The sequence below is a fragment of the Camellia sinensis genome, chromosome 9, assembly GCF_055761805.1.
Source record: "Camellia sinensis isolate YWXY chromosome 9, ASM5576180v1, whole genome shotgun sequence".
Lineage (NCBI taxonomy): Eukaryota > Viridiplantae > Streptophyta > Magnoliopsida > Ericales > Theaceae > Camellia > Camellia sinensis.
Window position 1 is genome coordinate 125,835,219 of NC_138969.1, and position 72,089 is coordinate 125,907,307.

Genomic DNA, 72,089 nt, shown 5'->3' on the forward strand with positions numbered 1-72,089 from the left:
AAAGGCCTTGAATAGGATTGTTCTACGCATGTATAATAGACACTTTAAATGGAAAAATGGGCTCTGGACAGGGTCTACACAGACCTTAAAACTCACCAAATAGGGCCTGAAATATCGCTTTGAAAGATGCAAGCAGGAGCCCCTTTGAAAGGCCAACAAAGCTAGTAAACAAATCAAGGGGTGACAGGGTCACCCCTCTCTAATTTTAGGGCTCAAAAACACATTCTAGCCACTAAAAATAAACTGAATTTCAGTGGCTAAAAGGCCAAACCAAGGCCAACACAAATGCTTTAATGCATAGCCCTAAACATGAGGAAATGAAGCATGCAAGGGGGAAGATGACCCCAAAAAGAAAAATGACCTTGAACACACTTGAAGATAAGTTCAAAACAAGACTTTTTTCAGTTTATGTTGAAGTCCAAAAATGCTTGAAAATAGAGCTAAACTATGGAGCAAAACAATATCAAAATGGGAGAAATAGAGACTTACCCTTGTAGCACAGCAATGCAGCAAGCCCTGGACCAAGAAAGTGAGCCCTTAACCTCTGAAAAAGAGCTCCAAGGTACTTAGGATGCTAGTGGAAGTGTAGTGCAATGGGTGCAAGAACAATGGAGTTTGGAGCTTGGAATGAAGAGATGTGAGGAGAAGTGTATCTATCTTGAGACCAAAATGTTCAACCTTTGGAATGGAAGAGGAGAGTTTGTTTTATAGAGGAAGAGGTCCAAGGCTTCCTGGAGAAGCCTCAAGCAAAGGGACCAAGCTTCTAAAAGAAGCTAAACCAAAAAGGGTCAAGCTTCTTAAGGAAACTAGGCTAAAGGGGTCAAGCTTCGTCAAGAAGCTTGACAAAAGGTCAAGCTTCTCTTAGAAGCTAAGAAAAAAGGGCCAAAGCTTCCTTAAGAAGACAAACAATAGGGTTAAATCTCGGAGGATGGGGCAAATGCCTCCCAGCTGGCACAGCTGTATTGCACTCAAAAGGACAAAAAAGGAGAAGGCTGGCCGACCAGTTCAAGTGGTCGACCAACCACTTGCCCTGGTCGGCTGACCAGGGGTCAAAAGGTTCAAGAAGAAAAGGTGGTCGGCCTACCCATATTGGTGGTCTCCCAGGTGAATGCAACACAGTAGTGGTATGGGAGACCAGAAAATGTGGCTCAAAAGTGAGGGAGACCAAGGGGTCAAAAGGGTCAAGCACCAAAGGTGGTCGGCCATACCAAATAGGTGACCTCCCAGATGAATGCAACACAATGGTGGTATGGGAGACCAGAAATTATGGCCTAAAAGTGAGGTAGACCAGTTTCCCGACAAGAAAACTGGCTGGAGGAGAGAAAAAAGTGGTCTCTAAGGAGAAAGCTGGTTTCCAAGGGAAAAGGTGGTCTCCCACCCTTGTAACACCTTCTTAACAATGAAAATAGGGTCCATGCCAAAAATGAACCCACGCAGATGCAAAATGAGGGTTCGGGGGTCAAAACGCACAGCTGGGTACCCCGAAAACTGACTATCAGGCACCGGAAGTGGCGTGCGACCATGAAGGTGGTCTCCTGGGCCACAGTGTCCCTCTAGGGAGAGGAAACAAGGTGTGTGCCAAGAACCGGAGCAAACGGAGGTAGTTAAGTGGTCCCGAACCGAGGCGTGCGACCAATGGCTCCAAAAACTGAAAACTGATCTCCAAACGGAAAAAATGGCCTATGACCACGAAACGTAGCCTACGGCCACTGACAGATGGTCTATGAGACCTCTCCCTTCCTTCGGGAAGAGAAAACATAACCTGATTCGCAAACCGAGGCAAAGCACAAAAGAGCCCTGAAGTTCGGAGGCAAGGCTCTCAGCCGAGACTCCGAAACCTCAGAACGAGCACAATATGCATCATCACTGAGCACTCAATCAGTGACGTCTGAGTCTTAAGGTCGGTCAAAAATGGGGTGTCTACACATGGGTATGGTTTTAAGACTCATAGATATTATTTGGTGTCTGGCTGACTAACTTGGAAGTCTTGTTGGAAACGCGCTTGATCAATGTTGTTTCTAATGGGAACTCTAAGCGAGTGTTGGAACGAATGACTATCTTTGTAGACTTAACTCAATTATGTGTTACGTGTTATGTGGTAAATGATATGTGAATTGATTGGAGTCCTAATGTGAGTAATTGTTATATGTTGGTGCTGTGTTCGTATTTCGGTGAAGGGTACTTGTGGTATGTATCCTAGGTAGCGTGTCTTCTCTTTGATAGAGACATATTAGATGGTGGTAGTAAGCGTTGAGTGGGCACCTTTGTGTGTACCATATAGGTGATATGTTGTATATTACCATAAGTTGTGAGTTGGCACTGGATTGCCTTGGTGGCGATTAGTACGCCTTTAAGAGAGTTAGTTTCTTGAGTCTTTCTGGCTAGGTAAGGGTTGCGTTGTTGTACTCACTTGAGCGGTTTCATGTAGGCTTGGTGGGTTGGTAGTCCTTGGACTGGTGTGTTGTCAAAGTTAGATATGACCTTGGTCGGTCAAGTGCAAGAGGGTAGTGTGGGGGTTGTTTCCCAGTTGAGTGTGTCGTTTGAGTTTGGTAACCCGATGAAGGGATGTAGTGTTGTGGTTTGACTTCCCACGGGGTTGGTGAAGTTAGTTGGGCCATTTAGTCCATAACTTGTTCATTGTAGATGAGGTATGATTGGTTGGAATATGAATGGTTGTTTTCTGTAGTTGGGTGAGGCAATTGGTTGAATACCAGGCGGAGTTATCATCATTGTAGGCAATTCGGTAAGGCACGAGGTGTGTTAGGCGATCGTGGATGGTGTGATTGGTTTTGAGTTAGTGTTTTGGTGACGGGCTGTCGCAGTGGGCTGGTCTAGGGTTAACCTAGTGAACTAGTACGGTATAGTGTAGGGATGTATGCAAAGGTGGAGTATTCCTTTATTTTTGGTATAGAGAGACTTAGGATTACTCGTGTTTTGAGAATAGCGTATAGTTTCGTTACGCATAGACTTGTACCTCAATGGTAGGTAATGTTAGCGGATCTTGGTATTATCTGGTTGGTTGTTTCTTGTGAAGGGATGCTAGTCCCTTATCGTAGTATTGGTTGTTAATGTTTGGTGTGTGGTGCGTTCTGAACACCTGGTATTGTATTTCAAGCAGTGGTACGACAGACGTTTCCTAAGGTCTAGCATTTCTTTATTGTATTTGGGTGTGAGAGATGTGTAGCTCAATTCTGGTTAAGCTAAGAGATGTTTTCAGAAGGGTAAGTGTTTGTTGGGTATGTAACCCATGGTTGGTGCGTGACCTATGTGTAGGGTCATAGTGGTTTAGTGTTTATTGGTTGAGTTTTGGAATGACGGTGAGGAGGGCATTGTTTTTGGAGATGGGTCGTGTTTTGGCTCACGTAGTGTTCTAGGTTGGTTGAGAGAGTAGTTGGGAATGTAGTGTTCTACAACTCAGGTGGAGGAGGTTGAAAACTTCTTTTGTTCTTCTATGGAGTTAGGATGGTATGACTTTGAAAGCATTGTAGGTGTCGTGTGTATGTGCCGCGGTTTGGTTCAGGGTAATTGTTCAGTAAGTATCAATAGATGGTGGATTGACTAGGAGACTTAGTATTTTGGTTGTACACATGTAACGAGTGACGTATAGAATGTGGATTAAAGAGTTGACCTTATTGGTCACTGAGGGAAGGAGGCTTTGATTTTTTTTTTTTTTTTGTGTGCTTGTTGTTTGGTTTGGGTTGCTATGTGGTAACGATGGCATTGTAGCGTAGTAGGCTTTTTCGAGTTGACTTGGTGTGAGAGAATAAGTATGTGAATTTCGTTGTTCAGAACTTGATCGAGGTTGTGGGTTACATTGGCAGAATGAGTTGTAAGTGATGAGGTTTTGCTAGTATAGTGCGTGACAGAATATGATTTGTGTATTGTTGTTAGATGATGTGTAGAAGGGGATCGATCATAGGGTGGTCCCAAGAGGGTGCCTTGGCAAGGCAATAGTGTGATTAATGATTGGATTGAGTAGTTTAATATTCGATAGTACTGGATCACTTTGGTGTGAGTGTTTGTTGTTTAGTTTGGATAATGGAACTTCGAGTGAAGTAGTAAGATTGTGTGGAGTGATTGGTGTGCTCGGTCAGAGTTGTTTTAACCTATTCAGTCCTTGTGTATGTGGTGTAAGTTACTGGTGTGTGCGTTGACTTGAGAGGGTGTATTGTGCTTAACTTGAGAAGTCCAATTTGGACTCAAATGTGAAGTGAGAATATGCATGCCACATAGGCATACATGTAACGGGTGAATGGAGAATCAGAGTACTGTGGGTTAACTTTGAAGAATCTAAAGTGATTTAACGAGCATGGGAGGTTGTGCATGGAACTCCATTTCGGAGTTAGTGAGGTTGGGCAAGGTGTTGGTATTGATGTTGGGTTATGTGAAGTTAAGTGGTATGTCGATGTTTGGAAATTAGTGCGGGATAGTGGTGTTGAATAGTTGATTGATTAGTATTTGCGTTGGTTGACATATAGTAACCTCGGAAATAGGTTGGAATTGAGAGTTGTGTAATTGAACAGCGTCTTGATATGGCCTGTAAGTCCCATATGGATAGTTGGAAGGTTGTTTTGAGTTGTGGTAACCGGTTTAGAATTACAGTTTGAAATTTTGGTCTTATAAGCGCTTTTGCGCCATTATCTGATTGGTGGGTGTGAAATTTCTTCTCTTGTGCTACTGCGTTGCCAGCATTTCAAAATTTTTAGGGATTCTCATTGTGGAAATTTTGTTTTGGTATTGTGGTATCACCGTGAGTGTGATGGGTTTTGTTGGGAGATTGTGTTGTGATTCACCAAAGGAATGATAATGAATGATTTTACGAAAAACAAAACTCCCTTTTTTTTGTATTGTGGCCTTGAGTACTTTTCTTGAACTAAAACAGTTTTGGGATGAAACGTAAGTTTGCAATTTAACAAAAAGCTGAATCCAACAATTGAAGAACAAAATAAAAATGATTTTATAAATAACACCTTTGGTTTTCGGTAAAATAGTTTGGAAATACTCTCTAAGTTTTGTTGTGGACAATTGAAAATGTATTCGAATTGTAATGGTGTGGGTTCAAACACCTTTTGGGGGCCAAACTTCATCCCCTGAGAGGATAGCCCCCAGGCAAACAAGTGTGATGGCGACGAGTCCCAAGAAGGGTTGGTGGAGACGCCTGAGCCTGCCTCAAAGTGCATGCAAGACGGGCTCAAACCGCAGTAGGAAATACTTGCTGAGGTAAACCTCAACGAATTACTAAGGTAGCACAAGCCTGTGTTTATCAGCGATGCAATGGCTCCAGTAGCTAAAGAAAAATTAATAACACTACTGAAGCAGTACAATGATGCCTTTGCTTGGACATATGATGAGATGCCTGGCCTTGACCCATCTCCTGTCACCCATCACCTTTGACACTTTTCCCAACTCTAAGCCGATAAAGCAGCATGCCCGAAAGTACCACCTCGACCTTGAGGCGAAGATTAAGGAAAAGGTAGAAAAGTTGCAAAGGGCCAAGTTCACTGACCCTATACAGTACCCAACTTGGCTAGCAAATATTGTGCTTGTAAAAAAGAAGAACGGCCAGATCAAGTTTTGCGTAGACTTTTGCGACCTAAACAAGGCTTGCCCGAAAGATGAGTTTCCATTACCCCATGTCAACACACTTATCGACTCTATCGTAGGTCATCAGCTGTTTTCCTTCTTGGGCGGGTTCAGTGGTTATAACCAGATAAAAATGGCACCATAAGATGTAGAAAAGACAGCCTTCAGAACGCCCTTGAAAAAAAAAATTTATATGGTGATGCCCTTCGGTTTGAAAAACGCGGGGAGAACCTATCAATGGGCTATGACTGCAATGTTCCATGATATGTTGCATCACGAAGTAGAAGTGTATGTGGATGATCTGGTGGTAAAGTCTACTAGAGCAAACCGGCACCTCTGCAACTTGGAAAAAGTTTTTCAGCGTTGTAAAAAATTTTACTTAAAGATGAACCCTCTCAAATGTTCCTTCGGAGTTACCGCGGGAAAGTTACTTGATTTCATGGTACACCAACGTGGCATTTAAGTAGACGGAGATAAGATTAAGTCAATCATGGAGATGCCACCGCCACACTCTCAAAAGGCCTTGAAGAAGTTCCTAGGCAAAGTGTCATACCTCAGAAGGTTCATTCCAGCCCTTGCTGAGATAACCTTTTCCTTTGGGACATTACTAAAAGGGAATCACAAGTTTGAATGGTTATAAGAACACCAACAGACATTTGATATGGTGAAGAAAGCACTTACCTTGCCACTTACAAAGATTGCCCCACAACCTGAAAAGCCTCTGCTAATGTACCATACGTCTATACCTCGGTCTATTGGAGCTTTACCTGTCCAAGACATAGATGGCGTTGAGAAGCCAATCTATTACATTAGCCGCACAATAAATGGTGTCGAATCATAGTATACCTGTAGACATCCCATTTTTGACTGCCCATAAGACTTGGGCACTTTATTGCAAACACCCGATGATGAAAGTTACACTATGCAGTCTATTGAATTCTCAACGAAGAAATTTGGATTCAAGCTCTAATCCCAAACCTTGCACCCCATTTTGGCCAAACTATTTTAAACCTTAAAACCCTCCTTTTAAAATATTTTTCCAAATGCTTCTACGCTGTTCCGAGGCTCGCATTTCGTTTAAAACATTGCACTTTTTGGTAAACCGAGTAAAGACAAAGTGGAGATACATTGAAGGGAGGTGAGCTCTTTGAAAAATCTTTAAAAACATCTCATTTAAAGGTTTGGAGTTGGAGGAAATGGGATGGGAGGGAAGAAAACTAGTTTAGGAAGAGATTAGGCATCAATCCGTTAAGATAGAAATGAGTAGCCTTCACTAAATTAGGCATATCACTTTGTAAACTTAGAATTTAGTTGTAAGGTTACTACCATTGGAAATTAGACTTCTAGTGCTTCAATTTAGACTCCAGAATCACCTAAAACCGAATCCAGATGAGGGAGATATGCCCATTTAAAGTTGAGCCTGGAATGCTAACTTTTGGAGGAAGCCAAGTCCATTTAGATCCGGCAGTGGGTCATTTAGAGCCGGCCGGCATTCAATGAAAATTTGTCTAGAATGCCTTTTTAGACCTAGCCTTGCATTATTTGGTCTGGTCGTGGGTTTTTGGGAGCTAGTTGGCTCTCAGTAGTGCCAAACAGACAGCGAGCATGAATTGGACAAGTGGTTTTGTTTGAAGATATTTTTGACCAAATTGGTTCAAATTCTATAAATAGAGCCCCTGCATTCAGAAATGGGGGTTAACAAATTTTCCAAAGACTTTGAAGAGCTAAAAAGACCCCCTTTCATCTGCAACACCGTTCTTTACCTTCAAACCTTTTTCAACAATACATACACAATATATGCACCACTAGAGCTTGTCCTTGAAGCTTTTTCTTGAAGTTTGAAACTAAATTTCGTAAACTTGAGGGTGCTTTGGATTACGTTTGATTAACAACCATATATACTCTTTAAGGAGGTATAACTCTTATCATCTTTTTCTTTCATTTTTGCTAATCATCTTCTTCATTTTCCTTGAGTTTGTGCACTGCTGGAGGTGACTTAAACGGGTTGAAATATGTGATTTAATTCACAAAAAGTGGAGGGATTAGCCACCCCTCCTTAAGCTTGCTTGCCAAGGTTGTTCTCCTATATTTCCCATCACTTTTTTGCACCCTTTTGAAGTAATTTTAGCCACAATTTTTGGGCTGTTTTGGGACTGTTCTTGGACTATTTTAAGGCTGAAATATGTGATTTAAAATTGCAAAAAGTGGAGGGGTTAGCCACACCTCCTTAGGCTTTTTTCCGTAGCTTTTTCTCTACTCTTTTTACTTACTTTTTCTTTCTTTTAGCTACTGGTTTTTACATTTTAGGGGTTGTTATGGGCTGTTTAATTCATTTAAATAGTTCATGCTTTGAATATCATACTTGTTGTGTTGTTAGTCCTCATGACTTCGGTTGTTTAGGCCTTATACGCTGAGTCATTTGAGTTGATAGCTTTATTTACTTAGTTTTCATGCGAAGAGGTTCATTTTAAATAATCAACTTCGTATAATCATTTCTGTACGCTCCCTTCTTTCTTCTTTTCTTTTGTTCGAGAGCTATTTCAAACAAGTGCTTGTTGTTTAAGGCATGAGAAAGAGATCTATGCTCAATGGCTTAATCTCTACGGAGGTTCATCGTCAATGTATACTCTATCTTTCATGCTATGGATCACTTCTCGTTTGACATTTCTTCTCATTTAGGGACCTAAACATCACTTCAGACAAACTGATTAAGTAATGGAAAGGACTAATAAAAATTGACCTAAAATCAATGAAACCAACATAAAGAAGATAAATAAAATTGGATGGATTCGGCCAGACATTATGCTAAGTCCATCACTCCAAGAATTGTCACTTATTAATCCATGATATGTTGATGAGACTTAGGGCGTGTCTACTTCCCTCTTTGAGCCTTCATGATATGAGGGAGGAGTGGTTTTCCATTACATTTATTCAATTTTGTCCAAATGTGTTCGAAATCATCAAGCCATCAAATTGTGCTTATTGGTGGTTTCGGACTCAAAATCGTTCTTCTCTTGAGTTTCCCATGACAGAGAAGAACAGAAAGAACAAACAGGGCCTAGAAAGGCTCTATTTGAACTGACCCCACCTCAGAGCACAAAACAGGTTTTGTCATGAAAATTAGGCTTGACCGGCCTTATTGAGATCCAGCCGAGCCTCATTGGGGGCCGACCAACCTCCAATGTGTGGTAAGCAGTGGCCTTTGCAAAAACAGAGGGCAGTGGCTAAAGGTGAGGCAGAGCAGCCTGGGCAGACAAAACAGCTTGTGGGCACTTTGCATGCAATCATTGTGTCTCATAGTTTCTTGGATTAATATTCTCTTTATCATTGTTGTAATAATTCTTATTGTTAGTAATTATTATAATATCCTTGTGCAATCATGGTTGTTTATTAGAAATACCCTTTTGTTGTAATAACTTAGATATCTAATTAGCAGTTAGCTAGTTTAATTCATTTATTCGAATTTGTAATAGTTAATTTATTTCAGACATTTGGACACTTTTTCGCATTCTCCGGTGCAAGGGAAAATATGTAATAAGCATGTATGTTTTCCCACCCCCATTTCATTCTCCCTTTTATTTGCCCGCTAATGATGGTAGCATGGAGCATCATATTTACTTAGCATTCCCATGTTCGCATACACTTGTTTCATGTACATTTGGGTTCGGCTCATCATACTAACCAATGTCAATTTCAATTTCTTCGCTTGAATACTTGATTTATCACATGTCTTGAGTTGAATCGTATAACATGCTCATAGTTGAGCCTATTAAAAATCGCATAATGTGTGCGTTGCATTAGTCACATTGCATTGTCTAGGAACATGCATGTTTTCTAACCATTTTTCTTTATTTGGCTTACCTTGGAGTACTAGGTGAGCACTTGTTGTTTTAGCATATCACATCGTATGTTTGTGTTGCCATATCAAGCATAATACTATGAGGCTAATTGCTAAAATTGGGATAAGTTGATTAATGTACATACAAACTCACCTTTTCAATTGACGATGTATGAAAAACAATTTTCAAAACAAACATGAAATCAAAGTGTTCAAACTTTTGTAATTTAGTCTATACTTGTGTGCAACACCTAGTAATGTTAGCCTAAATAATCAGAATAAGAGGATACAATATATATAAAAATCACATCATGATTAGTAGAGTCCAATCTTTGATCGCGTGCGGGGGATGCTCAATTCATGGCCTTCCCCTCTCATACCTAAGTTCCCAAGTCAAGATACTTTGATGATGACGGACTAATGGCCTTTGGCATGAGTCACAGGTTTCCTAAATTTTCCCAAAAAAATATTTAGGTGGCGGCTTTGAAATCTGGCAAGGCAGTCCATTTTTGGCATTTGATTCAAACGTCAATTTTCAAAAAGAATTGTTAGATTTGGACTCTTTTTTTGTTTTCTCTGTTTCACTTTGCACTTGTAAAATCAGATTCAGAACCATGGGAGTCTAAACTGTAGGGCTAGTCGTATCTGAAAGGAGCACAAAAAGCAAGCTATAGTTTCTGGCGACTTTGCTGAGGATTTAGAGAACTTGACTTGAAATTCATGATGTGAAATTTTATCTACCTATATTTGTTCTTTGCATTGCATTTTCATTGTTACTTTAAGTCACTATGTTTTCCATCTGCTATTCCTGGTCGGGTTGCCGTAGGCTTGCCCAAAAGCTTGCCAAAAGGTTGACCGATCATGGGCTCTACCATGTTGGAAATACAACCCTTGGATCTAGATTACCGTTGTACCATTTGATCCTCCTTTCACTTCTCGGTGTTAAGTGTGAGAGGCATTTTAGGTAGTCTTGCTAAGGTACCCCTTTTGACCAATTAGCCTAACTGCATATAATCAGCCTTGGTGACTTTTCAAACATAGGACCGGATGCCCTCCTATTTACTAGGCTATTGTGATACCGTTTGTTTCAATAGTAAAGTTGTAGATCACTCCAAAAGCTAGGACAAGGGAACCCTAACCTCTTATATGGGTGTTTTGAGTGCTTCTGTGCAAAATGTGAAATCTTTGAAAATATGTGTTGCAATCCTTGGAGAGTCTTAATCTTGAGGCGATTCTGGGTCATATCAGAATCAAAATTTAGGTCAAAATCCAGGGGTTTGTGTTTGATATGGGTGAATTGTTAGTAAGACCAAAACTAGGGCCAAAATTTGTATCTTGCTCCGTTTTGACCAGCATACCCGATATCCCGATCTGATGGAGTATTTGTTTTAAATGTTAGGTTTGTCTGAGCCAAAGAAGAAGCCATACCCAATTCAGCAAAGGCTCGGTCCATCCAATCACAGAAAAAACCCATTCAGCAAAAGCCTAGTCTATTCAATCCCAAAAAAAACACCCACTCAGCAAAGGTCCAGTCCATCTGATTCCTAAAAGTCAACTTAGAAAAAATCCATCCAATGCCAAAAGACGAATTCTAAAAAGCCTAATCCAGTTAAACTCATCTAGACTAATCCAGTTCAGATACATCAAGTATAATCGGGTCAAAATCCTTTTTAGTCAGCTCTCAGCTTACACCAATCTATTTCCCTAATTGCCAACTTAGCAAACCCTTGATGGCTCAAAGTCCAGAAGAAGTTGCGACCATGATAACAGCCTTAAAATAGGGAATTGCTATGCAGGATGAAACCAGTACTGAAATACAACGCCCATCTAGGAAATCTACCACACATCCAGCCTCGGATCCCCAACCGAACATTGACCCACCTCCGCCAGCTGAAGATTTACAAGGACCAGATCCTTGAGAAAGGTTGGCTCAAGCTCGAGTTTTCAGACCCCTGGCGCAGCCTAATGAGGGCCTTTTTACCCTTGATATTAATGATCTGGACCCGACCTTATTAAAATTGCTAACCTTGAAAGCAATTCAAAAAGGCACAGGGAATTAACTCCATTCCCAACATTAAGGATGGGTACACCAAGGGTATCGTAAGACTCCTAAACAGATTCAAAATGCCACCTATTGACCGTTTTGACAGGTCTTGAGATCCTATGGTACCTATTTGGTTTTTCTTGGATGTCTTGAAACCAATGGGTCAAACTGAGCCTTAGAAACTCTCTCTATATGGAAGAACCCTGTCGGGTATAGCAGCCACTTAGTACACCAAGTTGGAAGATAAAGTGAAGCAGAACTGGGAAGATGGCTGAGGTGTTTGTCAATCAGTATTCTTATAATACCAAATTGAAATAACCACCCAAGAGCTTGAAGCAACCCACCAAAATCCTAAAGAACCATTTATGGAATTTGTTACAAGGTAGAGAGCAAAAGCAGCACAAATGATAGATCGACCTTCTGATTGGGACCAAATGTGGATAGTGGTGCAGAACCTTGAGCCTGATATGTTACAAAAGTTAATAGTCACTCCACTATTCACTTTAAAAAATTTGCATGAATTAGGGGTTCAGATTGAGAGTGCATTTAACAGAGGGATTATTCCCAGAGCAAGTGAACCTATAGGCAAGGTGTTTTCCGAGAGTACTAATGCTAGCAGTAGCACTATTTCCAAACCCACTAAACCCACTAGAATCAATATTGTTGCCACTCCTAAAACTACCGGCCTTTTCGCCAATACTAACCTACAAACAGCCAGCCCAACCCAAGCTCAAGGCAGAACTTTCACCCCCTTCCATATGAGCCCAACTAGTGCACTCAAAGTCCTGATGAAAAGAGGGTATCTCAAACCTCTTTATCCCCAACCTCTTCCTGACCCACTCCCTGTTAGACATAACCCCACCAAATACTATGCGTACCATCAACAGCGCGGTCATGGCACCGATCGTTGCTACTGCCTTTGTCATGAGGTTCAGAATCACATCGACAACTAGACAATAGCTCCACCTTAAGAACCCAATGTTACCACCAACCCACTTCCCAACCATGACAAAGTACCTCATCCTCACTTTAACCTCACTCATACACTATCTGCTACCTTCAACCCCAACATATACATTACCCTAGCCCATCTACCTAAGCCAAAGGTGTTCATTGTTAAAAGTACCGATTTGTGCTTGATAGATACACCCAATCTGGTTCAAGTACCCCAAGAGCGCCAAATGGCCGAACCCACTGCTGCTGAGATGTTGAGAATGATTGAAGACCTTCAAGGAATGGTGGTAGAATTAACCTTTGGGGTTTCAACCCCGTCAAAGAATTCTCCAATTTTGGGACAAACTAAAAGCGCAATGGGCCAATCAAAAGCAAACATGGTCGAAGCAAGTAGCAAGAATGAGTCTGGGGTAACTATTGATCCCTATGCACACCTTTGGTGGGCTATTGAGACTTTGAAGGTCAAAGAATTAAACAAGCAACAAGTGTTTGCAGTTGTTGCAAAGACTGTAGATGACACTTTTATCACTTAGGTTGAGAGCATTTTGAATCAAAGGCAAACAAAGAAAATGGATGCTTTACCAGAAACACTCTTCCTGATTGCCGTCCCAAGCCCATGAATGCCCAGCCAACACCTGCAAATCCCTGTGCCAATATTTCTAAATCGGATGCTTCCTCTTCTCAAAAATGAACCTTCGCCCATCTCTATATGAACCCAACCCTCACCTTGAAGGTACTGATGGAGAAAAGGCATCTCAAATCACTCAATCCTCGACCTCTCCCTAATCCTCTCCCACCTAGACATGACCGTACCCAATATTGCACATTCCATCAGCAGTACAATCACCATAATAACCATTACCCCCACCAAATCCCAAAGTTGTCAATAAACCTCTCCCTGACCACAATAGATTGCCACCTCATAACATAAATCCCATCAATGGCATGCGAACAGTCAACCTTGACCCCAGCTAGCATGGTAAAAGAGATGTGTGTGGACAATCAGGGTAATCGTAAGGCTCAATCTGTGAGACTCAGTTTAAAAGTCTGAAATCAATCCTGCTTGGTATGGATGGTAGTATTAATGAATGGAAGGCTAGTTTGAACCCTCATGTGGGCTACTTGAAGTTGTTTTTGAATTCTTCAGATGGACTTGGAGAGTGAAAACTTTTTTTTGTCTCAAGGATGCTGATTTTGTTTTGTGTTGTGTCCTATGACTAGTCGAGTTTTAGAGTTTTATTTTCTTTGTCTTTTCTTGTGATGTTGCGTTAGTTGAGTCTTTTCTTTTGAGTCGCTCACGTGTACCCTCAGGTCTCCATCTTTATAAGAAAGTGGGAGTCAAGTTTTTGATCATTTTGTTGTGCCAACAGGAATGCATGTGTGACATTTTAAAAAATAGAAAAAGCTTTGAATTTACTTTTTGAATGAGATTTTGTTAATAAGATCGAGTGTTTAGAAGGATCCCCTGAATGGTTTGAGTGAATTTTGACTTATCGGCGCAAAGTCCTTCATGATTTAAAAAATTTTAAGCTGTTTCTTTTGTAAAACCTACGAAGATAGGTTCAGAATTGTCCGTGGTGTTCTACATTGTCCTAGGGATTCTCTTCGCCGTTAGGTGATCATTTTGGCAAACACAAGGCAACTTTCAGACTTGCAAGTACAAGGCGGCTTTTAGATCTCACAATCATAGAATTTCTCCCCCTAGTGTTTTCATTACATCAAAAAAGAAAAAAAAAACCAAAAAATGAAAAAAAGCAAAAAAAAATAAATATATATATATATATATATAAATGAAAGAGGAAAGGGAAATAAAGAAGAAAGAAAAGAAAAAAGGAAAAAGGAAAGGGAAAAGAAGTTAAGCGCCAATCCAGGGGTATTCATTGGATTGAAATCCAATCAACTGTGAAGAAATGAAGTGTTGTCTGAATTCGGGAAAGCCAATGCGAGGAAGTACCATGAGAAGAACCAACTCTAAAAATGGAGCAAAAGAAAGGAAGAAGACATGCATAAGAGAATGAAGAACCAAACTCAAGTCAAGGTGAAGCCAATTCTAGTGTTAGGGAAAGGGTGACTGATTGATCAAATTCACCGCAAATGTTGTAACACTTTCCTTGAGAGGCTCGCTAGGTCGAAAACCCGAAAGGGCGACCTAGGCAAAAGTTAGAGCATGAAAAATGAGAAATAAATAAATAGAGCTTGCAAGGTTAAAAACCCGAAGGGGCGACTTTGGCAAAAGTTCGAGCGCAAAAAAAGAGTTTCAACACTCGAGTAAACCTCAGCCATGAACTACGTTGACTTGATTGCCATTCTTGGGATACATAGGCTACTTCATCCTGAAGTTCGATCTCAACCATGTTCATCTCATCCATCTCGACCCAATCATCTGGCCGAATTCACGTCGTCAGCTTTGCATCAATCCATGAGCTACACCTACTGCTATGCATATCATACTTGTGTTAGGTAAGAAAGAACTAGCTTGAATTAGCAAGCGGAGCAATTTTCAATACTTGAACTTATCAGTGGAATATCTAACTTAAGCAACAAAAAATGAATCAAAACTCGGGTTTTGCAAAATTGAGTTTTAAAGGGAACATAAGTAATACTAGGGGCACTATGAATGATCAGTCACCTTGAGCCTTTTTCTGCTTTTGGATGAGTTGTGAGTTCTGTTGTGTCATGCCTGGTGTTTGTTTCAGTCTACGCTATTCATCAAGTCACCATAACGTATCTGTCGCTCGAAAGCACTCTTCATCGAGTCACCATAGTGTGTTTGTCGCTCAAAGTTCAACAGAGTGGCATCGCTAAAATTTCATACACGAATGTTCACTCCAAACTCGAAAATAAGTCCATGTGTGGAATTCATAAACATGCTGAGAGTGCTCATACAAAGAGGCATTGCATTCAAGATCATTGCAAAGTATAAATGAGGAATCTGTCACTGCTTTAGTGGGGGTTGGAGTAAGTTCTCAACATGCTGGGATAGAAAAGAAGCACGAGTCTGATTGGTTGGCAACCATTCCAAGATCTGATGATCCCCATCACACGTGCCTACATAATGTTGAAAAAGGTGGCCAATGAGTGGACACTAACGGCAATTTGCAGTACATCTGATTGGGTCATCAATTAAACAAGGGGCATGAACCTAACCTTTCTCTCAATTCGCTCAGAGCCATTTATCGGGCACTTTCCCCTTGGTTAGGGTGAGCTCACCCTCATGATGATTTTGATATGATTCAGCTTTTGAAAGTTGTCTCTGACCATTTTAAAATCTCTCTTGGGATTGTCATCTTCCCTCTGATTAATACATGTGCTTTGGATTGTGCATGCATGCTCATACATTTTGGTTGATTTGAATGGCGTGATTGGTTGCTCATGTTTCGTCAAGTTACCTTCCGCAGTGTTTTTCAATTACATTGCAATAAGTTGTGGCAAGTTGATTTCAAATAAATTGTGGCAAGTTACCCGACACTTATTTCATAAGGTACATCACGCATTACTCTAGTTGTAATAACCTGACCTTCGTACATGACTCTGATATCTTTCGGTCATCTATTCTGTGCTTTTGAATGCTTATTGTGAAATTCTATGTGAAATTACATTGAATTAAGTGAAACTTGGAAATATGGATTCTTATCTGTTGAACAAGAAAAGTATTTGTCGCACTTAAACTGTTTGACTCAAAAATTGGAAGCCTTAATGGCTTAATAATTTGAAATTGATTATATATCTGTGATCAGCATAATTTTTAAGTAATATTAAGCATGTTTGCGAAATTTCAATTTGGAATGCGTAAATGATGGAATTTCGTCTTATTCACCATTTTTATAAAGTGTATATATATGAACCAAAGCTCTTTAGATATTTTGACTTAGAAATTCATTGAAACAAATCTCCTGGAAGAGAAGTTTAGAGAAGGGTTTGAGACGTAGGGGGACTAGATCATCAAGAAGGTGAAGAAAGTGAGAGACTCAAGCCTAAGGTAAAATTATTCATTATTTATGATTCTTCTTTTGAATTTGAGAAGGATTCCTCCTTTTATGAGGCTTAGAGTGTGAGAGGAAGTGGGTATTTGATTCTTGCATTAAAATGGAACATGGTTTATCACTTTGGTGTTTTGAAATTAATTTGGGGTTATATGTGTAGGAAGTTATACTTTATTCCTTCTATTAGCATGTTTGAAGTTAATTTGTGATTATGGCCATGTGTATATGTTTAAAGTGTATGAAGTATGAGTTGAGTTGTATTTTGGTTACGGAATTCATAGGAAGTTGAACTCACTTCTTGCTTGAAGATCTAGTTTATATTTATCATCATCATGTGTTTGTAATGATTTTTGAACCATGTTTTGGTATATAAAGAATCTATTTTGGACCTCATGCATGATCACCAAACATGGGGTTTTGTATGAAGGTGGAACTGCCAAACAGGGGCCAGGCCGAACGTGCGGAGAAGAGGAAAAAAAACGGGGAAGCATACTGTTTTTGGCCGCTCTAGCGGTGGAGGGGGACCGCACGTGCGGTACATGTCCGCACGAGCGGAGGGTATGGCCGCACGTGCGGCCCAGGTCAGAAATCCCATTCGCTTCGTTTTACGTGCTCAACCCTCAACTCTTTTCGGAATTTGTGTTCGATACCTGTTTATGATTGTACATGCAATTGAAATGTAAAAATACAAGAAATGGTTTAAAAGAAGAAAGAAACTAATATGTGTTATCTATGTGTGTAGGACACACCACAGGGGGAACCACCGCTCCGCAACAACACTGTGAGTAATAGTACAAGAAATGTACATTTATTTACCATTAATATCTGTTATGAGTATTCTGTTTTCTGTTAGACATGACATTAACATATGTATTGATCGGAACTTGGTGACAATGTAAGGTTGACTACATTTCTGTATATTTCTGGTCCGAAAGGCTGTTCAGTATATTTCTGGGCCGAAAGGCTGTTCTGTATATTTCTGGGCCAAAAGGCTGCTCGGTATGCATTTGGGCCGAAAGGTTGTTCTGTATTTCTGGGCAAGTAGGTCATTCTGTTATACCTGTAATACAAGGCCCAAGGTCGTTTTGAAAGTAAAACACTATCAGACTCATTAGTTGAATTTCATTTTTGTGAATGCACCGTTATGCATTGTGGTTAAAGTTGGTTATTAAACTGCTTAAGTACTATTATTAACTGAGCTTGTCTCACTCTGTAATTTTGCCTGATTCTGTAGGTAATCAACTTGGAGGTCAGTCCTAGCATTGTTATCATCTATCTTTTGTCAACTTAAGGACAACCAGGCACTTGGAGAAGCCCTTTGCATGCTAGTGTAGTTTTGCTAGACTTTGTCATTTTGTACTAATGTTTTGTGGGCTGAAGTCGATTTGTATCTAATGTTTGTTATATGCCCAACCTCTGGGCTGGACTTGTAAATGTGTATGTAACTTAATCTCAGATGCATGTTCACTAAATGTTTAATTCCGAGTCGTGGTCCTGGCATATTTGTAATAGCTCAGTGGATGTGTCTGCATGTTATTCTATTATATTAACGCTTCCGTTCAGGCCCCGGATATTTTATTTAGAAGAGTAAGCGTGTGTTTCTGAGTAGGTCATGCCCGAAATTTTAGAGGCAAGTTTGCGGTGTGACAAGTGGTATCAGAGCACGAGTTGCTATCTCACACACGGATCCATTGAGCTTCAGGATGTCTAGAAAGATGTAGGCATCGTGTAGTAAAGGAAGATTGATAGCAACGTTAAATGTTTTCTGCTAATGCTAATGATGATGACCAATGTCTATTGTATTATTTTGTGTATGTTGTACTTGATTGTTTTGTAGACTATGGTGAGAACAAGGACCGAAGATCAGGAAGATGCTACCTCAGCACGGTTGGACAGGATGGAAAGAATGATTATGGAAATGGCGGAAACTCTACGACAACAACAACAGCAACAACAGCCATAGCCGCCACCACCACCAGTACCCCCACCTGTAGTGCAAGATATTCACGCTGAGGACCATACCATTACACTTACTAAGGAGTTTAAAAAGATGAAACCACTATCATTTAAAGGAGGAATTGAACCAATGAAGGCTGAGGCATGGGGGTTAGGGATAGAAAAATTATTCGAAATTTTCCCTTGTACTGAAGTTCAAAAGGTGCAACTTGCTACTTGCACTCTTGAAGATGAAGCACGGCGGTGGTGGATGCTTACAAGAACAATGCTTCTGGGGTTGACATGGGACAAGTTCTTGGCGCTGTTTTATGATAAATATTTTCCCCAGAGTATGCGAGACAAGAAGGTGACCGAATTCGAAACATTGAGACAAGGAAACAAAACTGTTGCCGAATATGAAGCTCAATTCGCGGAATTAGCCCGGTTTGCACGTCACATGGTAGATGCAGAATATAAGAAGGCGTGAAAATTCGAAGGAGGGTTGCGGGGTACTATTCTGGACCGAGTTAATGTGTTGAAGTTGCCTACCTACGTTGATGTGTTAGAAAGGGCTGTTATAGCAGAAGGGAATATTGCTGCTCAGACTCGGATTTCTGAATGGAAAGGAAAGAGGCAGAACAACCAATGGTTCAAGGGGTCAACTACTCCACCAAACAAGAAACAAAATTCAAGGACCTCCAGCACTACTACTCCTCCTCAAAATTCAGCTCCTGTGTGTTCAGAATGTGGATGGAGGCATCGTAGGATTTGTCACCGATTGTCTGGAGCATGCTTTCGATGTGGCAAAACGGGTCATTTGATAAAAGACTGTCTGCAAAAGAATCAACAAACTGGTAATAAGGCCGCCACAAGCTCAGCAGGGTCTACACCGACTCCTAATGCTAAGTCAGCTGCTAAACCTGCTAACAATAAGGACACTATGAGGCAAGACAGGGTATTTGCGTTGGTTCCGGGAGATGTATATAATGCAACAACAGTGGTGTCAGGTACATTTATGGTTCATGGTCATTCTGCCTACGTCTTATTTGATTCTGGCTCTACCTGTTCCTTTGTGTCAAAATTATTTGCCAAACATTTCAATAAACCTGAAGAAGACTTGACTTATGTGCTGTGTGTATCTTCACCTATAGGAAATTCCATGATCTGTACCTCTGTATATTCTGCCTGTGAACTTCTAATTGGGGATGTCCATGTATATGCTAATCTATTACCACTTGATATGACTTCTTTTGATATTATTCTGGGAATGGATTGGTTGGGTGAATATAGTGCCACTATAGACTGTCTGACGAAGCAAATCAAATTCCACCCTCCGGGGCAATCAGAATTTACTTTTCAAGGACAGGGAGTAACTTCTCCACCGTATGTGATTTCTGCAGCAAGGGCTTGTAAATTAATTCAGAAAGGGTGTTAGGGGTATTTATGTAGTGTTTTGGAAGGGCCAATAATAAATGCGGATGCTGATGCGATTCCAGTTGTCTGTGAATTTCCGGACGTCTTTCCGGAAGAATTGCCAGGAGAATTAGTGGACTGTGAAATAGAGTTCACGATTGAAGTGCTACTGGGAATCCAACCCATTTCTAAAACCCCGTATCGAATGGCACCAGCTGAAATGAGGGAATTGAAGACTCAGTTGCAAGACCTACTGGATAAGGGGTTTATCCGCCCGAGTGTTTCTCCGTGGGGTGCACCAGTCCTGTTTGTGAAAAAGAAAGACGGAACACTCCGATTATGTATAGACTACCGGGAGCTTAATAAAGTAACAATCAAGAATAAGTATCCATTACCGCGGATCGATGATTTATTTGATCAATTACAAGGGGCACAGATCTTTTCCAAGATTGATTTACGGTCCGGATACCACCAATTGAAAGTTAAAGCTGATGATGTTGAAAAGACAGCTTTCCGAACCCGATACGGTCATTATGAATTTCTGGTTATGCCCTTTGGAGTTACTAACGCACCCACGACATTCATGGATTTGATGAATCGTGTCTTTAAGCCCTATCTGGATGAATTTGTTGTGGTCTTTATTGACGATATCCTCATTTACTCAGAGAATGTAGAAGCTCACGAGAATCATCTTCGTTTAATTCTTCAAGCCCTCCGAGAAAAGAAGTTGTACACAAAGTTAAAGAAGTGTAAATTCTGGCTACGTGAAGTGGCATTTCTGGGGCATGTTATAACTAAGGAAGGAGTCTCTGTTGACCCAAACAAAATTGAGGCGATCGTGAACTGGCCGACTCCGACTAATGTGACTGAAGTGCGTAGTTTTATGGGGTTAGCCAGATATTATAGGAGATTTGTTCAGGATTTTTCTAAAATTGCTGTACCACTCACACAGTTGACTAAAAAGGGAGTTGCGTTTAAATGGTCGGAACCGCGGGAATCTACTTTCGAAGAATTAAAAATGAGGTTAACTACAGCTCCAGTCCTTGCACTACCATCTGGTACTATGGGATTTGTGATTTATAGTGATGCTTCACATAAGGGACTTGGTTGTGTGCTTATACAAAACGGAAGGGTTATCGCTTATGCCTCTCGACAGCTTAAACCTTATGAGAAGAATTATCCCACGCATGATCTTGAGCTAGCTGCAGTAGTTTTTGCTTTAAAGATTTGGCGGCATAATCTGTATGGGACTACTTGCGACATTTATACCGACCATAAAAGTCTCAAATACCTTTTCACCAAAAAAGAGTGGAATATGCGCCAGCGGCGGTGGGTGGAGCTTATTAAGGATTATGATTTACAGATCCACTATCATCCTGGTAAAGCCAACACAGTGGCAGACGCACTTAGTCGGAAAAATGTGGGAAATTTGGCAACTTTATTGACTGAGAAAAAGGAATTGATAAGTGAGCTGAATAAGATGGGGGTCGACTTGGTGATACATAGTCAAGAAGCAATAGTGGCAACAATGATGGCCCAACCGACATTACTTGAGGAGATTAAATTACGCCAAATGGAGGATGGAGCTCTAAAGAAGATATGTGAGGAAGTGGAGACAAAACCGAAACTGGGGTTCACTTTGACAGATTCTGTGCTTAAATTTCAAAACCGAGTATGTGTTCCTAATGTGGTGGAACTTAAACAGAAATTGATGGAAGAAGCACATACCTCCAGAGTTACAATGCATCCATGAAGTACCAAAATGTACCGGGATTTGAAACAAAATTTTTGGTGGCCAAGTATGAAAAAAGAAATCGCGGAGTTTGTCTCTAAGTGTTTGTAATGTCAGCAGGTAAAAGCAAAACATCAGAAACCAACAGGATTATTACAACCCCTTCCAATCCCGGAATGGAAATGGGAACATCTGACCATGGATTTTGTTGTAGGCTTACCACGGACACCTCGAGGAATGAATTCTATATGGGTCGTTGTCGACCGATTCACAAAGTCCGCCCACTTCCTGCCTGTGAAGACCCAGTATAATGCAGATAAACTTGATGTGATCTATGTGAATGAAATTGTAAGGCTTCACGGTGTTCCGGTCTCAATTGTGTCAGATATAGATCCAAAATTTGTTTCAAGGTTCTGGCAAAGTCTACAGAATGCAATGGGTACAGAAATAAAGTTTAGCACAGCTTTCCACCCTCAAACAGATGGACAATTCGAGAGGACGATTCAGACGTTAGAAGATATGCTTTGAATGTGTGCTCTGGATTTTCAGGAAAGTTGGGAAACCCATCTGCCGTTGGTTGAGTTTGCATATAATAACAGTTACCATTCGAGTATTGAAATGGCACCCTACGAAGCTCTGTATGGAAGACCGTGTTGTTCTCCCGTGTGTTGGGCTGAGGTTGGAGATAGGCCATTGTTAGGGCCAGAGATTGTCTAGTTGACAACTGAAAAAGTTGGAATTATTCGAGAAAGATTGAAAACTGCCCAAAGTAGACAGAAGAGTTATATAGATAACCAGCGAAGGAATTTGGAGTTTGACGTGGACAGTCTTGTTTTTGTGAAAGTTACCCCAATGAAAGGACATCCAAGATTCAGAAAAAGGGGTAAACTGACACCCCGATATGTTGGTCCCTTCCAGATCTTAGAAAAAGTGGGTCCAGTAGCCTACCGAGTTGCCCTACCGCCACATATGAGTCAGATTCATAACGTGTTCCATGTTTCTATGCTTTGAGGATACCTTCCAGATTCGTCACATGTTATTGGTTATCACCAAATTGTGTTGATTGACAAGTTAACATACGAGGAAAAACCAATTCGAATTCTAGACCGTCAAGTGAAACAGTTACGGAACCGAGAAATTCCAATGGTAAAAGTGGAATGGCAAGAGCATTACGGAACTGTGGCAACTTGGGAAAAGGAAGATGAAATACGACACCAATATCCGCATCTATTTCCGTCCTAAGGTAAAACAAGTTTGGAGGACCAAACTTATTTAAGGGGGGAGAGTGTAATAACCCGACCCTCGTACATGATTCTAGTATCTTTCGGTCCTCTATTCTGTGCTTTTGAATGCTTATTGTGAAATTCTGTGTGAAATTACGTTGAATTAAGTGAAATTTGGACATATGGATTCTTATCTGTTAAACAAGAAAAGTATCTGTTGCACTTAAACTGTTTGACTCATAAATTGGAAGCCTTAACGGCTTAATAATCAGAAATTGATTATATATCTGTGATTAGCATAATTTTTAAGTAATATTAAGCATGTTTGCGAAATTTCAATTTGGAATGCGTAAACGATGGAATTTCGTCTTATTCACCCGTTTTATAAAGTGTATATATATGTACCAAAGCTCTTTAGATATTTTGACTTAGAAATTCATTGAAACAAATATCTTGGAAGAGAAGTTTAGAGAAGGGTTTGAGACGTAGGGGGACTAGATCATCAAGAAGGTGAAGAAAGTGAGAGACTCAAGCCTAAGGTAAAATTATTCATTATTTATGATTCTTCTTTTGAATTTGAGAAGGATTCCTCCTTTTATGAGGCTTAGAGTGTGAGAGGAAGTGGGAATTTGATTCTTGCATTAAAATGGAACATGGTTTATCACTTTGGTGTTTTGAAATTAATTTGGGGTTATATGTGTAGGAAGTTATACTTTATTCCTTCTATTAGCATGTTTGAAGTTAATTTGTGGTTATGGCCATGTGTATATGTTTATAGTGTATGATGTATGAGTTGAGTTATATTTTGGTTATGGAATTCATAGGAAGTTGAACTCACTTCTTGCTTGAAGATCTAGTTTATATTTATCATCATCATGTGTTTGTAATGATTTTTGAACCATGTTTTGGTATATAAAGAATCTATTTTGGACCTCATGTATAATCACCAAACATGGGGTTTTGTTTGACGGTTGAACAGCCAAACAGGGGCCATGCCGCACGTGCGGAGGTCGTGGCCGCACGTGCGGAGAAAAGGAAAAAAAATGGGGATGCATACTGTTTTTGGCCGCTCGAGCGATGGAAGGGGACCGCACGAGCGGAGGGTATGGCCGCACGTGCGGCCCAGGTAAGAAATCCTATTCACTCCGTTTTACGTGCTCAACCCTCAGCTCTTTTCCAAATTTGTGATCGATACCTGTTTATGATTGTACATGCAATTGAAATGTAAAAATGCAAGAAATGGTTTAAAAGAAGAAAGAAACTAATATGTGTTATCTATGTGTGTAGGACACACCATAGGGGGAACCACCGCTCCGCAACAACACTGTGAGTAATAGTAGACGAAATGTACATTTATTTACCGTTAATATCTGTTATGACTATTCTGTTTTCTGTTAGACATGACATTAACATATGTATTGATCGGAACTTGGTGACAATGTAAGGTTGACTACATTTCTGTATATTTCTGGGCCAAAAGGCTGTTATGTATATTTCTGGGCCGAAAGGCTGCTCGGTATGCTTCTGGGCCGAAAGGCTGTTCTATATTTCTAGGCCAGTAGGTCGTTCTGTTATACCTGTAATACAAGGCCTAAGGCCGTTCTGAAAGTAAAACAATATCAGACTCATTAGTTGAATTTCATTTTTGTGAATGCACCGTTATGCATTGTGGTTAAAGTTGGTTATTAAACTACTTAAGTACTATTATTCACTGAGCTTGTCTCACTCTGTAATTTTGTCTGATTCTGTAGGTAATCAACTTGGAGTTCAGTCCTAGCATCGTTATCATCTATCTTTTGTCAACTTAAGGACAACCAGGCACTTGGAGAAGCCCTTTGCATGCTAGTGTAGTTTTGCTAGACTTCGTCATTTTGTACTAATGTTTTGTGGGCTGAAGTCGATTTGTATCTAATGTTTGTTATATGCCCAACCTCTGGGCTGGACTTGTAAATGTGTATGTAACTTAATCTCAGATGCATGTTCACTAGATGTTTAATTCCGAGTCATGGTCCTGGCATATTTGTAGCAGCTCAATGGATGTGTCTGCATGTTATTCTATTATATTAACGCTTCCGTTCAGGCCCCAGATATTTTATTTAGCAGAGTAAGCGTCTGTTTCTGAGTAGGACATGCCCGAAATTTTAGAGGCAAGTTTGGGGTGTGACACTAGCATTGCTCATTTCCCTCTACATACCATTCATCTTTCAGTTTGTATCGCACTGTTTTGTACACCTTGAGCTCGCACTGTTTTGTGCATTCACCTTCCGTCACACTATTTTGTGCACCTTTCATCACACTATTTTGTGCATTCGTACATCTTCACTTTGTATCGCTCTGTTTTGTGCACCCTATCTCGCACTATTATGTGTATCTTTTATCACACTATTTTGTGCATTCGTACATCTGTCTCTTGTATCGCACTGTTTTGTGCATCTTGGATTGCACTATTTTTTGCATTTGTACATCTGTCCTTTCTATTGCACTATTTTGTGCACTTTGTATCGCACTATTTTGTGCACCCTGAGATCGCATTATTTTGTGCATTCACCTCACATCGCACTGTTTTGTGCACCTTGCATCCTATTGTTTTGTGCATTCAACTTGTATGGCACTGTTTTGTGCACCCACGTCGCACTATTTTGTGCATTCACTTTGTATTGCACTGTTTTGTGCACCTCACTCTCACTGTTTTGTGCACCTCACCCGCACTGTCTTGTGCACTCGCAGCATCTAGGAGACCTTAAATCCTCTAGAGGTGCAATTCCTTTGGTGTTTGTCGTGCCCGAACGGCTTCAGGCAATCTGGTATACCCACCTGACTGTGTTTGTAGTGAGTTCAATAGCAATGCCTAGAACGCAAAGGTTCAGAATTTCTGAGACTAAAGTCTGGTTTAAATACCCAGGGGTGTATCCTCAGTTTGAAATCTGTATAGCAACCTCATAGGTTGAGGTAGCTTGTATGCGCCTCAATTTTGGATATTGAACCAACCTAGTCTGTCACCCTGTTGAAGAATAGGGAAAGGTGCAAACATAGCCAGGGAGAAAAGTAAATGAAAAAGAAGAGAAAGATCCCCAACAGTATGAGGTGAGTCATCACCAATTGCCCCTGTAAGGTACTTTCACTTCCCAACTACTACATCATATCCATTATTACCTATTACCTCCATCGCATTGCATATAACTTCTATCGCATCCATCTACCCCATTGTCCATTACATCCATTACATCATACTATTTTATCACCTGCATCCTTTCCATGTTAAGCTTAGTCTAGCATGTGCTCATACCTTTTCCTTGTTGAAACATGGTTCTGTCAAGTGTAAGTAGCCATGTTGCACTGAGGCCAGCATTGAGGGTGTCGGTACCTTTTTTGTGTTAGACGTGGTCTATTTTGTGTCCATGCCCTCTCTAGGTAAAACGTAGTTCGACTTGTACCCTTATTCACTTTATCCATTGCATCCATGGCATTGTACTTTATCTTGTTGCATTCAGCATTTATGATCATTATCTTCCCGCTACAAATCATTCCTCACTTATATCATACCATCCAATTAATTGTACTCTTTTTCTTTCTACGAAAAACATAGTTTTGCAGGTGCTCACACCCCTTTCATTTTAAAACATGGTTCTATTATGTGTAAGCATTCATATTGCACAGAGGCCAGTATTGAGGATGTAGGCACTTAGCCTGTGTTAGACGTCGTTTGGCTCGTGTCCACTTCTTTTCTATATAAAATATAGTTTGATTTGCATCCCCATTCCTTTAAAATATTTGTGTGGTAAACACTATTTGTGGTTTGATGATTTCATTATATACATACATTGTATATCATTTGCACCCTACGCTTGAACTACGCTGGTTTGATTCATTACAACGGGATACGTAAGCAACCCCCGGATTTAACCAACTACATCTACATTTTGTTTGTTCACCCAAGTCTTGTGGCCTTATCAAAATGGGTCATCTTTGGGCTTTGACATTTACTCACGTCAATTCATGACTTTGAGCTCTATTAAAGAGAGGCAACTATAGACACCCCATTTTTGACCACCCTTCAGACTTAGGCGCTTTATTCCAAACACCAAATAATGAAAGTTACACTATGCAATCTTTTGCATTCTCAGCAAAGAAATTTGGATTCAAGCTCTAATCCCAAACCTTGCACCCCATTTTGGCCAAACTATTTTAGACCTTAAAACCCTCCTTTCAAAATATTTTTCCAAATGCTTCTACGACGTTCTGAGGCTCGCATTTCGTTCAAAACATTGCACTTTTTGGTAAACCGAGTAAGGACAAAGTAGAGATACATGGAAGGGGGATGAACTCTTTGAAAAATCTTTAAAAACATCTTATTTATAGGATTGGAGTTGGAGGAAATAGACGAGGAGGCAAGAAAACTAGTTTAGGAAGAGGTTGGGCATCAATCCGTTAAGATATAAATGAGAAGCATTCACCAATTTAGGAAAATCTCTTTGTACGCTTATATTTTAGATGTGAGGTCACTACCATTGGAAATTAGACTTCCGGAGATTCAATTTAGACTCAAGAATCACCAAAACCCGAGTCCGGATGAGAGAGATATGCCCGTTTGAAGTCGAGCCTGGAATGCTGATTTTTGGAGCCGGCTGGGTCCATGTAGATCCGGCCATGGCTCGTTTAGAGCCGGCCAACATTGAATGAAAATTTGTCTAGAATGCCTTTTTAGACATGGCCTTGCATTATTTGGTCCGGCCGCCGGTTTTTTGGAGCCGACCGGCTGTTTTGGGAGCCAACCGGCTCTCAATAACGCCAAACCGACAGCTGGCGAGAATTGGACAGTTGGCTTTGTTTGAAGATATTTTTGACCAAATTGGCTCAAATTCTATAAATAGAGCCCCTGCATTCAGAATTGGGGGTTAACGAATTTTCCAAAGGCTTTGAAAAGCTAAAAATACCCCTCTCATCTTTAACACCTTTCTCCACCTTCAAACCTTTTTCAACAATACATACACAATACTTGCACCACTAGTGCTTGTTCTTGAAGCTTTTTCTTAAAGTTTCAAATCATATTTCATAAACTTGAGGGTGCTTTGGATTAAGTTTGATCAACAACCATACATACTCTTTAAAGAGGTATAACTCTTATCATCTTTTTCCTTTGTTTTTGCTAATCATCTTCTTCATTTTCCTTGAGTTTGTGCACTGCTGGAGGTGACTTAAAAGGGATGAAATATGTGATTTAATTCACAAAACATGGAGGGATTAGCCACCCCTCCTTAAGCTTGCTTGCCTAGCTTGTTGTCTCCTATTTCCCTTCACTTTTTTCCACCATTTCGAAGTAATTTTTGCCACCATTTTTGGGTTGTTTTGGGACTGTTCTTAGACTATTTTGGGGTTGAAATATGTGATTTAAAATTGCAAAAAGTGGAGGGGTTAGCCACCCATCCTTAGGCTTTTTTCCATAGCTTTTTCTCTACTTTTTTTACTTACTTTCAATTGCTTTTAGCTACTATTTTTTACATTTTAGGGGATTTTATGGGTTGTTTAACTCATTTAAATAGTTTATACTTTGAATATCATACTTGTTGTGTTTTAAGTTCTCGTGGCTTTGGTTGTTTAGGCCTTAGACACCGAATCAATTGAGTTGATAGCTTTATTTACCTAGTTTTCATGCGAAGAGTTTCGTTTTAAATAATCAAATTTGCATAATCATTTCTACATCCTCTCTCCTTTCTTCTTTTCTTTTGTTCAAGAGCTATTTCAAACAAGTGCTTGTTTTTCAAGGCATGAGAAAGAGATCTATGCTCAATGGCTTAATCTCTACGGAGGTACATCGCAAATGTATAGTCTATCTTTCATGCTATGGGTCACTTCTCGTTTGAAATTTCTTCTCATTTAGTGGACTTAAACATCACTTCAGACAAAGTGATTAAGTAATGGAAAGGACTAATAAAAATTGGCCCAAAATCAATGAAACCAACATAAAGAAGATGAATAAAATTGGCTGGATTAGGCCGGGTGTTATGCCAAGTCCATCACTCCAAGAATTGTCACTTATCAATCCATGATATGTTGATGAGACTTAGGGTGTGTCTACTTCCCTCTTTGAGCCTTCATGTTAAGAGGGAGGGGTGGTTTTCCATTACATTTATTCAATTTTGTCCAAATGTGTTCGAAACCATCAAGTCATCAAATTATGCTTGTTGGTGGTTTCAGACTCAAAATCATTCATCTCTTGAGTTTCGCATGACAGAGAAGAGTAGAAAGGACAAACAAGGACTAGAAAGGCTCTATCTACAATAACCTCACCTTAGAGCACAAAATAGGTTTTGTCATGAAGATTAGGGTCGGCCGACCTTGTTGAGACCGGGTCGAGCCTCATTGGGGGCCGGCCAGCCTCCAATGTGTGGTAAGCAGTGGCCTTTTGCAAAAACAGAGTGCAGTGGCTAAAGGTGAGGCAGAGCAGTTTGGGCAGAGAGAACAACTTTTGGGCACTTTGCATGCGATCATTGTGTCTCATAGTTTCTTGGATTAATATTCTCTTTATGATTGTTGTAATAATTCTTATTGTTAGTAATTATTATAATATCCTTGTGCAATTATGGTTGTTTATTAGAAATAGCCATGTTGTAATAACTTAGATGTCTAATTAGCAGTTAGCTAGTTTATTTTATTTATTCGAATTTGTAATAGTTAATTTATTTCGGACATTTGCACACTTTTTCGCATCCTCCGGCGCAAGGGCAAATATGTAATAAGCATGTATGTCTTCCCACCCCCATTTTATTCTCCCTTTTATTTACCCACTTATGATGGTAGCATAGGGCATCATATTTACTTAGCATTCCCTACACTTGTTTCATGTACATTTGGATTTGGCTCATCATACTAACCAATGTCAATTTCAATTTCTTCCCTTGAATACTTGATTTATCACATGTCTTGAGTTGAATCGTATAACATGCTCATAGCTGAGCCTATTAAAAATCGCATAATTTGTGCGTTACATTAGTCACATTGCATTGTTTAGGAACATGCATGTGAGAACCCGAATATAAAAATTAAGTAAATAATTAAATAATAATATTACAATCTCATATATTTTGGTAGTGAATTCTAAGGTGCAAATTAAATATTATTGGAGGATCTTTTAATTAATTTTAAATTTAAAATAAATTTATGGTGAAAGTATTTAATTTAGAGGCAAGATTTATTATAAAAAAAATATATAGAGAGTGAGAGGAGGGTGTGACTTGAACTCTAGACCACAAGGTTAATATATAAGACTCTTGCTATTTGAGTTGCATATAACTTATATATATGTTTTGTATATTTATCTATTTATTTGACCTATGTGTGCCCACCATTAGTATAAAATAAAATAAACACAAACCCTACTCTATTATTTGTTCACCACATAGGGCAACAACACAGCAGCCACGGGAGAGGGTTTGAGAGAAAGAAAAAAAGAAGAAGATGTTGCAATCAAAGAACTTTTGGGTGTGTTATGTTGTGTGTGATCATCAAAGGTTAGCCCTCCTAGGTTTTCTTCTCTTCTTTCTTTGTTCTTCATCCTTATTCTATAATTATTTTATTCATTCATGGAGGTTGTAGGTTTATATATTTTGTATATATATATACTGTTAAGAAATTTGAGGAGTTAAATTCATGTATAAAGATTGGGTATTATTCTTAGTTAAAAATTCTGCGCATAATCACGAACTTTAAAAATCAAGAAACCATATCAAACGGATGAATTTTAATCTGAAATTTTTACAGTAGATTAACTACATATTGAATTGTATACCTGATTTTTTTTCATAATTTTTGGGAATCGAAATCCATATAAATTGAGGAATTCAAATCTGTCCAGGAAACCAGTCCAAAACAGTAAATTCGGGAGTGTTGTTCTCTTTGGGTATAAATCCAAAAATTATCAAATTAGTGTCATTAGAACCGGTTACGAGTCTAGTTTCATATGTTTTTGGCCTTGCATTGATTGCTCGTGTATATTAAGAGAACCGTCAATTTCTTTAAAGTGCTGCAGAAAACAACCTGTTTGGATATAATAAATTGTAGATAATTATTTTGATAAGCAAATCAAGTGAAACTAGTTGGGTTTGAAACTTAGGATATATTAGATCATATCTGGAGGTTATTGGAATTTTTCGAATAGCGTGGAGTGGATTTTGTAATTTTCAAAGTTAGCGAATAGGTTGGGAAGGCTTGTTTGAAATTTTGTTTTATCTTAAAGTCACAATTAATTAAGTTTCGATCGGAACCTATGTCTTGGGTGATTTTAGACCTTGAAGAACATAAACTTAGGTAATATTTAAGAGTAAAGGTGAGTTGGGTTGAGCCGTGTTAGTGCGCTTTAGTTTGGGTTACTTAGTTCGTATTCTTTAGTATTTTTAAATTAGTAGTGACGTGTAGTTTTCATATTGGTTCAGGGCACTAGTTGGACTTTCATACTCTATTCAAGGATTATATTATTTCGTTTCCAGGTGAATAGTTTCATGCTACGTATTTTTATAAATGTTCCCCTACCCTGAACTGTTGGAAAATTAAATTGTTGTTTCAAGATTAAACTGTTTTGATAAATTATTATATTATCAATTGAATCAAATTATTTCTGAAACATGTGTGAACTTGGCATACTGTAAACTATTTGTTTTGGTCTCATGTTTATAATGATGAACTACCATGTTTTGCGAAACTGATGTGTATTGATTATTGGGACCATGTGTGTATTTAGTCCAGGGAAATTATTCCACTGTGTGTGGTGACTCTGGCCACTAGGGAACAGATCCGGGTTGGGCCGTGATGACTCTAGTGCTCAACTATTGTAAGGAACAGACCTTTAAAAACAACTAGGTGACCTTCAATCGGATCGTCTTTGAGAAAAGGCCCAGGTGCCACCCTGAGGATGACTCTTAGTTCGGTATTGGATCCAACGGGGCTTATAGCCTGAAAAATGTGTGGCAGATTATTTGTTTTTATTGGTACCCAGAAAATTATTGGTGTTCATGTTATAATCTGTTTTAAGTGGAAAATGTTGTTTATCATGTTCTTGCGAGACATGAGTATTTTAAGTGTTGAACTGTGGAACCTTCTTTTGAAACAGATTGTATTTACCAAACTGTATGCCAATCTAGTTTCTGTGATATATATCTTATTTTGAAATTTATCCTTGTTTTTAAAACTGTTTTTACTATCCATGTTGCTACTCACTGAGCTATCAGCTGACTTAGTTTTTATCACTTCCAGGTGTTAGAAGGATTTAGAGTGGACTCATGGCATAGCGGGGACTCAATTGCATGGACCTCTAGGGCATTCCTTTAGTTTAGAGTGTTATGTCAAGCTTGTGCATATTTATATTTATTCTTATCGAAGTTCATTTAGGATTATTTTTGATATGTGGGTTGTCTATATCCCATAAGTTTGGATGGTTTTTGATTGCGGTTGATTTTGCCGTTTATAATTGTGACATGTCTGGATTGAGTTTTGGTTATTTATTATTGGACTATTGTTCAGTTGTTCAATGTGATTGGATTCGTGTTTAGGCTTACGTGTGCCTTGGGCTAAGTCCCTGTGGGCCACGGCCGGTCATGCCCGGATTTGGGGTGTGACAATGCATGTTTTCTAACCGTTTTGCTTTATTTGGCTTACCTTGGAGTACTTGGTGAGCACTTATTGTTTTAGCATATGACATTGTATGTTTGTGTTGCCATATCAAGCATAATACTATGAGGCTAAGTGCTTAAGTGATATAACTCTTTGAATGCCTATAGATGAAGACTAATTGCTAAAATTGGGATAAGTTGATTAATGTACATACAAATTCACCTTTTCAAGTGACGATGTATCAAAAACAATTTTCAAAATAACACATGAAATTAAAGTGTTCAAACTTTTGCAATTTAGTCTATACTTGTGTTCAACACCTAGTAATGTTAGCCTAAATAATCGAAACAAGAGCGTATAATGTACATAAAAATCACATCGTAATTAGTGGAGGTTGATCTTTGATCGGGTGTGGAGGGTGTTCAATTCATGACCTTCCCATCTCATACTTAATTTCCCAAGCCGAGACACTTTGGTGATGACGGACTAATGGCCTTTGGCACGAGTCACGGGTTTCCTAAATTTTCCAAAAAAAATATTTAGGTGGCGACTCTGAAATCTGGCAAAGCAGTCTATTTTTGACATTTGATTCAAACGTCAATTTTCAAAAAGAATTATTGAATTTGGACTCTTTTTGTGTTTTCATTATTTTACATTGCACTTGTGAAATATCATATTTAAAACCACGAGAGTCCAAACTGTAGGGCTAGTTGTATCCGAAAGGAGCACGAAAAGCAAGCTACTATAATTGAGAGGCATCGTTTGGCCTTAATCTTTACAGCACAGAAGTTGGGCCATTATTTTTTGGAACAACTGATCGATGTTGTGACCAGGAGTGAACCTGTCTGCTACATACTGAGCAAGCTTATTCTGATTTGAAGAATGGCAAGATGGCTTTTGGCTCTAGCAGAATATGACATCACTTGCATTACGCCCAAGGCTATTAAGAATCAAGCAATTGTAGATTTCCTAGCACAATTCCCATATGGTGAACATGAACCTGCAAAGGTATCCTCACCTGTTGAGGTCCATGTCTCAGCAACTGCGGTTGAGACTTATTGTGATTTAAAATTTGATGGAGCCTCTGGGGCTGGGAAAGGTAGAGCTGGCATAACACTAACCAATCAAGAGTGGAGAAGTTCCATTTATGATATAAGCTTGACTTTGAATGTTCAAACAATGAGGCCGAATATGAGACGCTGATACTGGGTTCGATTGCTACCCAAAAGGAAGGTCATCGCAAGTTGAAATTTTGGGGAGACTCCAAGTAAGTTTCAATCAAACACTGGGTGGTTTCGCCTTGAAGGAACCTCTTTTGGCCTCATACCGCACCATAGTTCAGAAGTTGCTCACTCAGTTTGATGATGTCCAAATCCAATACACCCTTCAAACACACAATCGTTTCTCTGATGCCCTGGCTACACTGGGGACAAAGGTGGACAGACCAGATGATAGTATAGCCATCGTTATAGAGAAACGAACAACACCAGTAGTGTTAGCTGAAGGACATACAGAGCAAGATGCTGAAGAATGAAAAGCAGACATAATCTAACAACTGAAAATAGGCCAAGGAACAGTCAGACCAGCAGAACTTGCATCATTCCTGCTCCTCAGCAGAGAGTTATATTTTTGTTGTCCCAAAAACTTGTTTGCAAGGTGCTTCGGTAGAGATGAAGTAACTTACAAACTTAAGTAGATCAAAGCTAATTCCTACAGTGATGGAGATATCAGTCTATACCGATGGATGCAGAGGCAAGGGTATTATTGCCCAAAGATGGGAAAGGAAAGTGCTGAGTTGTAGTGGCAATGTCCAAAATGAAAATCCCATCCTAAAGAAGAAGAAGCTCATTTCCTAAGAAGTGAAGAATAGAGACAACCATATATTGACTATCTTGGAAGTGGCACACTACTTGAGAACAAAGCCGATGTAATTAGAGTTAAGAGGCGGGCCTTCCGTTTCTTCCTTGGTTAAGGCAAGCTATACCAAAGATGCTTTGAAGGGGCACCTTTGGCATGTTTATCAAAAGATGAGGCAAACGAACTGCTGAGGGAAGCCCACAAGGTAGAGCATCAAAGAATGGTAAAGTCATTGTATATGCTTCTCGACAACTGAGACCACATGAAAAGAATTATCCGACTCATGATTTGGAACTTGCTGCAGTAGTATTTGCATTGAAGATTTGGCGCTACTACTTGTATGGGGCAACATGTGAGGTGTACACAGATCACAAGAGCTTAAAATATTTCTTCACACCGAAAGAGTTGAACATGAGGCAACGGAGATGTTGAGAATTGATAAAAGATTGTGATTTGCAAATCGTGTACCATCCGGGGAAAGCTAACACTGTTGCTGATGCACTTAGTTGGAAATCAATTGGGAATCTAGCTTGCTTACTTACCGGGTGAAAAGAATTGCTACACGACCTTGAGAAATTTGAGGTTAAAAATGTTCTTCAAGAACAAGGTAGGACATTAGTGTTATTTCTGCTCAACCAGCGCTTATCGAGGAAATTAAAGAGAAACAACAACAAGATGACTTTTTGAAGAAGATTATTGATGAATGGGAATCCAAACCGAGGCCAGCTTTTCTTTTTGAAAATGGTGTGTTGAAATTTCAAGGCCGATTGTGTGTACCGAATGATGTTGAGTTAAAAAGGAGAGTTTTGCACGAAGCCCATAATTCAAAACTTTCTATTCATCCAGGAAATACAAAAATGTATCAAGACTTGAAGCTCAATTTCTAGTGGCCGGGAATGAAGAAAGAAATTGCCGAATTTGTGTCTAAATGTTTACAATGCCAACAAGTCAAAGTCAAGCATCAACGACCTGCAGGATTGCTTCAACCACCAACCACTACCAATATCGAAGTGGAAATGAGAGCACATTACCATGAATTTCACTGTTGGACTACCTCGCTCCAATGGAGGTATGGATTCAATTTGGGTAATTGTTGATTGTTTGACTAAGTCTGCCCATTTCTTACCTGTCAAAACAATTTATAATGCGGATAAGTTGGCTACAATTTACATTAATGAGATTGTTAGATTGCATGGAGTGCTTGTGTCCATTGTTTCTGATAGGGACTCGAAGTTCACATCAAGATTTTGGCAAAGCCTGCAAATAGCATTGGGTACTGAATTGAGATTGAGCAGTGCATACCATCCACAGACAGATGGCCAGTCAGAAAGAACGATCCAAACTCTGGAGGACATGTTGCATATGGGTGTGCTAGATTTTCAAGGGAATTGGGAAACTCACTTGCCTCTAGCCAAATTTGCTTACAATAATAGTTTCCATTCAAGCATTCGTATGGCGCCTTTGAAGGCATTATATGGCATAAAATGTCGGTCTCCTATTTGTTGGGTAGATGTTGGAAATAGGCCTTCACTTGGGCCTGAGATTGTGCATGAAACAATAGAAACGGTGAAATTAATTCAACAAAGATTGAAAACTGCACAAAGTCGATAGAAAAGCTATGCAGATGTACAAAGGCGAGACAGGGAATATGAAGTGCGTGATCATGTTTTTATTAAGGTGACACCAATGAAAGGGCAGACTCGCTTTGGAACCAAGGGCAAGTTAGCACCGAGATGTGTTGAGTCGTATGAAATCATCGAAAAGACTAATCTAGTTGCATATCAGGTGGCACTTCCTCTCGAAATAGAATATATGCATAATATCTTTCATGTCTCAATGTTGCGGGATTATCTTCAGGATCCTTTTCATGTTATTGAGCCTACTCGTGTGGTGTTGAGTGATGACTATTCGTATGAAGAAAGGCCTATTCAAATTGTGAATCGGCAGATCAAAAAGTTGAGAAATAAAGAAATCCTGTTAGTGAAAGTGGATTGGCAAAATCATGGTCGTATTTATGCAACTTGGGAAAGGGAAGATGACATGAAGAAAAGATATCCGGACATTTTTCCACTTGATCCTGTATTCTTTCTGGAGGAAGGTAATTGAGTTTGGAGGACCAAACGTCCTAAGGGGGAGAGGATGTGACAACCACCTCTTTAATTAAGCAAATTAATTAAATTAATTATATGCTTATTGTTAATTATGAAATTATGTGTCATGTGAATTATGTGCCATATGATATATACTTGCATTGATTGGTATTGTAGTGTTATTGTGAACAAATATGTAGCATCATGGATTTAACCTATCTAAATCATTAATTTTACCAAGTTAAAAATTTAATAATAGAATATGAAATTAGAGCCTAATTCATATTAGGAAAATTAAAACTAGTTTAATTTAAGTTATAACGTCGGAGATTAGTTTAATTTAAATGAAAGTAATTAATTTAAGTAATGTTGATTTTAATTAATTGAAGTAATTGAAATATTGAAAGAAAAATAAAAGAATTGAGTATGATAAATCTTTACTAGTGTCCTACTCAACTATGCATTTATGTAATTGGGATATAGAGTATAGTGGCCTTATGTTGAATAGAATCAGCCACGTAGAGAGAGAGGGGGAAAGAGTGTGAGAAGGTAAGACTTCAACAATTCAACAAAAAGAAGAAGAAAGAAAGAGTCAGGAGGAAGGTAGAAAGTTAGCTTGAACCTTCATAAATCATCAAAGTAAGGTAAGTTTCTCTTTCAAATTCTTGAACTTAAGACTCCAACACTCATCATTTCCTAAGATATAAGGTTAATTAAGATGGATTCATGGTTAATTAGGAGTTTTATTGTGGAAGTGGACAAGTTAGAACATGCAAGTTAAATTAGGAATGAATCAAAGGAAATTGACCTTAATTTCTCCATGCATGGCATGAATTTACGACATTTAGGTTTATATGCATATCCTCTTGCATGATCTTCATGGAGTATACAAGTTGTAAAGAGTTTTCCTCACAAAGTTTAGAATTAGAATTATTGAAACACATGACTCATACTCGTCACTTCTTGGAAGCTTTGAACAACCATGTGGAAAACTTAATTTAAATTGTGGACTTGCACGATTTTATTGTTACTCCTATATGTCATTTTTACATGAACTCTTTGAAGTTCAAGATTTCATATCTTTTCAAAACTTTGAATCATTTAAATGGATAATTGAGTTTCTTTCAAAGCCATGGTTTGTAATCAATGTTCAAGGCTCAAATTCTAACATGATTACATGAGGTTTTGGGTGTGTATTGCATGTAAATGGTGTTGTTTTTGTACAAGTATTGCATTGCCAAAACAGGACAGATTTCGGCCTCAAAAAGACCCAGCAACACACGTAGAGCTTGGGGCCCCACACGTACAGAAAACAGGGCAGTTTTGTGTTAAACACTGAAATAAAGGCAGGTGCGGGGGGCACATGTGACACTAGTCCCGCACGTACGGCTAAGCCCTCTGCACGAGCGGCCCTTTTGGACAACCACGGTTTGTTTTTCGCTCCTCTTTTCTACCTTCCGGGCCTCCGTTTACATGGTTTTAAAGTGTATTTAATGTGTATTGTATCTCATGAGTGAACGAATGAAAGTTAGAACCAAATAAGTGAACAATGAATGAAAAATTGACTGAATGATTAATGAAGCGAATAGAAATAGAAGTATTTGAATCCGATATGAATGTAATTGAGTTACTGTGCTTGAATTTGTTTGTTTAGGTCGGACGTTGCGTCTTTAGTGCATATTAGCACGTGTTTCACGAAGTCCACTGTGAGTAACAATGTTGCAAAGATATGTTCAATTGTGTTTATTTTCTACACAATAACTTATATTGTTTCTGAATGGTTACTTTCTATCGATTGAATGATGATCCTCTTTTGAATTGTACTCGTGGCATCCATTGCGTATTGTTATTGTCATTGTTATCGATATTTCTATTGTTATAGAGATCTCTGTCAGTTCCAAATCTTGGAACTATTGTTATTGTATGATGGCCATCAATTGATTGTTCAGTCCTTTGGACCTAGTGTATTGTTGCTATCGAATGTACCACGTATGACTTATTTAATTATTGATTGATTGAATTGATTGAATCGAACGATTGATCTCTAAATGATATTGATTGAAAAATTCTATTGAAATCGATTGTTTCAAAGACGGAAAGACATCATTCTTAACCTCTTTACGCATTTGTTATTCACTGGGCTTTAGCTCACAGTTTAATATATATATGTAGGTGGCTAGGTACCAGATCAAAGCTAGAGGCATCGACCTGAGCTCATGTTTTGTCAAGCCAGTTATTGTGCCTCATAACGAAGTTCCGAATCTACACAAGTCAAGGCTTTTTGGGTCATCCAAATCCACCCTTTTGTTTTTGCTAAGTGTAAAGAATGTTTAAGACTTTTGTTTATACAGTTTTTTATGATGGGATTAATTCCCTAACTTGCATATTGTCTTGTACATGTATGACTATGGCATAAATGGTTATGATTATGGTTATATATATATAAAAGTTTTTTTCCATTCAAGTGCTCACAGCTCATTAGACATTATCTTATTATTGATTGGTTTCCACCAGTCCCTTTTATATTGTGTTTTTGTCATCATCATTAAGCAGGCCTTTGGTAATCACGGATTATTGACCGGTTACAGAGCTAAACCTATAGGGGCGGGTTTGGGTCGTGACAACAGTTCACATGGGATCTAATCTTTAGTAGTTTGATGAATTTTTTTCACGGAAGATTGTAATCTTGAAGATGGTATTGGTGCTTCTAAGGGGAACTTCTTTTTAAAACTCAAATAATTGAAAACTTTTAACGTTATTTTGCTATCAATATGGTACATTGGTGAAGTCTGTTCAGGTACAAAAATCTTATAGATGAATGTTGCAGAAAAGCTGTTCATATGTCTCTCATAATGTTACAAAAAAACTGTTGGATATTTCCATCTAATTGGGAATTATGTTTTATTCATCTTATTTGTTCTTGTCAAATACAAGTTCAAATATCAAAGAAAGGAAAGAAGAAGAAGAAGTAGATAGGACAAACTCAATGAAAGAAGGCCTCTTTTTTGTTGTAAGTTTTATTCACAAAATTAATGTTGTTGAGGTGGAATATTATTGTAATTCATCATCTCTGCTGTGGTGCTTTCTAAGAAGTGTTAATTTTGTTACAGATTTTTGTTTGACAAAAAAACCGTTCATCTCCTAAAGCACTAGAAAATCCAATCAAAGTATGTAATTATCCCTATCATATTTGCCAAATAGAATTACCTTCCGTCATTTTGTATTCCAGTCTGTTGGAATTTAACTGGGAATGCATTTCACAAAGTGCCTAATTTTGAACAATCCCTAAAATCATGGTAAATGGTCTAGAGGAAATTTAGGGTATCATAATATTGAAATATCTGAGTTGATGTCATGTTTTGGACAACGTAGTAAAATAGATGATCTAAAGGTTTATTCTAATTGATAATAGATTATAAGATGGAACAATGGTAGGCCTGGATATGTTTATCATATAGGCATTCTGATTATGTTTATCATATATGTTTATCACATACATGTTGATAGGATTTGCAAAAGTAAACCAGCATTCCATAGATGGGCAACAAGACACTGAAATTGCAATGATGTCATTGTGGTATGAGCATACTGGAGGAAGAGTTGAAGAACTGTTCTAAAAGCCTCATACCTTGTTATTTTCTATGATTTCTTTGTTATTTTAATTTTTGGTGAGAGTAGCTTCAAGAGTGTGGTTTGAGATTGAATTTTTAGTAATTGTTTTTGCCAAATCACAGATTGTACATACTATTGCTCTTGTATACCAGTAGTTAAATTCTCAAGCTTTCTTTTTAGTTAAATTCTTTGGCCCTGTGTTGTGCTATATTTTAGTTAAATTCTTTGGCCGTGTTATACTATATTTCAAAATCAAGGGGAAAAAATGGCGTTTTTCAAAAAACGCCACTAAATGACGTCATCATGATGTTATATGTTATTTTGTAATGGAAATGGTAGTGGGCATCAAAGTTTTCGTGGCGTTTTTTAAAATGCATCCAAATGTTTTTAGCGACATTTTTAAAACATTGTAAAGCTATTACGATGGCCGTATTAGTGACAAAAAAAATTAAACGTCGCTATAACTTATGACGGCATTTTTCAGACTAATAGTGGCATTTTTGAAATGCCACTAAAAATCAATTTTCCTACAGTGCCTACAATTATTCTTCCGAACTAGACAAGAATTTATATAAATAAAAGTAGATCTGAATTATGACATCAATTGTTTGTAAGAATGGTTTGGTGCAATGAAACAGGATTCTTTTGTCAACTAGTTACCAAAGAAAATAAGACAATGTTGATGAAATCAATCAAAAGAACGATAGATATATCCAAAAACTGATCTTTATCAAAATAATGACATTTTAGCATGCAACGTTGTGATAACCTAACCCGTACTATGCTTAATTATGTATGTGATTATGTGTTTGATACGAAATTGCAAGTTTAAGTATGGAACATATGTGAATTTGGAAAAACATCTATTGAAAGTAGGAATATCTGTTGCAACTAAACCTTTGAACTAAAATTGAAGGCTGTAGAGGCGCGATAAACAAAAACCGACTTTATAGCTATGATTAGCATGATTTTTAGAGCCTTTGGTGAAATTTTGAAAAATTATGATTGGTAATGAATAAATAAAGATTTTTGAGTTAAGTTTTATATGTTTACCCATTGTTCTTCATTTGTTAGGAGAGGGCTCCAAAGTGTGAGTTAGAGAGAAAAGAAGAGAAAGCTAGGGATTTGAAAGGAATCAAGGGGCAAACAATGGATTTGAGTGAAGATATGGAAGTTTACTTACAAACTTTGTCTCTAACTCATCTTTGTCAAGAAATCATGAAGAAATTAGGAATTTTGAGCTAGGGTTTGAGTTGTGTGGTGGCTAGAGATAATGGCATGAAATTGGACCCTGGCCTCTACACCATAGTTTGATTTGAGTTCATTTTTATGATTGATCCATGAAACAAACCGTAGATGGTTCACATAAACAAGATTTGTGAGAAAATCATTCATGAATATATGCATTTTTAACTTGTGTATGTAAAATCATGACATTGTGAAAAGATGAGACCATGAAGTTGATGTTGATGCAAGATTTAGATGTTTAATATGGAATTACACTTGTATCATGCTTACATATATATACATATATCATGTTTTTGAGTTATTTTTGCATGGATTTGGGCTTGGGAATTAGATGAAAATGTTTGCATCTTTGAGCCATTTTTGGATTGTCTTTTTGTACTGACGCTCCCAACCTCTGGAATGCATTTCCAACCTTGTTTAAAACCTTTTGGGAGTGAAATGATGACTAGGAACCATTTAAAAGGGGTGTGAATCACTAAAAGAAAGTGTATATGATATGAATGGATTATTTATCAAATATGTGTGTGACATGCTTGGTGCAGTTCGTGTGCCGGAGGAAACGCCTCAAGATCGATTACACTGTGAGTAATAATGCCATATTTGTATGTTTGTTATTATGTACCTCGAACCATGAACGGTGATTGTTGCCGACATTGTGATTTGTTTGAAATGGGAAACCTCATTAATATTATATGACATGTGCAACGTTAGGCCCGAGGCCATTTTGATATATGATTAGGTCCAAGGCCGTTTTGATATATCATTGGGCTCAAGGCTATTTTGAAATATGATTGGGCCCGAGACCGTTTTGATATATGATTTGGCCCGAGGCCGTTTTGAAATATGATTGGGCTCGAGGCTGTTTTGATATACGTTGGGCCCGAGGCTGTTTTGATATATGATTGGGCCCGAGGCCATTTTGAAGTATGATTGGGCTTAAGGCTGTTTTGTTTATACGATTTTGGGTGTTATGAGAATCTTATGACTATCTATTTACACTATTTTACTGTATTATTACTCATTGAGGGTCGCTCACCTAATTTTATGTATGCACATATAGGTAATTTGCAACATGGAGCACACCCCTATAGTCAGCTTCATAAGCCATTTTTTTTTAAACCCAATCGCGTCATGTCTTTGAGATGGAGTTTCGTCTTTGACTTACATCATACTTTGACTTTACTTTGTTTTGCTAATGAGGTCTTGGGTTTGTGTGTGTTCATCTAGATCATGGTGAGAACAGCCTCCATACGACTTGATATAATTGAGGCAATGATCATGGACAAGGTAGAGGCCTTTCGACAACAACAACCATCGCCACCAATGCCTGTGCTTCCACCTATAGTGCAAGACCACCAGACCGACGACTAAACTATTGCTCTCACAAAAAAATTTAAGAAGATGAAACCACCTTTGTTCAAAAAAGGAATTGATCCATTAAAGGCGGAAGCTTGGGTTCTTGGTATTGAGAAATTGTTTGAAGTCTTTCCATGTATGGAGGCACAAAAAGTCTTGCTAACTGCTTTTACACTAGACTATGAGGCACACCGTTGGTGGATGCTTATTCGAGGAGAGCATCAAGGGATGAATTGGGCTCAATTTTTGGAGATCTTCTATGAGAAGTACTTCCCACAAAGTATCCGAGACAGGAAGGTGTCAGAGTTTGAAAACTTGAAGCAATGGAACAACACCACAATGGAGTATGAAGCGCAATTTACCAAATTAGCCTGTTTCGCACAATACATGGTCGATACAGACTACAAGAAGGCGAGAAAATTTGAGGGAGGTCTCCGAGACTCCATTCTTGAGAAGATTAATGTATTATAGGTACGAAAATATATGGATGTATTGGATAAGGCCATCATAGCGGAAGGTAACCAAGCCAACCACAACTGGTACTTGAATTGGAAGGGAAAAAGGCAAGGCTCCAGTGTGCACAAAGGGTCGGCGTCCTCACAAAGTAAGAAGCAAAATTTGGGAACTTCCAACACTTCGGGTTCTACCCGTGATTTGGCACCAACTTGCCAAGTACCGGGGGGGTTTGTTATTGAGCATCAGGAGCTTGCTTTAATTGTGGAAAGACGGGGCATATGGTGAGAGATTGTCCTATGTTTGGGCAACAAAAAGGAAATAGGCCAACTGCTAGTTCAGCCAGTTCCATTCCTGCAACAAAGACCCCGACAAGGCTTACTACTTCTAGAGACAATGTTGGGCAAGGGAGAGTCTTTGCTCTTGCTCTGGGTGATGTCCAAAATTCAAACGTCGTGGTTTCAGGTACGCTTTCCATCAATGGCCAACCTGCTTATGTGCTACTTGATTCGGGTTCCACAATTCCTTTGTTTCGAAAACATTTGCCCCTAATTTGAATAGATCTATGGAACCCTTGAATTATGTGTTGTGCGTGTCTCTCCCACGTGGGAACTATATGTTATGTGATTCTATGTATCCTACATATGAGCTTTTACTTAGAGATAATCCATTATGTGCTAATTTGATGCCTCTTGGTATGGTACACTTTGATATAATTTTGGGAATTGATTGGTTAGCTAAGTATCATGCAACCATCGATTGTGTGTCTAAGCAAGTTGTGTTCCGCCCACCAGGTCAAGATGAGTTTACTTTTGTGGGACATGGGGTGGTCCCTCCGCCCTATTTGATATCGGCTACGAAAGCTTGTAAACTACTTCAGAAGGGTTGTAATAGTTATTTGTGTTGTATTTTGAATGCAGAGACAACTGAGGTGGGTGTTGAAATTATTCAGATTGTTAGTGAGTTTTCGGATGTATTTCTCGAAGAATTGAGAGGGGACTTGATAGATTGTGAGATTGAATTTGTCATTGATATTGTACCAGGTACTCAACCTATTTCCAAGGCACTGTATAGAATGTCTTAGGCAGAAATGAAGGAACTGAAAATACAGTTGCAAGAATTGCTTGACAAAGGGTTCATCTGATTAAGTACATCGCCATGGGGTGCACCCGTTTTGTTTGTGAAGAGAAGGATAGGACCCTTCGGTTGTGTATTGATTACCGAGAACTTAATAAGGTAACAGTGAAGAATAAATATCCTTTACCACGGATTGATAATTTGTTTGACAAATTACAGGGGGCACAAGTGTTTTCAAAAATCGACTTCAAATTCGGGTACCATTAGTTTAGAGGATGTTGAGAAGACCGCCTTCCGAACCAGGTACGGCCATTACGAATTTTTAGTCATGCCATTTGGGGTTACGAATGCACTGGCAGCTTTTCTGGATTTAATGAATCGAGTTTTCAAACCTTACTTGGATGAGTTTGTGGTGGTATTCATTGATAACATTCTTATTTATTCGAAGAGTAGGGAGGAACATGAAAGGCACTTGAGATTAATTCTTCAAACACTTAGGGACAAGAAGTTATATGCTAAATTAAAGAAATGTGAATTTTGATTAAATGAAGTTGTGTTTTTGGGGCATGTAATTAACAAGGATGGTGTGTCTGTCGATCCGCAAAAGATAGAAGCTATTGTTAATTGGCCTACTCCTACCAATGTTACAGAAGTACGTAGTTTTATGGGTTTAGCAGATTACTACCAAAGATTTGTTAAAGATTTCTCTAAGATTGCGGTGCCGCTTACCCAATTGACTCAAAAAGGTGTTCCATTTGAGTGACAGAATAGAGGGAATCCGCTTTCCAAGAATTAAGGACACGACTCACAACAGTACCGGTCCTTGCCTTACCGTCAAGTACAAAAGGGTTTATGATTTATAGTGATGCTTCTCATAAGGGTTTGGGGTGTGTGGTTATGTAGAATGGAAGAGTAATTGTTTATGCATCCCAATAGTTAAAGCCACATGAAAAGAAATACCCTACGCATGATTTGGAACTAGCTGATGTGGTATTTGCATTGAAGATTTGGTGGCATTATCTTTATGGAGCAACATGTGAAGTCTACACCGACCACAAGAGCCTCAAGTATTTCTTTACTCAAAAGGAGCTTAATATACGACAAAGACGGTGGTAAGAACTCATCAAGGATTATGACTTGCAGATTCATTATCATCCTGGTAAAGCCAACACGGTAGCAGATGCTCTTAGTAGAAAGTCAATGGGAAACTTAGCATGTTTGCTTACGGAGCGAAATGAACTGTTACTTGACTTGGAAAGAATGGAGGTGGAAATCGTCCTATATAAACGGGATGGAATGTTGGCCGCAATGATCGCACAACTGGCTATTATTGAGGAAATTAAACAAAGGCAATTGGAGGATGAATTCCTCAAGAAAGTATATGATGAGATGGAAGCAAAACCGAGATCGTGATTTTCTTTGGAACATAAGTGTTGAAGTTCAAGGGAGGATTGTGTGTTCCTAGTGTCCTCGAAATTAAAGGAAGAGTCTTGGAAGAAGCTCGCAAGTTTAGCTTTGTTATGCATCCTGGGAAAACCAAAATGTACCAAGATCTCAAGTAAGCTTTTTGGTGGCCTAATATGAAGAGAGAAATTGCGGAATTCATTTCAAGGTGCCTTCAATGTCAACAAGTGAAAGTGGAGCAACAAACACCGGTGGGGTTACTTCAACCTCTCCCTATTCCGGAATGGAGGTAAGAGCATATAACTATGGATTTTATTGTGGGCTTATCCCGAACACCCTGACGTATGGATTCTATATTGGTTGTTATGGATAGATTGACTAAGTCTGCTCACTTTTTTCCTGTGAAGACTGTTTATAATGCTGATCGACTTGCCATTGTGTACATTGCTGAGATTATTCGATTGCACAGTGTTCTAGTTTCCATTGTGTTGGATAGAGATTCTAAGTTTGTCAAGGTTTTGGAAAAGCTTACAAAAAGCACTGGGGACAGAGTTGAGGTTTAGTACTGCATTTCATCCACAAACTGATGGACAATATAAAAGAACTATACAGACATTGGCGGACATGCTCCGAATATGTGTTTTGGATTTCCGTGAGAGTTAGGAAACTCATTTATCTTTGGTGGAGTTTCCTTATAACAACAGTTTGCACCCTAGTATTGGAATGGCACCATATGAAGCTTTGTATGAGAGAAAGTGTCAAACTCCGATTTGCTGGACCGAGGTTGGAGATAGTTCGTTGATTGGGCCTAAAATTGTGCAAGTTACTATGGAAAAGATTTAAATCATCCAACAGAAAACTGCTCAAAGCCAACAAAAGAGCTATGCTAATCAAAGAAAAAGAGACTTGGAGTTTGAAGTTGGGGATCATGTTTTTGTCAAAGTCACTTCAATGAAAGGGCACACAAGATTTGGGAGGAAAAAAAAAAGGAAAATTATCACCCCAGTACATAGGGCCATTTCAGATTTTGAAAAGATTAGGTCAGGTTGCCTATCGGATTGCTTTACCATCAGGCATGAAGCAAGTGCACAATTTGTTTCACGTATCAATGTTGAGAGGTAACCTTCGGGACCCTTCTCATGTTATTGACTATCATCAAATTGTGCTAGATGACGATAATGCTTTTAAGAGAAACCCCTTCAAATCCTTGACCGGCAAGTCAAGCAACTACGAAACCTGACTATCCCTATGGTAAAATTGGAATGGTGGGAACCTCATGGGAATGAAGCCAGTTGGGAACGAGAAGAAGAAATAAGGCAACAATATCTGGAATTGTTTTCAACTCGAGTTAAACAAGTTTGGAAGACCAAACTTCCTAAAAGGGGGAAGACTGTGATAACCTAACTCGTACTATGCTTAATTATGTATCTGATTATCTGTTTGATACGAAATTGCAAGTTTAAGTATGGAAAATATATGAATTTGGAAAAACATCTGTTGAAAGTAGGAATATTTGTTGCAACAAAAACTTTGAACTGAAATTGAAGGCCGTAGAGGCACGATAAACAAAAACCGACTTCATAGCTATGATTAGCATGATTTTTAGAACTTTTGGTGAGATTTTGAAAAATTATGGTTCGTAATGAATAAATAAAGATTTTTTAGTTAAGTTGTATATATTTAGCCCATTGTTCTTCATTTGTTGGGAGAGGCCTCCAAAGTGTGAGTTAGAGAGAGAGAAAGAGAAGAAAGGTAGGGATTTGAAAGGAATCAAGGGACAAACCATAGATTTGAGTTAAGGTATGGAAATTTACTTACAAACTTTGTCTCTAACTCATCTTTGTCAAGAAATCATGAAGAAAATAGGAATTTTGAGCTAGGGTTTGAGTTGTGTGGTGGCTAGAGCTAAAGACATGAAATTTGACCCTAATCTCTACACCTTTGTTTGATTTGAGTTTGTTTTTATGATTGATCCGTGAAACAAACCCTAGATGGTTCACATAAACAAGATTTGTGCGAAAATCATTCATGAATATATGTATTTTTGAACTTGCATATGTAAAACCATGAAATTGTGAAAAGACGAGACCATGGAGTTAATGTTGATGCAAGATTTAAGATTTATATGTTTAATGTGGAATTACGCTTGTATCATGCTTATATATCATGTTTTTTAGTTGTTTTTGAATGGATTTGGGCTTGGGAATGAGATGAAAATGTGTGCATCTTTGAGCCATTTTTCGACAGTTTGGGTGTGACCAGACAGATTGTGCGGCCACGGGTTCCGCATGAGGTGCCCTTGCTTTGAACTAAAATTGGACAGCACTATGCGCTCGAGCGGCTGCAATTTTCGCATTTGTTGAGCCAAACCGCTCGAGCGGTTGGACCTGCTGCACGTGCAGCCAGGTAGGGGGAAAAATTCTGTCTTTTTGTATTGATGTTCCCGACCTCCAGAATGCATTTCCAACCTTATTTCAACCCTTTTGGGAGTGAAATGATGATTAGGAACCATTTAAAAATGGTGTGAATCACTAAAAGAAAGTGTATATGATATGAATGGATTATTTATCGAATATGTGTGTGACATGTTTGGTGTAGGTCGTGTGTCGGAGGAAACACGTCAAGATCAATCACACTATGAGTAATAATACCATATTTATATGTTTGTTATTGTGTACCTTGAACCATGAACGGTGATTGGTGCCGACATTGTGATTTGTTTGAAATGGAAAACCTCATTAATATTATATAACATGTGCAACGTTAGGCTTGAGACCGTTTTGATATATGATTAGGCCCGAGGCCATTTTGATATACGATTGGGCCCAAGGCCATTTTGAAATACGATTGGGCCCAAGGCCGTTTTGAAATATGATTCAACCCGAGACTATTTTGATATATGATTGGGCTCGAGATCGTTTTGTTATATGTTGGGTCCGAGACCATTTTTAAGTATAATTGGACCTAAGACCATTTTGTTTATACGATTTAGGTATTGTGAGAATCTTATGACTGTTTATTTACACTGTGTTACTGTATTATTACTCATTGAGCTTCTCTGACCCAATTTTATGTATGCACATGTAGGTAATTTGTAGCATGGAACACACCCCTAGAGTCAGCTTCATGAGCCATTCTTTTTGAGACCCAATCGAGTCATGTCTCCGATATGGAGTTTTGTCTTTGACTCACATCATACTTTGACTTTACTTTGTTTTGCTAATGAAGTCTTGGGTTTGTAAACGCTATGCACAAATTTCTTTCGATACTTATATTCTTTTTGCATGGGCATGTAAATAATGTGGATGTGTTATATTTTTCTCATATTGATGATGTAGCTCAATGGACTCATTCTTTTGTTGTATACTTCCGCTTTTGGCCTTATTACTATAATTACTCTGTATGTTGTTTGAGGCCGAAGGTGATCAAGTGATTACCGGCCAGTTATGACCCAAACTTTTAGAGGTGCGTTTGGGTTATGACAGATGTTATGTCCTCTTCTTTCTTTTCTAATTTAATTTGCATTTTTTTATTACCAATTTATGTCCCCATCAGTTTTTAGTTACCAATTTATATCATGGTTTATGTAAATATTATGATTAATTTTTTAAATAAAAAAATTATTAATAACATTGATGAAAATAATTATCTTACTAAATACCCAATAATATAAACTAGTGAAAATATTGTTGTTATACAAGGATTTGCCAATCCTGTTGTGAGTCTTCATGGAAGTTGGCCCCGGGTCTAATTTGATGGTCTGACTGTTTATATTGTAAGGTTTGTCGAAAATATCACATGTATGAAAAAATCAGGTTAATCAAATATCGTCAATCTCATGATCGGGTCCTAATTGTTTTCACAAAAATTATCAAGCTCATTCTAGTTGTTTATATTCTTACAAACAAATATGATCTTATGGAGTTATAAATATTCAATTAACCTACTCTTTTTTTATGAATGATCTACTTAATTAATCTTACAATACGAACAATTCAAATTATTAAAATATGCTATAAACAAACTCTCACAAACCTTAATCAGGCTTATATACCCGCAACTATTCGGTTCACCCAGATGAAACTATGACTCACAATTTTCCTTACTCGACTATATATAAATAGTGCATAAATCACCTTTCACTATAGGAAAAAGGGGATATGGTGGCGTTTTTTTAACGACGTTTTTTTAAACGTCACTGTTATTAGTATTTAACGGCGTTTTATAAACGCCGCATATTCTATTAGACAAGACGGCACCATTTTATAATGGGAAAACGCCTCCAAATGCGGTGCCACACACGCCTCCTTTTGTGAAACCTTATTTTGAATCAGAACCCTCTCTAAAGCATTTCGATCGAAGATTCAAAACTCTCTCTCTCTCAACTCTTATACGCACATATCTCTCTCTCTCTCTCAACCCTCTCTAAGCTCCACCGAAGATTCAGATCGAAGCTCCATTGAAGCGATTTCGAAGTTGCATCGAAGATTCAGATCGAAGCTCCATCGAAGCGATTTTGAAGCTCCATCGAAGCGATTTTGAAGCTCCATCAAAGATTCATACCTAAGCTCCATCGAAGATTCAGATCGAAGCCCCATGGAAGCGATTTCGAAGCTGTACCGCCGAGGTAGCGAGCTCCACCGGCTCATTTGCAAAGATTCAGTGATTTCCAGAAGCTCAGATCTGAACTCTGACCCCTCGATTACTCGCATTTCAAGCTCCGATTTGGAAAAAATCTCAGTTCGATTCTTGAGGTATGTTCGGATTGACTCAATTTGTACGATTATTTGTTGTTCCCTTCATCTCTCTCTCTCTCTCTCTCTCTCTCTTATGGTTCTGCGATGGTGGAGGGGCTAGGAAGGGGTAGGTAGATCGTCGGATTTTGGAGGATAGGCAAGGGGATTACTGAGTTTGGTCCTGGAGGGAGGGATTTCTGTATCAATGTGCAGATACATAAATGATATATACTGATATATATATATATATATATATATTTTAATAATGTCTATTGGAAATGTTTCTATTTTTAAATCAAGATGCAAATGATGGGAACTTGAATGGACAGGATTTTTGCACAGAGTCTTGTCTGGCCTCTGAGACCGACCATTTACTTGTAGATACTATTGAAAGCAGGGTGTTGAGTAACAAGGAGGGAGAGTCTTCTCTTTCAGAATCCAAGTGGTTAGAACATGATGAATCTTTGGCTGTTTGGGTCAAGGTATATATTAATGTTATTGCTTTGACTTCTACCTTGTTTTTTTTTATTATATCATTAGTATAGTGCACATATACAAGTTTGATAGTTCTGGGGCGCTGTTTCTCAATGTGGTTGCCATGTTGATTGAGGTTTGATTGTACAGATTAGTATGATGGCTGGTGAAGTAGAAATTAAAACTTCACCTGGCTCACCTTTCTAATTTAGGCCCTTCTGTTTTCATTTTATAGAGTTGATTGAAAAATTTTCGGAGCTCTTTTCTTCACTCTCATGAATGTATTGTTTAACGGGTTGACAGAGGTTGCATTGACTGTTTTGAGGCTTCCTGTATTCTATAAACAGAGGCATTTCTTATTCTATCCTCCATGGGCTTTTGGGTTGCCAATTTGGGTCCTCAGTATACCCCTCTCCTTAGTGGAATCAGCGATATGGATCAGTCTTACATATTACACAATTGGGTTTGCTCCAGACACCAGCAGGTAGTAGTGGCCTGCGTGTTCTTGGTTTCTCATGATAGTTTTTCATGTTTATACTTTTGCTTACCAACTTAAATTCTTCATTAGAAATTTATTCTTCCTACTCTGCACTTAGTGGTCACTTGAACCTGATAATTTATTCACTAACAAATACCCACCATCTGATTCAGGTTTTTCCAGCAGTTATTGGCATTGTTCAGTATACATCAAATGTCTCTCTCTCTCTCTTCGCTTTGTTGCTGTGGGAAGAAAGCTGGTTCTTGTATGCACTTTAGGAACCTGCACATTGATAATGAATATTCTGCTTGGAGGATTTATAGTTGCCCAAAGTAAGCTGCCTGATTTCTATTTTCACTTTTGAGCCTATCTTGAATTAGAATGAGCTTTTAATTTACCAATCTTTATACCACATTGTTGAATATTTCTCGACATTTAGCCAAGTAAGTTGTGGATTCTTTCATGTGATTGTTTATATATTCGATGATCAAAGCACTACATCTACAACCATTCATTTCCTTTTGTGCCCGCAGATGACATTCAGCCATTTATGATATGGGTCTATTATATTTCTCCAATGATGTATGGACAAAATGCTTTAGTCATTATAATGAATTTCTTGACAAAAGATGGAGCGCCGTAAGTTGTCTTTTACTGTTTGCGTAGTATCTTTACATTCTCAAAATTCTGAACATTTTTCTTATTGCAGCCCAATCCAGACCCCCGAATTCATACACCTACAGTTGGGAAAGTCCTTCTCAAGTCTAGAGGCTTGTTCACGGATGACTACATGTTTTGGGTTTGTGTTGGAGCACTCTTGGGGTTTTCTCTTCTCTTCAACATTTTATTTATTGCGGCATTGACTTTTTTGAACCGTAAGCTATCTCATCTAGTCATTTGGTTCAGATATTTTTATTTGAAAATGGATTTCCTTCGTTGGAAGTAGATTTCCAGGCTTAACAACCCTGTTTCTGGATGTTCTACATCAGCTCTTAGTGATTCAAAATCTATAACCTTGGATGAAGATGTTGGAAAGAAGAATAAGAAATCATCTAGACGAATGACCTCTGAAGGTTTGAGCCTTTACCTTTGTCTCTTTTGATCTTTACTTAATGATCTCGTCTTCTATTTCTCTTGCTGCCAATTAAGTTAAAACACGTAGGTCACTAGTTACTCCTTTATCACATTTCTTTTCCATTTAAAAGTTCATGGCAAGTTGAATTGCATTGTATGTGTAATGATGTCAATGAAGTGGGGAAACTAGATATCCGAAGAGGAATTAAGAAAACAGCAATAGGAATAGGTTTTTCAAAAGGATATCTTGTTTTAAATCAGATCTAAGCAGCGCAAAAACAAAACCAGTTTTTGAATACAGAAGTAAAGACAAATTTTGTGAGACTTTTGAGGATCAAAAAAAGCTAGCTTTCTCTTTTAGTTCTTTTTCTTGGGTTGTAACAAGCACATGACATGACATTAATCGATCCCTGTTGTGTAAAAAATGATCTACTGATCTTAATTTTGAAATCTTCTAATTGATTTTATAGGTTTGGATATGACGGTGAGAAATGCTTCACGGGGTACTGACTCAAGTGTTGGTGTCACTGATCATGCACCTAGAAAAGGAATGTTTTTCCCTTCCAACCCCTTTCACTTGCATTCAATCATATCAACTAAGATAGCTAGTTTCAGGCATGTTACATGGACTCTTTAGAATAAATCAAATAAACAATGGTGTGAGATATGTACTTGACACTATATATATATTGCTGTCTATAAATCAAATACCTCTTTAACACTATATTATATATGATACCATTTCATCTCACTTAATAGTTTAAAAATATAAAAATATAACCCTTATTTTGTCAAGTTGGCGAATACCAAACATCCATATCCGAGTCTATGTAACATATGTTCGAGGAGATGGTCTAACTCAAGTTCTTGTTTGAGCAAGTTGAACCTCTTTTGTCATGCATAGAGTGTCTCGGCTGCTAAGGGTGCCTTTTTTTTTGTCTTTTGCTTTGATGATCTGTTGTGGATGTTGTTTGCAGGATATTATGGAGTTCCCAGGTCTGGAAATGTTGTTTTGTGCTGCTTCTACATAATACTATGGAAGAGATTGTTGTGCATTCTCTTTGTGAGTAGTCTGTGTTTGTTTGCTATGTTGTGTGTGAAAATCTGTGGTTGGTCAAGATTTCCGCTACTCTGCTATTGCACCTACTTGTTTATGGATTGTTATATGATCTCTTGGCTTTATCAATAGCCAAGAAAATAAAAAAAGAGAGTGGAAAACATGTGTTATTTAATTTGACGCAGCGAGAACTTTGATGTGTACTACATATTTTCGAACATATATATTTATATGTTATCTACTTGTCTATCTATCTATCTATCTATCTATCTATCTATCAATCTTTATAAATAAGAGAAATATTAGTTAATGCATCAAAAGTATTGGTAAGCATGTGAAGGCATAATGTGATGTTTTAATAGCCATTTGTGTTTTATGACAATTGTTACTGATAAAAATATCACTGATCTTTGCTCAATAATTCTTTCACCAACTTGCCAAGACATTTAGGCATACTAACTTAGTATAATGGTGAGACCATCCAAAAATAATATTTTCACAGGTTCCTTCTCACCTCTTTTGTTTTAAGACCAAATTTGTCAATGCATTTCATACTGGTTATCATCGGATGAGATCAGTAGCACACCATCTATTCTTGCTGTTGCTTATATATCATTCTCATCTCTACGTTTAAAGAATTGGGCAAGCAAGTAAATATTATTGAACAAAATAGAATATTGAATAGGAACAACAAATGAGATTATTCTTGTTAAATTATGTTGTGTATGCTGCACTAGTTTAGTAACTTTTTTCATATACTTCTTGTATAGCTTGGGAGGCTTTGCTTGGACCAAACCAGTGGTACTGCAAAATGGTACGTATTCTTTTCTCATATAATTTTTACCTCTTCAACCTCAATTCTAAATCTCTTATTTTTTTACTTAATAGTGCATTATTTCAAAATTAAACAAAGCCTTAATGTTTGGCAACCATTGGTATGTTGGTCAGTAACTTGAAAGGAAAAAAAAATCATCCTTGTGGTCAACTATTTTAATTGTGATTTATTTTCTTTTCCTTTGTGGGTGTTTTAATTATTTGTAGGGTGGGAATGCCTCTGGAGAAGAGAGTGATAACATTGATTGGGATACTGAAGATGAACTAGAAATTCAGAATTTTCCTTTGTCTTCCTATTCAAGTTTGACAAATCCTGGTGGAGAAGCTAATCAAGATATTAGAAAATTAATGTAGAAGTTTTGTTGAAATTATATTCTTCTGCTTGTCTTGTTGAATTTGTTACTTGACAGCTTTGCAATACATGTGTGTGATAAAAAAAAAAAATTTAATTTTTGGTTGTGTTTGTTGTTTGATTTTGGAATAATCATGCAATGTTTGCCTAAATTTAGTCAAATATATTGAAATAGTCGCAAAGCTTTATCTATATTATTGCTATTTTTTAGCTTTATTACAGGTATATTTTTTAGTTAAATCTAACAGAATTAGCACAATTTCCGCCCAAAAAAAAAAAAGAAGCTATAATGGCGTTTTTCCGAACGTTGCTATAGTGCCAACGGTCATTTTTTTAAAATAGGAAAAAATCTATTACGGCGTTTTTAAAACGTCGCTAAATATTAGAGGCGTCATTTTTCATTATTTATCACATTTAGCGGCGTTTTTCAAAACGCCGTCTATACTAATTTAATGACGTTTTCAAAGCGCCATAACGCTACAGCGACGGTGGCGTCTTCGACGTTTGGTATTAAACGTCACAAAAAGAATTAACGACGTTTTTATACCTATAGCGGCGTTTTTTAAACGCCACCAAAAATAAAATTTCCAGCAGTGTTTCCCTCTAAAGAATATGAAAAGATTTTTAAGGATGGTGCAAGTAACATGATCACTGACAATAATAATGTAGTTAGGCACTTCTTTATGGCTCTATTTGGCAATCTCCAATTAAACAAATCTTTAGCTAAAACAAGTCAAAAGTAAAAAGTCGTTTTAGTTTCAGTAAAAAGCAACGTCTCCATGAAAAAGTAACTATTTTGGCGAATGCCAACAAAATTATTCAAAGACCATTTTACCCATCATACTTTGAGAAATTTGACTGCCCCTTAGGTAAAAGGAAAATTTTGAAAAAACTTGCTCCATAATGGAAAAAATATATATATATTTTTAAAGTAATATCAAAAGCATCAATTTTTCTGCATTCTAAAAAAGTAAAAAATTAAAAAGCAAAAGCCCACAAAATGACCAAGTAGAAATGGCCAAGTTTATACAGAATTAGCAAGTCTATTTCTATAATGAAATGATTTAATTCAAACTAATGTTGCAGTATGTATTAGAAAGCCCTAAGAAAATAAAATAAAATAAAACAAATTTGGGAACGAAACCCGGGCTCTTTTTTTCTTTTCTTTTTTTCCTCTTTTGTTGTTCTGTTTTCTTTCATATTATTTTATTTTTTTCTCTGTTTTGGTTGTGGATTATAATAAGTCGATTTTTTTGATTTCAAAAAAGGCAACAAAAAAGTAAGTTTGTTTTATTTTTGATACATTTTAACTTTTTTTAATTTTTATAATAACTTTTTTAGGTGAACAAGTTTGGTAAACTTTTGAGAGATTCTGTTTTTACGCACTATTTTTTTTCCCCCTTAGTTCACACACTCCAAAATTTCCTCACCCAATTGTTTGGAAACTTAGTACCAAACCAAAATTCATGGTTCATACGTGAACTACCAAATGAAAACTCATTGTTCATATGTAAACTATTGAACGAAAAGAAATGCAGCGTATACTAATGTCCTTATTAATCATTTTGCTTCATTGTATAATTATAGTAAAAAAATTATCCATTAAGTGTGAATTCAAAGATAAAAATAAAAACGTGTGAAACTATAATGACCTCTGTGGGTATTGATTTTTGACTTTACAATCAAACTAAATCTTCTAGCCAAAATTTAAGGAATTTAGCTGTAGAGCACACGGAAAAATAGATTACGTCCAACACCTGTAAACAAGACAAGCAACACCAGTGGCTTATCCACCCAAGAGCACCCCGACGATCAAGTCAATCAACTTATCTCTCAAAGATAACAATTCAAGTAACAATGTAGAAGTTAAAAGCATATCTTAGACCTACGGGGGTGGCATACTTCTATAATCGGCAGCGTCCTCCTCTACGCCTTGAGGATAGCATCAATCTCCAACTACTCCAATCCGTATTAGTATGGACTCTCTTAAGAGTCTCATCTCTATCCAAATAGAGAGTCTCAAACCATTTAGGACTCTTGTTCTCTATCCGAATATCTCGGATTCTAATATAGTCGCACCATATCTCGGCACTTTGGCTCATTCACGTGGCACCTTGACAACAATTTCGGCCACGTGGATAACTCTAAAAATATGTCCCCACAACCTCAAACTTCTTTAGTTTTGTTTTTTAAAATATAAAGTGATGAATGCACCGTTCTTAAGAATGTTCTAAAGCAAACTTACCAATGAAGTTCTCACAATTGTACGGGCAAAATAGTAATAATGCATTACAACGCAATGGACTGGGCTTAAATCAGTAAGCCAAGCTAAAAAAAATAAAGAGTGTTGCTATTAGCACTTACCAAAATTCTTTGGACCCCTCATTTTATAATTTTTTTATTACAATTATACCCTAAGGTAAAATTACATTAAAAAACATTATTAAATGGAATACCCACCTATCAAATAAGAACAAATACTTTATAATATTGGACACCCACCCCCATCCCCGCCCCCACCCCCACCTCCAACACCAACTCTAACTATACGTATTTCATGTTTGTAAACCCTAAACCTATTACTTTTCATAACCAACCAACATAAACCCTAAATCTATTATTTTTCATAATCATCTTAAATCCTGAATGTGTCATCTTCATCACCTTCATCAACCCTATTGAACTTGAAAGTTTTGCTTCAAGTATAACATCTACTTCATCACTTATTTCACTGTGTAGAGCAATAGAGGAAGAGGACAACAATTCTAGTGAGACTGGTGTTCCATTGGTAAGTTTATCTGTCTTGTATTAACATTATCGGTCATTTTCGGTCATTTTCAATCGTTCTTGTTTTGTTCGAGTTGTTCAATACTGGTTTGCCGACTGTTAGGATTATGTTCGGTAACACGGTACTAAACATAATCCTTACATTTAATACATAGGTTCTGAACATTAATGTAGATAGTCGATACTGTTAAACCAAATATCATCTTTATTTTCAGCACTGTTGAACTGAACAAAACCATTAGTTTCGAGACTGTTAAAATGAGCATCATTTTCTCAATTTTGAAATTACATTCACACATGTTTTTCAGGGTGATGCTTCGACTAGAGGCAATAAGGTTGATTCAGAACTTGTAATGGATTATAGTAATGAATTTGTTACTCATGAGGTGAGTCTTTGATTGTTTTACAAATAATGTACCTTTTTTATGTGCAATAATTGGTTAGTTTAATTTATTTATTTTAGATATTCAGGAGTCGAGATGAGCTAAATCGATGGGAACGTCAAGTTGGAAGAAGAAATAGATTCGTTTTTTTCATGCGTAAATTAGATGGGGGTGGTATTCGTGGTAGGACGCCAAGACTTAGCTAATGGTTTGTGAGAACCTGAATATATAAATCAAGTAAATAATTAAATAATAATAATTTCACAATCCCAAATATTTTGATGGTAAACCCTAAAGTGTAAATTAATTATTATTGAATGATCTTTTAATTAATTTTAAACCTAAAATAAATTTATGGTGAAAGTCTTTAATTTAGAAGCAATATTTATTATAAAAAATATATATAGAGAGAGGAGGGTGTGACTTGAACTCTAGACCAAAAGGTTAATAAATAAGACTCTTACCATTTGAGTTGCATATATATAACTTATATATATGTTTTGTATATTTATCTATTTATTTGACCGATGTGTGCCCACCACTAGTATAAAATAAAATAAACACAAACCCTACTCTATTATTTGTTCACCACAAAGGGCAACAACACAGCAGCCCCAGGAGAGTTTGAGAGATGGAAAAAAGAAGAAGAAGAAGTTGCAATCAAAGAACTTTTGGGTGTGTGGTAGGGTTCTAACATTATTCTTTATTTTATATTTGTTCTTTACACTTATTCTATTTTATGATTTAATTTATTGATGGGGAGGTTGTAGGTGTATGTAATTTGTGTATATATATACTGTTAAGAAATCTGAGGAGTTAAATTTGTGTGTAAAGGATGGGAGAAATTCTTAGTTTAAAAATTTTGTACGGAATCACAAACTTTAAAAATCAAGAAACCATATCAAACGAATGAATTTTGAATTGAAATTTTTACAGTAGGTTAACTACATATTGAATTGCATATCTGAATTTTCTCATAATTTTTGGGAGTCAAAAATCTATATTAACTGATGCATTCAAATCTGCCCAGAAAACTAGTTTTAAACCGTAAGTTCGGGAGTGTTGTTCTCTTTGGGTATAAATCCAAAAATTATCAAATCAGCATCATCAGAACCAGCTACGAGTCTAGTTTCATATGTGTTTTGGCCTTGCATTGATTGCTCATGTATACTAAGAGAACCATTAATTTCTTTAAAGTGCTGAAAAAAATAACCTATTTAGATATAATTAATTGTAGATAATTATTTTGACAAGAAAATCAAGTGAAACCATTTGGGTTTGAAACTTAGGATATATTAGTTGATATTTGGAGGGTTTTATAATTTTTCGAACAACGTGGAGGGGGTTTTTAATTTTCAAAGTTACCGAATAGTTTGGGAAAACTAGTTTAAAATTCTGTTTTATCTTAAAGTTACTTTTAATTAAGTTTCGATTTAAACCCATGTCTTTGGTGATTTTAGACCTTGAAGAACATGAACTTAGGTAATATTTAAGAGTAACAATGAGTTGGGTTGAGCCGTGTTAGTGCGCTTTAGTTTGGGGTTACTTAGTTCTTATTCTTTATTATTTTTAAATTAGGAGTGACGTGTAGTTTTCATACTTGGTTTTGGGCACTAGTTAGACTTTCATACTCTATTCGAGGATTACATTATTTCGTTTTCAGGTGAGTAGTTTCATTCTACATATTTTTTTTATAAATGTTCCCCTACCCTGAACTTTTGGAAAATTAAATTGTTGTTTCAGGACTAAACTGTTTTGATAAATTATTATATTATCGATAGAATCAAATTATTTCTGAAACATGTGTGAACTTGGCATACTGTGAACTATTTGTTTTGGTCTCATGTTTATAATGGTGAACTACCATGTTTTGCGAAACTGATGTGTATTGATTATTGGGACCATCTGTATATTTTAGTCTAGGGAAATTATTTCACTGTGTGTGGTGACTCTGGCTACTAGGGAATAGATCCGAGTTGGGCCGTGATGACTCTAGTGCTCAACGATTGTAAGGAAAATACCTAGGTTAAGCTAGGTGACCTTCAATTGGATCGTCTTAGAGAAAGGCCTGGGTTGCCACCCCGAGGATGACTCTTTGTTCGGTATTGGATCCAACGAGCTTATAGCCTTGAGGACTGTGTGGCATGTTACTTGTTATTTCTTGGTACCTAGAAAATTATTGGTGTTCATGTTGTAATCTGTTTTAAGTGAAAAATGTCATTTATCATGTTCTTAAGAGACATGAGTATTTTAATAACTGTTGAACTGCGGAACCTTCTTTTTGAAACAGATTGTCTTTACCAAACTGTATGCCAATCTAGTTTCTATGATATATATATTATTTTGGAATTGAACCCTGTTTTCAAAACTGTATTTACTATCCATGTTGCTACTCACTAAGCTATCAACTGACTTAGTTGTTTATCGTTTCCAGGTGTTAGAAGGACTTTGAGTGGACTCATCACATAGCGGGGACTCAATTGCATGGACCTCTAGGACATTCATTTAATTTGTTTTAGGTTATTGTGTAGGGTTTTGTGCATACATTGTGGTTGAGTTTTATTTAGAATTATTTTATTTTGTGGGCGGTTTGTGTCCCATTTAGTATATATATATATATTTTTAGGAAGCTGGTTATGGCTTGTTTTGCACTTGTGGCATGTCACTGGATTGGGTTTTGATTTATTTATTTCTGGGCTATCGTTACATTTATTCTTTGTGATTTTGGGTTCATGTTTAAGGCTTACGTGTGCCTTGGGCTTAGTCCTTGTGGGCCATGGCCGGTCATGCTTGGAGTTGGGGTGTGACATTGTGGTATCAGAGCATAGTTTATCGAGTTAGATATCTTGCATTTAATCATTTAGACGAGGTCTGGGTCCTTGTAGTCCTTAGTAGTGTTTGGTTGAGTTAGTTTTGTTTAAACTTTTGTTAAATCTTTCTTGATTTAATTTTGAAGGTTAAGAGTTGGCACCTAGATATCTACATGGATTATCTATTCATTTTGAGCCTTTGATGTTTGTATTACTGTGTCTACTCCATTAGGAGAAACAGTAGTATTAGGAGATGTTTGTAGATCTTGTGAGGTAAACTTAGATGGTAGGATTTTTATAGTGGGTTTGATTTCTTTAGAGATAAAGGATTTTGATGTGATTTTTGGGATGGATTTGTTGATGAAGCATCATGCCTCTGTTGATTGTTTTAGAAAAATGGCAGTTTTTGCTATGCCGGGGCAACATGAGTTTGTCTTTTAGGGAGATGGGAAACGGTCTTCTATTTGTTTTATTTCTTCTCTTCAGGCTAACCGAATGTTGAGAAAAGGGTATCATAGTTACTTAGCTTGTGTGGTGAGTATTGAACTGCCAGAATAGAAGTTAGACGAATTGCCTGTAGTGAGTGATTGTATTAATGTTTTCGTAAAGGATCTACCTAGACTTCCTCTAGATCGTGAGGTAGAATTTTCCATTAACTTGGTCCCTGACACAACACTTATTTTTAAAGTGCCCTATAGAATGGCGCCGTTGGAGTTGAGGGAGTTACAAACTCAGTTACAGGAGTTGTTAGACAAAGGTTTTATTGGGCCTCGTGTTTCACCTTGGGGAGCACCTGTGTTGTTTGTGAAGAAGAATGATGAGTCTATGAGGTTGTTTATTGACTATAGGGAACCGAACAAAGTCACAGGGAAGAATAGGTATCCTTTGCCATGTATTGATGACCTATTTGACTAATTGTAGGGAGTTCAAGTATTCTTTAAGATTGACTTGAGGTTAGGCTATCACTAGTTGAAGGTGAGGAATAAGGATGTTCCTAAGACAGCTTTTAGAATCCATTATGGGCATTATGAGTTCTTGGTGATGCCTTTTGGTCTCACAAATGCACCAGCCACATTCATGGATTTATTGAACAGAGTATTTAAACCCCAACTGGATAAAATTGTGGTAGTGTTTATTGATGACATCCTAATTTATTTGAGGATTAAAGGGGAGCATGAACAGTATTTGAGGGTAGTATTTTAGATCTTTAGGGAGAAGTGACTGTATGTAAAATTTAAGAAGTGTGAATTCTGGTTGAGCAGTGTATCCTTTTTGGGTCATTAGTGAGTAAAGATGAGGTATCTGTAGATGGCACAAAGGTGGCAGCAATTGTTGATTGGCCACGACCTACTTCTGTGACAGAAGTACGTAGCTTTCTAGGGGTTGCTGGTTATTATAGACGGTTTGTGGAAGGATTCTCCCGTATTGCTTTGTCACTTACCAATCTTACCAGGAAAGGGGTAATGTTTGAGTGGAATGATGATTGTGAGTGTAGCTTCCAAAAGTTTAAATAGAGGTTGACATCAGCTTTAATCCTTGCCTTACCTATAGATGGGGGTGGTTTTGTGATTTATAGTGATGTTTCACAACAGGGTAGAGGATGTGTGCTTATGCAGCATGGGAAGGTGATTGCTTATGCATCCCGATAGTTGAAAGTACATGAGAGAAATTATCCTGTGCACGACTTGGAGTTAGCAGTAGTGATTTTCACTCTTAAGATCTAGCGACATTATTTGTCTGGAGAGTCATGTGAGATTTACACTGATCAATATATTTTCACACAGAAGGAACTAAATTTGAGGCAAAGAAGATGGCTTGAGTTACTAAAAGATTATGATGTGAATATTTTATATCATCCGGGGAAGGCAAATGTAGTTGTAGATGCCTTGAGTAGGAAGGTCGCAGTTGGAGATGTAACTGCTTTGTCTATTGAGAATTGTTTGGTAGAAAACATAAGACGTCTGAGGCTTAAGGTTGTTACGCCTGGTCATAGGGCTTATTGTAGTCAATTGACAGTTCAGCCGACCTTGAGAGAACGGATTCGTTTAGCTCAGGAGATTGACCCGCAGTATGAGCGTATTAAAGGAGAGATGACAGAGGGTAAGCATGTAGACTTTGTGGTTAGTGATGCTGGGTTACTTAGATTCCGTAGCCGAATTTGTATTCCTGCTGGTGGTGATTTGAGGAAGGAGATTATGGTAGAGGCACATAGTTCTAGTTATAGCATTCATCCTGGAAGCACAAAGATGTATCGAGATCTTCATGAACATTTTTGGTGGAATGGTATGAAGGGAGATATTGCAGAATTTATGGCTCAATGTTTGGTGTGTCAACAGGTTAAAGTAGAACATCAGAAACCCATGAGGAAACTAAAACCCTTACCTATACCAGAGTGGAAGTGGGATCATGTTAACATGGATTTCGTGTGGTCATTACCTCGTACTAGTAGTAATCACAATGCAATTTGAGTAGTTGTAGATAGATTAACCAAGTCAGCACATTTTATTGCAGTTCGGATGAACCATTCTCTAGCTCGATTTGCACAGTTGTATGTGAAGGAGATTATTAGATTGCATGGTGCACTTGTGTCAATAGTGTTAGATCGGGACCCTCATTTTGTGTCAAAGTTTTGGGGTGCGTTACAATCAGCTGTGGGTACTTGGTTAAATTCTAGTTCAGTTTATCACCCTCAGACAGATGGGCAATTAGAGATGACTATTCAAACCCTTGAGGATATGTTGAGGGCTTGTGCTTTGGAGTGGAGACGTAATTGGGATGATTATTTGCCGCTCATGGAGTTTGCGTATAATAATAGTTATCGTTCTAGTTTGGGAGTAGCTCCTTATAAGGCTTTGTATGGGAGGAAGTGTAGGTCTCCTTTGTGTTGGTATGAGATTGGTGAGAGGCAAATGTTGGGACCTGATTTGGTGGAGGATGCTACACAGAAAATTATCACCATCAAAGAGAGATTATTGCCTACTTAGAGTAGACAAAAAAGTTATGCTAATCATCGTAGGAGAGATTTAGATTTTCATGTGGGGGATATGGTATTCTTGAAAGTATCACCATGGAAAGGAGTCATCAGGTTTGGAAAGAAAGGAAAGTTGAGTCCTAGATACATTGGTCCAATTGAGGTATTGGAGAAGGTTGGTGAGATTGCATACCATGCAGCTCTACCCCACAGGTTGGCAAGAGTGCATAATGTGTTTCCCGTGTCTATGCTAAGGAAATATGTGCACAGTCCGTCGCATGTGACAGATTATAAGCCGCTTCAGATTAGAGATGATTTTTTTCATATGAGGAGATGCTTGTTCAGATTTTGGATTCGAAAGAGAAAAAGGTTGCGTACAAAAGCCATCAAATTGGTTATGGTACTGTGGCGTAATCATCTAGTTGAAGAGGCGACTTGGGAACGAGAGGACGAGATGCGGGAGAAGTACCCACATCTATTTTTATGATTTATTCAAGTTTGTTTCGAGGACAAAACTTTTGTTTTGGAGGGGGGAGGGGGGGAGAATGTGAGAACCCGAATATATAAATCGAGTAAATAATTAAATAATAATAATTTCACAATCTCAAATATTTTGATGGCGAATTCTAAAGTGCAAAATAATTATTATTGAATGATCTTTTAATTAATTTTAAACCTAAAATAAATTTATGGTGAAAGTCTTTAATTTAGAGGTAAGATTTATTGTAAAAAAAAATATATAGAGAGGGCAGGGTGTTACTTGAACTCTAGACCACAAGGTTAATAAATAAGACTCTTATCATTTGAGTTGCATATAACTTATATATATGTTTTGTATATTTATCTATTTATTTGATCAATATGTGCCCACAACTAGTATAAAATAAAATAAACACAAATCCTACTCTATTATTTGTTCACCACATAGGGCAACAACACAGTAGCCACGGGAGAGCTTGAAAGAAGGGAAAAAAAAAAAAAAAAAAAAAAAAAGAAGAAGTTGCAATCAAAGAACTTTTGGGTATGTGGTAGGGTTCTAACTTTCTTCTTTATTTTATATTTTTTCTTTACACTTATTCTATTTTATGATTTAATTTATTGATGGGGAGGTTGTAGGTGTATGTAATTTGTGTATATATATACTGTTAAGGAATCTGAGGAGTTAAATTTGTGTGTAAAGGATGGGAGAAATTCTTAGTTTAAAAATTTTGTACGGAATCACAAACTTTAAAAATCAAGAAACCATATCAAACGAATGAATTTTGAATTGAAATTTTTATAGTAGATTAACTACATATTGAATTGCATATCTGAATTTTCTCATAATTTTTGGGAGTCAAAAATCTATATTAACTGATGCATTCAAATCTGTCCAGAAAACTAGTTTTAAACAATAAGTTCGGGAGTGTTGTTCTCTTTGGGTATAAATCCAAAAATTATCAAATCAGCATCATTAGAACCAGCTACGAGTCTAGTTTCATATGTGTTTTGGCCTTGCATTGATTGCTCATGTATACTAAGAGAACCATTAATTTCTTTGAAGTGCTGCAAAAAATAACCTATTTAGATATAATTAATTGTAGATAATTATTTTGACAAGCAAATCAAGTGAAACCATTTGGGTTTAAAAGTTAGGATATATTAGTTGATATCTGGAGGGTTTTAGAATTTTTCGAACAACGTGGAATGGGTTTTTAATTTTCAAAGTTAGTGAATAGATTGGGAAAACTAGTTTAAAATTCTGTTTTATCTTAAAGTTACTTTTAATTAAATTTCGATTTGAACCCATGCCTTGGTTGATTTTAGACCTTGAAGAACATGAACTTATGTAATATTTAAGAGTAACGGTGAGTTGGGTTGAGCCGGGTTAGTGCGCTTTAGTTTGGGGTTACTTAGTTCTTATTCTTTAGTATTTTTAAATTAGTAGTGACGTGGAGTTTTCATACTTGGTTCAAGGCACTAGTTGGACTTTCATACTCTATTCGAGGATTACATTATTTCGTTTTCAGGTGAGTAGTTTCACGCTACATATTTTTTTTATAAATGTTCCCCTACCATGAACTGTTGGAAAATTAAATTGTTGTTTTAAGACTAAACTGTTTTGATAAATTATTATATTATCAATAGAATCAAATTATTTCTGAAACATGTGTGAACTTGGCATACTGTAAATAATTTGTTTTGGTCTCATGTTTATAATGGTGAACTACCATGTTTTGCGAAACTGATGTGTATTGATTATTGGGACCATCTGTATATTTTAGTCTAGGGAAATTATTCCACTATGTGTTCTGTCTCTGGCCACTAAGGAACAGATCCGGGTTGGGCCGTGATGACTCTAGTGCTCAACGATTGTAAGGAAAAGACCTAGGTTAAGCTATGTGACCTTTAATCGGATCATCTTAGAGAAAAGGCCCAAGTTGCCACTCTGAGGAAGACTCTTTGTTCGGCATTGGATCCAACGGGCTTATAGCCTTGAGAGCTGTGTGGCATGTTACTTGTTATTTCTTAGTACCTAGAAAATTATTGGTGTTCATGTTGTAATATGTTTTAAGTGAAAAATGTCATTTATCATGTTCTTGAGAGACATGAGTATTTTAACTGTTGAACTGCGGAACCTTCTTTTTGAAACAGATTGTCTTTACCAAACTGCATGCCAATCTAGTTTATGTGATATATATATTATTTTGGAATTGAACCCTGTTTTCAAAACTGTATTTACTATCCATGTTGCTACTCACTGAGCAATCAGTTGACTTAGTTGTTTATCGTTTCCAGGTGTTAGAAGGACTTTGAGTGGACTCATAGCGTAGCGGGGACTCAATTGCATGGACCTCTAAGACAAGAAAAGCAAGACTGAGTAGTACAAAAAAAAATGTTAATGTCATGTTTTATTGCAGGGCAAAAAATTAGCCACAAATGATGACTGGATCTTGATAGTTGTTTGTGGTGTGCATATTCATCCCGTTGCAGAATATCTTAAGGGTCATTCTTATGCTGGAAGGTTGTCACATGAAGAAACCTCATTGTTGGTAGACATGTCAAAGAGTATGGTACGACCGAGTGAGATATTGGTTACATTGAAACAACGTGATGATGCAAATGATTCCACAATGAAGACAATTTACAATGCACATCATATATATAAAATTGCTGAGAAACCTAGGAGATCTCAAATGCAACAGCTATTAGGTCAGTTAGCAGTGAATAAGTACATTGAGTGGCATATGAGCTGTGCAGATACTGAAACAGTAACTGATTTATTCTTTTCACATCCTACTAGTTTGAATTTGTTACGTGCATTTCTACAAGTATTGTTGATGGATTGTACTTAGAAGACCAATCGATATCGGTTGCCCCTATTGGAGATTGTACGTGTGATATCGACAGACATGACATTTTCAGTTGCATTTGCATACCTCCAGTATGAGAAGGAGGATAACTACACATGGGCACTTGGTATTTCACGTAGTGTTAGGGATGAAAATACTCTTCCTTTTGTTATTGTCACAGATAGAGAATTGGCACTTATGAATGCCATATGTACGGTGTTTCCTAGAACTACAAATTTGTTGTGTAGATGGCATATTGGAAAAAATGTGCTTGCTAATTGCAAAAAGATGTTTGAGACAAAAGATAAATAGGAAATGCTTATAATGAGTTGGAATATGTTGGTTATGTCATCGTCGAAAGAAGTATACATGCAACGAATGCCTTTGTTATATAGTGAGTTCCGTACTTATCAAGATGCACTTCATTATGTTACCTCATCTTGGTTGGATACATACAAGTCAAAATTTGTGGCTGCTTGGACTTACACATTTATGCACTTTGGAAAATCTACAAAAAATATGTAAATACAAACATTTAAATCTATTAGTTGTTTAGTTTTTATAACATTATTTTTATAATAGTTTATTTTCATATATTGGGTTGAGAGTTCACATGCAAAACTTAAAAGATATCTTGAATCAAGTGAAGGAAATTTTGAGTCGAATTGGACAAGGATACACAATTTACTTGAGTTGCAACATAGTGAAATAAAATCATCATTGGAGAAAAGCAAGATAGTTGTGCAACATGATTTCAAACATCCGCAGTTTAAGGAGCTTCGTGGTAATGTCTCAATTACTGCATTAGAGATCATATTGGCAAGAGTCTAAATGAGCATCTTCTGTTGGTATTGATATTACTGCATGTGGATGTGTCATTCGACGTATTCATAGTTTGCCATGTGCACATGAGATAGCAAATTGCATGAGGAAAAATCAGCCAATTCACCTCACTTCTGGTTATTCATATTGGACTAAGCTTGATATGTTGAGTACCCTACACATTGTAAGCGAAGAGTGGACTTGTACACCTGAGTTAGAATTTTTTACCAAATGATTCGAGGAGGTGGATCCAGATGTGAAGAGGTTTTTGTTATAGAAATTAAGGGAGTTAGCCAAACCTGATTGTACATTTTTGATTGAGCCAGAAGTGAAGTCTAATCCACGGGGTCAGCCAAAATTGAAGATTGAGACCTCCACTCGTCGTGAGCCATCTGCATTTGAAATAGTTGTTTCAGCGGAAGATAGTTATTCACCCAGAGTCATTGCCAAGGCGAGTGTAACAACAAAAAAGGTGAAAACAAAGAAGATAGAAAAGGTACATGGTTTACTAGTGAGGTATGTAATTGTTTCATGTTGTCTACTTTATTGTCCAAGATTGGCATTGGCCTGTGATAGGTTCACCAGCTGCTATCATTGAATCCAAATTTCTTTTTAGAGGCATTCCCTTCTGAATTGAAACAATATATTAAATACGTTAGGGATGTTGCAGTAGATGGGAATTGTGGGTTCCGAGCTATTGCTAGTTTGATGGGTTTTGGAGAAGAAGGATGGTTACAAGTGAGAAAAGATTTACTTAAAGAGTTGCATGTGCATAGTGACCACTACAGGAAATTATTTGGATCACAAGAGAGAATCGATGACCTTACCAACATCTTGGTATATTTTGAACCAAACCCTAGGTTGGACCGATGGATGACGATGCCTAACATGGGTCATCTTATATCGTCTTTCTACCAAGTCGTTTTGGTTCACTTGTCTATGTAACAATGTTTGACATTCCTCCCTCTTAGGTCAATACTGACGTCTGTTGCCTCTCGCAAGGAGATATGTATTGGCTTTGTCAACAACAACCATTTTGTTCAAGTATTGGTTTCTAATATTTTTGTACATTCTTGTACATTATAACGACAAATTTCTTAATAACGACAACATTTGTGTAAATTCTAATATTTTTAATTTTTTTTTTTTTGGGTAGCTCATTTTGGAGCTTGGTCATCCTATTCCACCCATAGCAACTAACTGGCACAGGTACCATGACCCTTGTGTAGTAGGCTAGGAGGTTGCATACAGTTCTAGTGTGCAACATTTCAAATCACTCATCAGTCTAGAAGTAGCCACAATCGAAATAGTAGACCTGGATGAGGACTAATGTCATACGAGTGAGCTATGAAATAGAATTAGAATGGATTTAAGTTATGTAATTTTCTTTGTTAAACTAATATAGAATGGAAAAGAGTGAATTGGAATGGATTTGTATTTTAAATGGATTTAATTCACATTATTTTCTTTGTTCTAATGAATTGGAATGGTAAACAGTGAATTGAAATGAATGTTATTTTCTATGTTATACTGAATTGAAGTTGATGAAAAAAGTGAATTGGAATGGATTCAAGTTACACAGTGGTGAGCAAATTTTGTTCAGACATACAGTGCTGACAGGATCACTAGTTACACAGTGGTGAACAAATTACGTTATTTCAAAATACACATTTAAAACATTTGAACCCAACAAATACTAAAGTCTAAGACATTGCTCCACGATTCTTGCGACGAGTGTACACCAAGTTCTCTGATGGTGTATGTTCTTCAGTGGACTGTTGGCCCTCCAAGACTTGTGTTATCTTCTTCATAGCATTGTGTAATATATCTCGAGTGGGAGCTGCTTTATTGTATATGATTTCGAGCATTGAATGTGAAATGCTCAAGGCACTGTCAATGCGCTGCAAACAATAAAATAAAACTTAACAATTGCCTTAAACAAAATATATATGAAAATGAAAATGGTAAAAAATTGACATACGAATTGAAGTTGATGATAATCAGTTGATGTCTCAGTGCATGGGTTATACTTAGAATGATGTGTCGGGTTTTGAACTTGCACGTGTGAAATGGAAGTAAACCAGTCCAAGTAACCTGGCACACAATCCCATGGATGCAAGACTAGAACACTACGCGCTGTCTCAGACAACAAGTGATTTTCCCAACTCTCCCAAATCGTATCCAAGTATTTATAGGCAATGCTGTACGGTTTTACAGTGGATCCTCTAGAGGCTCGAAATGGAGCAAGTGGAGGCGAGGGAATAGTTTGCACCCTACCAAACTGTCTCAGCACCCTATCTGGATGGTATGGTTCAACAATGTGCACACATTTTAAGCATCCACTATAGTAAGCAACATCAGAAAAAGGATGCTCAATATGCTTATCATGGTATGGATCCCAAATAACCTATAATAGTAAAAATTTTATATGTAAGTTATGAATTAGGTTGAATAATAGCAAGTAATATGTACATACATTGACATAAGATTGACACTTACGTCATGGGCCTCTAATCTGTCGAGGTCCTCTCGCAACCTTTGTAAAATAGACGTTGATGAACCAGATTGGGTGCGAGAAATCCAACGAAAGACACGAGGCTGATCTTCTTTATATTCCAAATTGAGATGGGGTCTAGCACCAACAAAATGCTCGTAAATCCAAGCTTCTAGCAATGTCATGTATCCCGCCATCTGTTTTACGACATACCTTGTGGCAGTACCCAATTGCCGATATAAAAAAGCCAATGCGGCTGCACCCCACGCATAAGAAGCAACCGATCGCAAATCCATAAGAAAAGACAAATACACTACCGGAACACATGTGCCAGTCTTGTCTGCAAATAAGGTACAACCTAACAAATATAACAAATATGCTCTAGCTGCACACTCAATGGTATTATCATTGTCCGCATCAGACACTGACCCAAACCGTTGTCTCAACCATTCTACCTTGATAGATTGGCCTCGTGCTACCTTCAACGCTACATTTGCCTCATCTATTGTTACTCCCAACGCCTTAACTAGCAAATTTGCAGCGTCAACATTTAATAACTTCTTGCAAGAGACTGATTTACCAATCACTAGAATCCCTAGAATTACACTAACATCATCTAAGGTTGGTGACATCTCACCAAATGGTAGATGAAACGTGTTTGTCTCTGGCTGCCATCTTTCCACAAAGGCCGAAACTACAACTTTGTTTACAAATTTATATGAGCAACTCACTAAAGAAATCAACCCCGAATCCATAATTAAACCATGAAATTTGGACTGTTCATTATCTTCCAAGTTGAATGACCATTCACCAACTTTAAAACCATGATTTAAGCATTTAAGTATTCCACGTTCCTGCAACATAGAATAAAAAAAAAAGAAAAAGAAAAAAAAATTAGTAAAGTTGAAACAAAATTTAAAACATTAAATTAATGTAAAACAATGGCTTACATCGTTATGCCAAATTTTTGCTGCTACGTGACAATGAAAACTCTTCAAAATTGAAGGATCATATGGCCCTCCAGGAAAAGGTCCAGTAAGATCTTTATTAACTTTTTCAGTTGTTTCTGCTGGTTGGTTTTCATAGTCATCCATGTTTGTTGGTTCATCACTCGGATCATCATCTATGTCTGTTGGTTCATCACCCATATCTATTGGTTCATCACCCAAATCATCACCCATGTCACTCACATTCAATTGATTGCCCCTATTTTCAACCTCAATTGTTTTTGCTAGAGCAACACCTATGTCATTCATGTCATGTTCATTAACTCCACTACCTTGATCCTTAGTCTTATGAGTGCATCGAGGTCTCTTAGCCACTTTTTGAGAAAGTACAACATTACGTCTCCTAGACGTTGCTGGGCGATCTCGAGCAGTTTCCACCATAGCTGTCCACCAAGTGCAATTAGATGTTAGTCAATGACAATGTAAGCAAATATATCCAATGTCAATTACCCTTAATAATATAGTCAGTCCTTCTTACGTATCGAAAATGCATGTCATCTAGGGACATTATATATATAACTTATAAGTCATTGAAGCCTATCTTAAATAGGTGTGTCATGACCAATGAGGCAAAAAACTTTCATGGTCAGAAGTATAAATACATGTATTTTATGTATGTAGATATCAATTAGAGACAACTTTAGAAAAAGATACAAATTCAAATAGAAAACAACAAACTAAGATAGTTTCTTGCCAAACACAAAATGAATAAATGATAAAAAGAAATTACCAAAAATAAAATATTTGAGTTGGACCAAAATTTGAGAATTATAATGCATTAGAAGCATGCCAAGAGCAAGGCCATTAAAAACAAAAAATCCTAAATAAAATTATAGACAAAAAAAAGTGCAAAAATTTGAGAGCCTAAACAATGGAATTTGGTATTAAAAACAAAAAATGCTTAGTACACTGCAAAAGCTATGTGTTTTGCTTCTTAGGACATTTCGGATTGATTATAATTACTTAAACAAAATTCAACATTGGCCCAAAGCCTATAGTTGCAATATAATCACATGTATCTCCAAGTTGACATAATGTGCTAAAATTAGCACTATTTTCAAGCAGCCCACCTA

The 72,089-nt window shown here is 37.5% G+C and overlaps 3 protein-coding genes and 1 long non-coding RNA gene across 7 annotated transcripts; all 4 read left to right on the plus strand.

Moving 5' to 3' along the window:
* The first annotated feature begins 30,088 nt into the window (after positions 1–30,088).
* On the plus strand, positions 30,089–32,226 carry LOC145799178 (uncharacterized). Its single transcript, XR_014341195.1, has 3 exons — positions 30,089–30,213; positions 31,135–31,188; positions 31,952–32,226. It is a non-coding gene; the product is annotated as an uncharacterized LOC145799178 (long non-coding RNA).
* A 10,290-nt stretch (positions 32,227–42,516) lies between these two features.
* On the plus strand, positions 42,517–45,414 carry LOC145799735 (uncharacterized). The gene is made up of 7 exons (XM_082889366.1): positions 42,517–42,933; positions 43,197–43,389; positions 43,845–43,992; positions 44,221–44,416; positions 44,582–44,653; positions 44,938–44,991; positions 45,145–45,414. The coding sequence occupies exons 1-7, from the start codon at positions 42,517–42,519 to the stop codon at positions 45,412–45,414; spliced, it is 1,350 nt and encodes a 449-aa protein (XP_082745492.1).
* Positions 45,415–45,581: 167 nt separating this feature from the next.
* On the plus strand, positions 45,582–45,968 carry LOC145799736 (uncharacterized). Its single transcript, XM_082889367.1, has 2 exons — positions 45,582–45,694; positions 45,779–45,968. The coding sequence occupies exons 1-2, from the start codon at positions 45,582–45,584 to the stop codon at positions 45,966–45,968; spliced, it is 303 nt and encodes a 100-aa protein (XP_082745493.1).
* Positions 45,969–49,929: 3,961 nt separating this feature from the next.
* LOC145799179 (ABC transporter G family member 43-like) lies at positions 49,930–53,385 on the plus strand. 4 transcript variants are annotated; one of them, XR_014341196.1, is made up of 5 exons: positions 49,930–50,159; positions 50,471–50,623; positions 50,963–51,099; positions 51,267–51,732; positions 51,803–52,140. XR_014341196.1 is itself a non-coding variant. In XM_082888724.1 (5 exons), exons 1-4 carry the CDS (start codon positions 50,002–50,004, stop codon positions 51,427–51,429), a joined length of 543 nt encoding a protein of 180 aa, XP_082744850.1. In that variant the 5' UTR covers positions 49,930–50,001; the 3' UTR covers positions 51,430–51,732; positions 51,803–52,140. The 4 variants fall into 4 exon arrangements, 2 of the variants coding, with proteins under 2 accessions (XP_082744850.1, XP_082744851.1); XM_082888724.1 differs by having other exon boundaries at positions 50,539–50,623; XM_082888725.1 differs by lacking the exons at positions 50,963–51,099; positions 51,267–51,732; positions 51,803–52,140 and adding an exon at positions 53,145–53,385 and having other exon boundaries at positions 50,539–50,623.
* The last annotated feature ends 18,704 nt before the right edge of the window (positions 53,386–72,089 follow it).

Excerpts from the sequence above, each read along its gene's own strand:
- LOC145799735 (XM_082889366.1), top strand. The coding sequence starts at position 42,517 with ATGAAACCACCTTTGTTCAAAAAAGGAATTGATCCATTAAAGGCGGAA. Across the intron at positions 43,390-43,844 it reads TTCAAACGTCGTGGTTTCAG|AGACAACTGAGGTGGGTGTT; the intron begins GTACGCTTTCCA and ends TTTTGAATGCAG. Across the intron at positions 43,993-44,220 it reads CAACCTATTTCCAAGGCACT|GGGGCACAAGTGTTTTCAAA; the intron begins GTATAGAATGTC and ends GACAAATTACAG.
- LOC145799736 (XM_082889367.1), top strand. The coding sequence starts at position 45,582 with ATGAAGAGAGAAATTGCGGAATTCATTTCAAGGTGCCTTCAATGTCAA. Across the intron at positions 45,695-45,778 it reads CTCCCTATTCCGGAATGGAG|ATTGACTAAGTCTGCTCACT; the intron begins GTAAGAGCATAT and ends TGTTATGGATAG.
- LOC145799179 (XM_082888724.1), top strand. The coding sequence starts at position 50,002 with ATGGAAGCGATTTCGAAGCTGTACCGCCGAGGTAGCGAGCTCCACCGG. Across the intron at positions 50,624-50,962 it reads CTTTGGCTGTTTGGGTCAAG|AGGCATTTCTTATTCTATCC; the intron begins GTATATATTAAT and ends TTCTATAAACAG. Across the intron at positions 51,100-51,266 it reads TTTGCTCCAGACACCAGCAG|GTTTTTCCAGCAGTTATTGG; the intron begins GTAGTAGTGGCC and ends CATCTGATTCAG.